We start from the raw sequence: 72089 nt of genomic DNA, 5'->3' as shown, positions 1-72089 counted from the left end.
TTCTTGTGTGGATGATGAACTCCAACTTGCTTCCCTGCTTGACATGCACTACAAATCCTGTCTTTCTCAAAATGAACATTTGTTAGTCCTAAAATGTGTTCTCCCTTTAGAAATTTGTGAAGATTCTTCATCCCAACATGGGCAAGTTGGCGATGCCAGAGCCAGCCCATATTACTCTTAGCAATTAAGCAAGTGTCTAGTTCAGGTATGTTATCATTAAAATCAACAAAATATAGCTGACCATCTAACACTCCCTTAAATGCTATTGAATCATCACTCCTTCTAAAGAAAGTAACACCAACGTCAGTAAACAGACAATTGTAGCCCATTTTGCATAATTGAGAAACTGAAAGCAAATTGTAGTCTAAGAAATCTACAAGAAAAACATTAGAAATGAAATGGTCAGGAGATATAGCAATTTTACCCAAATCTTTGACCGAACCTTGATTTCCATCCCCGAATGTGATAGCTCTTTGGGGATCTTTATTTTTATCATATGAGGAGAACATCATTTTATCCCCTATCATGTGGTTTGTGCACTCGCTATCAATTATCCAACTTGATCCACCGGATGCATAAACCTACAAAACAAATTTAGGCCTTGTTCTTATGTACCCAAACGGCCTTGGGTCCTTTGACATTAGAAACAAGCACCTTGGGTACCCAAACACAAGTCTTAGGACTCTTGTGTTTGCCCCCAACATATTTGGCAACTACTTTGCCTGATTTGTTAGTAAGCACATAAGATGCATCAAAAGTTTTAAATGAAATGTTGTGCTCACTTGATACATTTGCAATTTTCTTTTTAGGCATTTTGATGTGAGTTGAATGCCTAGATCTAGATGCCTCATTACTATACATAAAAGCATGATGAGAAACATTATGAGGTTTTCTAGCATGGATTTTCCTAATTGTGTTCAGGATAGTTCTCAGGATATAAAATGTAACCCTCTCTATCATGAACCATGGGAGCCTTACTCTTAACAAAATTAGACAATTTGTTTTTGGGGCATTAAGCTTGATGTTGCTATGACTCCCTTGTTGAAAGCCAATGCCATCCTTAATGTTGATGTTGCTTTGACTCCCTTGTTAAAAGCCAATGCCATCCTTAATGTCAGGGCGTCTCCCATTATAAAGCATGCTTCGAGCAAATTAAAATTTTTCATTTTTTAACTCATGCTCGGAAATTTTAGCATTTAATTTAGCTATGTGATCATTTTGTTATTTAATCATGGCAAGGTGATCATCTATAACATCAATATTAACATCTTTACATCTAGTACAAATAGTGACATGTTCAATAGTAGATGTAGATGGTTTGCAAACATTCAATTCTTCAATCTTAGCAATTAAATTATTATTCTCAATTCTAAGAAAAGAAATTGAATCATTGCAAATGTTAAGCTCTTTAGAGGGCGATCTAGCTCGCGAGGACGCACTGGCCCTCAATGCCGCTGATTCGAGTCATTCGGCTCCTCTGGGCACGGCCGAGGGAGCTTCAGCTTTGAAAGTGGCCGCTACAGAGGGCCCAACCCCGAGGGTGGTGCTGGGGGCAAGCCAGCCCCCGAGGGTGTTGGGGCAGGCTCCTCTTCGGCTGCTTTCATGGACGTTCACATCGGAACACCGCCGGTCCGATCTGAGGAGCTCGCGGTGACACACTTATCTGCTGCTCTCGCCGGTCTGGTCACTTTAGACGCCAGTGACCTGGACGTCAGGAGTTTGCCACCTGCTGATGAGGCTAAGGTCTCTCCGAGTAGTGCCCTCAATATCGTTCCTGTTGACATCCCCTCATCAAGCAGTGCACCAATTCGTCCGGCTTTGGGTCTTCCTTTATTTCTCTCCAATCTTCAGGTGAGTCAACTTTCGCTTCTTACCGTTCATGCTAGCAAACTGGATTTCGTGCTGATTTTTTCATAATCACAGGATGTTCTTGATTCTGTATCTGCCCAACTGAAATCTTGTGACGCTCCTGTTCCCGACCAAGTTTCATCCTTGATGCAGTGGAACCCTTTACTGCTTCAAAAACAGATAGAAGATCTGAAGGCCTCAAACCTTGGTTAGTGAGTTCATAGTTTCCTTTTTTTGTTTTCATTGCCCTACTTATCTTATATCTTGCGCTTTTCCCTGCTACTTTGTCAGATTTGGCTCGGTGATGCTCTGATACTGAGAAGTATGCCCAGAGCCATGCTAACTTGAGCCAAACCTCTGCTTTCTTGGATAGTGCTCGCGCCTTAAACTCTTCTCTAAATGCTCAGCTTGACTCCGAGAAGATGGCTTATCAGGTAAACTCTCTTGACTGCTTCTGTTTTGCTTTCCTTGCTTTGATGCTCAGTGTTGTTCTTGTTTGCAGGAGGAAAAGCGAGCGCTTGTTGCTTCTCGTGACAATCTAGACATACTATATCGTGACGCCAGCACTTCCTTGACCATTATGGAGAGGAGTCACCGTTTCACCATGTCGGACTTGGACCATCATCGCGACGAACTGAGGGCGTCCCAGGCTGAAGTGTCCCAACTTGGTAAGCTGTTGTCTACCAAAGATTCTGTCATCAAGGAGCTGTGCGCTTCCAAGAAGCTTGTTACTCAGGAGCTAGAGGCTGCTCGCCTCAACATCAAGGCCTTGGAGGACGACCGTGTCGTCATGAAGGCAATGTGCGACAAGGCCATGGATAAGGCTGTTCGTGCCGGGCGGATCCTGATGAGGAGGCCTGGCATCGTGGTGCCTGAAGACATTGTCGTTGATGTTCTTGCCGCGCCTGCTGCCGCAAGCCGACCATCCTCTTCTGCTACTCCTGCTGCTGAGGCTTCCTGCAAAAAATGCTCCAGCGCAGTGATTTGCTTGAACTGGAAAAACTTTTTCACTGAGTTAGTACTATTTAGAGAAAAAGTGTAGTGTGAATTCTATGTGTATGTAATAGTTTGAACTTATTGTTCCGTCAGCAGGGTGCTAAGAACACCCTTGACAATGCGAGCGAGTTATTTCTCTTTGAAGTGCTCCTGATTCGATTTGGCTATTTTGTTACTAGGGTATAGTGATCACCCTAACTTGTGTACGTATAAGCATGTCGCACCGACTTAAGGCGTTTCTGACTTAAGCCGATTGCTCTGTTGGTAGGGTATAGTGATCACCCTAAGTTATGTAAGCATGAGCATGTCGCACCGACTTAAGGCGTTTCTGACTTAAGCCGATTGCTCCGTTAGTAGGGTATAGTGATCACCCTAAGTTATGTAAGCGTGAGCATGTCGCACTGACTTAAGGCGTTTTCGACTTAAGACGATTGCTCTGTCAGTAGGGCATAGTGATCACCGTGAGTTGTGCAAGCATGAGCATGTCACACCGACTTAAGGCGTTTCCGACTTAAGTCGATTGCTCCGTTAGTAGGGCATAGTGATCACCCTGAGTCGTGTAAGCGTGAGCATGTCGCACCGACTTAAGGAGTTTCAGACTTAAGTCGATTGCTTCGTTAGTAGGGTATAGTGATCACCCTGAGTTGTGTAAGCGTGAGCATGTCGCACCGACTTAAGGTGTTTCCGACTTAAGTTGATTGCTCCGTTAGTAGGGCATAGCGATCACCCTGAGTTGTGCTAATTTCGAGTTGAGCCCAATCTAAGTCAGTTGTCAATCAAGAACTTGAATGCCTTGGAAGATGAAAGCTTTATTATTGATGATGAAACCTTCTGCTTACAAAGTACAACTCGTCCTCAAGAGTTTTGAGGTATGGCTAGGGGTAGAATTTCCTGAGGTGCTCGATATTCCATGAATTTCCCACTTCGGTGCCGTCCATCTAAGTGAGCCGGTAGGATCCCGGTCGTGTGACTTCTGCAACGATGAACGGTCCTTCCCACAGTGGTGATAGTTTGTGTCGTCCTTCCCCCATTAGTACTCGACAGAGGACCAAGTCTCCCACTGCGAAGGATCGATGATGCACAACTTTGTTGTGGTAGCGCCTCAAGGTCTGCTAGTATCTAGCCGACTGAATTACAACATTTAGTTGTTCCTCCTCCAGCACATCGATGTCCTCTAGCCTGGTTGCTTCTGCTTCGGCTATGCTTTCAAAGGTTAACCTGGGCGCCCCAAAGATCAGATCGGCAGGTAGCACTGCCTCCGACCCATACACCATGAAGAATGGGGTGTTTCCATGCAGAGCTTGGCTTGGCTGGGTTCACAGGCTCCGGACCACATATGGTAGTTCCCTGATCCACTTCCCTGCGAGCTTCTCGCTTTTATCGAATACCTTCTTTCTGAGTGCATCAAGTATCATCCCGTTGGCTCTTTTCACCTGCCCATTATCTCTTGGGTGTTCCACTGATGCGTACTTGATCTAGATGCTCCTTGGCTCGCAGAAATCGAAGAACTCCGAGCTGGAAAAGTTAGACCCTAGGTCAGTGATGATGATGTTAGGTATTCCAAACCTGAACATTATCTTCTGAATGAACTCCAATGCCTTTGCTGAGGTCAAGGAAGCGATAGGCTTGTACTCTATCCGCTTCGTAAATTTGTCGATGGCAACCAGTATGTGAGTATAAACTCCTTGAGCTTTCTTGAAGGGCCCGATCATGTCCAACCCCCAGCATGCAAACATCAAGGTCACAAGAATAGTTTGCAGCAGCTGTGCTGGTAGATGATGTTGCTTTGACAGGAACTGGCACGCCTCACACTTCTGAACTAGCTCGTCGGAATCATTCTTTGCAGTCGGTCAGTAAAACCCGGATCTAAAAGCCTTCCCATCAGAGTCCTTGATGCTACATGCACGCCACACTGTCCGACATGAATCTCATCTAATAGCTGCCTCCCGGTAGCCAAGTGAATGCACTTCATGAGGACTCCTCCTGCGCCTCTTCTGTACAGCAAGCCCCTATGATGGTGTAGTGGGTCGATTGTCTTGCGATGCGCTCTGCTGCGGCCTTTTCATCCAGTTCTTCTTCGTTCCTTATGTATATGATGATCGGCTCTCTCCAGTCATTGGGATCTGCCTCTGGCTGACTCAGAGCGTAGCATTCCTCCATCTAATCTGTGATACTTGGTTGCTATATTTCTTGGACAAAGACCCCAGGTGGAACTTGGGCCCAACTGGATCCTAGTTTTGACAATGCATCAGCCGCTGCATTGCGATCCCTTTCCACGTGGTGGAATTCTAATCCTTCGAATTTATCTTCCAACTTTTGCACGACTACACAATATTTGCCCATTGAGTCGGACGAGCAGTCCCAATCTTTGTTTACTTGACTTATGACTACCATTGAGTCGTCGTACACCATTAAATTCTTGATGCTGAGTGAAACCGCGATGCTCAGCCCGTGGATCAGTGCTTCATATTCTGCTGCGTTATTTGATGCAGGAAACAAAAGCTGGAGTGCATACTTGAGTTGCTCACCTCCGGGGGCGATAAAGAGAATCCCTGCCCCTGCTCCTTGCTGTCTCAGTGAACCATCAAAGTACATCATCCATATTAAATTGACCTCTGGGCTTTCCGAGACCTGGTGATCAGTCCATTCTGATATGAAGTCAACCAGTGCCTGAGTTTTTATCGCCGTGCAGGGTCGGAACTCTATGTCCTGAGCTCCGAGCTTGCACGCCCACTTGGCTACTCTCCCAATAGCTTCTTTGTTGTGAAGAATATCACCTATCGGAAATCCTGTGACTATTATGACTTTGTGGTCGTCAAAGTAGTGCCGGAGCTTGCGAGCAGTTAGAATTATCGCGTACAACAACTTTTGAACTTGAGGATACCTTATCTTTGAGGGTCCGAGGATTTCGCTGATGAAGTAGACCGGGTGTTGTACCGGGTATGCGTGTCCCTCTTCCGCTCGCTCAACTATTAACGCGGTGCTTACCATGTGAGTCGTGTAGGAGATATAGATGAGCAGATCTTCTGCCCGCTGACCGGGCGTGGCTCGACGTGGTGGCTTGAGCACTGGCGGAGTGGTCAAGAATTTCTTTAGTACCTCTAGAGCCTCCTGTGCTTCTGTGGTGCACTGAAATTTGTCCACCTTTTTGAGCAATTTATAGAATGGCATTCCTTTCTCGCCTAGCCTTGATATGAACCTGCTCAGTGCTGCCATGCACCCAGTGAGCCTTTGCACCTTTTTCTGTGATCGTGGCGCTTCCATTCTCATGATGGTCTCAATCTTCTCTAGATTTGCTTCTATTCCTCGATGACTGATAATGAATCCAAGAAGCTTTCCGGCTGGCACTCTGAAGACACACTTTTCCGGGTTTAGCTTCCACCGGTAGCGCCTCAGGCTGTTGAAGACTAGTTGCAAATCCTCGATGAAGTTTTCTGAGTTTTCTGTCTTGATAACCACATCATAGACGTAAGCTTCCACCCGCTTGCCCAGTGATCAGCTAAACATCTTTGGATGGCTCTCTGGTAAGTCGCTCCAGCGTTCTTAAGGCCGAACGACATGGAGGTATAGCAGAAAGCTCCAAATGGTGTGATGAAAGCAGTCTTCTCCTCGTCTTCTTTTGCCAAGCTGATCTGATGATACCCGGAGTAGCAATCTAGGAAGGAGAGCATAGAGCAGTCAGCAGTCGAGTCAACTACCTGATCTATTCAAGGGAGCCCGAAGGGATCCTTCGGGCAATGTTTGTTGAGATCAGTATAGTCGACACACATGCGCCAATCAACTTTATTCTTTTTTAGTACAAGAACATGGTTTGCTAGCCACTCAGGGTGTAGTACTTCTCTAATGAATCCTGCCAACACTAAGCGGGGTAACTCGGCACAAATAGCTTCCCTTTTATCAAGCGTGAAACGACACAACTTCTGTCAAATCGGTCTTGCCTAAGAATACACTTTAAGTTTGTGCTCGGCCAATTCTCTCGGGACTCCCGGCATATCTACAGGTTGCCATGCGAATACATCCTGGTTATCTTGTAAGAATCGGATGAGCGCGCTTTCCTATTCGTCATCGAGGCTGGAGCTGATGATGGCGGTCTTGCGTTCATCAGAGAATCCTAGATTAATCCTCTTAGTTTCTTCAGTCGATCGTATAGAGGTCACGACCTGAGCTTTGTTTGAGGGTATCGTGAGATTTTCCACCTCCAGCATGTTGCTCGCCTGTTTGGGAAGAGCTATCGAGGGCTCGACAGTGAGAGCTGTTTGAATGGCTCCCCTGAAGCACTCTGCGACGCCTTGGAAATCAGCACGCACGGTGATGACTCTCTGAGGTCCCGACATCTTTAGTATCATGTACGGGTAATGTGCAAAAGCCATGAACTTCGCCAGTCCTGGCCTTCTGATGATGGCGTTGTACCCGCAGTCGAAACGCGCCACCTCGAACCTTAGGAACTTGGTTCTGTAGTTCTCTGGGGTTCCAAAGGTGACAGACAGGTAGATGTGTCCGAGTGGGTACTCCCCTTCAGTCGGCATGATGCCGAAGAAGGGAGTATCTGACTCAATGAAGTCTTTGACTGTGACCCCTAGGGCCTGGAGCGTCCGGGGGAAGGTGATGTTGATGTTGCTTCCCCCATCCACCAATACTTTCTTTACCCAGCTTTCTCGGATCACCGGATCAATGAGGAGCGGGTACTTGCCGGGATGATCAAAGTTAAGCCATTGATCAGCTCAGCTGAAGGTTATCGCGTGCTCCAACCACCGGTAAGGAGCTGGGGCACTAATGGTGGCCACTAGGACCTGCCGGTCATTGAGCTTTTGCTGCCTCCTGTTTTCTTGTGCTCCATGACCTCTGAAGATGACGTTGACCACCCAGTCAACGTGCGGGAAAGCTCCACCCCTCCCCCTTCCTGCTGCTGAGGCTGCCTGGGCTCGCCAGGCTCTCCTCGTGGCGGGGGAGGCGGTAGCGGCTGGAATGGTCGGTCGTGCACGATGGAGTGCTTGAAGTCTCTGCAGTTCTGCAGGGTGTGGCACATGTCCTTGTGGTACAGACGCTGGGAGTCGAGGATTTCATCCAGTGTCTGTACCCCTCCGCGGGGTGCGTCGCGGGCTCGAGCGGTAGGTGACCCAGCGGTGTGCACCTCCTCGCGAGGCTTCTTCTCCCAGCGCCTATCCGGCTGCTAATTTGCATCCCGCCGCGGCGCAGGTGGCACGGATTTCGTGCCCCCGATAAGGTCCTGGGCCCATTCATCAGCAGTGAAGTAGATGTCCGCCTCCCAGAACAATTGTTCGGAGGTGGCTGGTGCTTTTTGGAGTATGGCTCGGACGAAGGCCGACTCGTTGGACCCCCGATAGAAGTCTTCAATTATGGCCGCCGCAGCGACTTCGGGGACACGGTTCCTCATTGCCTGAAACCTCTTGAGGAATGACCGGAGGGTCTCATCGTTCTTGCGCCTGATGGATTTGAGGTTAGCAATGAAGCGACGACGGATTATAGGAGAGGGACTAGAAGTTAGAGATGAAGCGACGCCGGCTTATAGGAGAGGGACTGGAAGTTAGCAATAAAGCAACGACGGAAGTCGCTCCAATCGTCAATGCAGTGTCGGGGTAGATGTCGGAGCCACTGCAGCGCGTCTTGCCCCAGGACAATGGGCAAGTACGCCATCATCATGTCCTCTGTTTCCCCGGCGGCCTAGGTGGCAGTCATGTAGACAACCTGAAAGGGAATTAGGCTTACACCTAGTTCCTAAATAATTTTGGTGGTTGAATTGCCCAACACAAATAATTGGACTAACTAGTTTGCTCTAGTGTATAAGTTATACAGGTGCCAAAGGTTCACACTTAGCCAATAAAAAGACAAAGTATTGGGTTCAACAGAAGAGCAAAGGGACAACTGAAGGCACCTCTGGTCTGGCGCACCGGACTGTCCGGTGTGCCACCGGACAGTGTCCGGTGCACCATCGGACAGTGTCCGGTGCACCAGAGGACTCCAAGTCAAACTCGTCACCTTCGGGAAATTCCAGAGGCGCTCCGCTATAATTCACCGGACTGTCCGGTGTACACCGACAGTGTCCGGTGCTCCAAGGAACGGTGCCTCAGGAACTCGCCAGCTTCGGGAATTCACAACGACCAGTCCGCTATAATTCACCGGACATGTCCGGTGTACACCGGACTGTCCGGTGTGCCATCGAAGCAACGGATACTTCGGCGCCAACGGCTACCTGCAGCGCATTAAATGCGCGCCAGCGCGCGCAGAAGTCAGGCACGCCCATGCTAGCGCACCGGACACTCTACAGTACATGTCCGGTGCGCCACCGGACATCCAGGCGGGCCCAGAAGACAGAGCTCCAACGGTCGGAACCCAACGGCTTTGGTGACGTGGCTGGCGCACCGGACATGTCCGGTGTACACCGGACTGTCCGGTGCACCATACGACAGTCAGCCCCACCAAACGGCTAGTTTGGTGGTTGGGGCTATAAATACCCCCAACCACCCACCATTCATTGCATCCAAGTTTTCATACTTCCAACCACTTACAAGAGCTAGGCATTCAATTCTAGACACACTCAAGAGATCAAATCCTCTCCCAAATTCCACACAAAGCTTTAGTGACTAGTGAGAGAGATTTGCTTGTGTTCTTTCGAGCTCTTGCGCTTGGATTGCTTTCTTCTTTCTTGATTCTTTATTGCGATCAAACTCACTTGTAAATTGAGGCAAGAGACACCAATCTTGTGGTGGTCCTTGTAGGAACTTTGTGTTCCAAGTGATTGAGAAGAGAAAGCTCACTCGGTCCGAGGGACCGTTTGAGAGAGGGAAAAGGTTGAAAGAGTCCCGGTCTTTGTGACCACCTCAATGGGGAGTAGGTTTGCAAGAACCGAACCTTGGTAAAACAAATCCGCGTGTCACACCTCTTATTTGCTTGCGATTTGTTTTGCACCCTCTCTCACGGACTCAATTATATTTTTAACGCTAACCCGACTTGTAGTTGTGATTATTTTTTAGAATTTCAGTTTCGCCCTATTCACCCCCCTCTAGGCGACTTTCAATTGGTATCAGAGCCCGGTGCTTCATTAGAGCCTAACCACTCGAAGTGATGTCGGGAGATCACGCCAAGAAGGAGATGGAGACCGGCGAAAAGCCCACTACAAGCAACGAGAAAGCTCTATCGGGAGAGTCCCGCAACAAGGAGAAGAGGAAGGAGAAGAAGAAGGAAAATAAGACTTCTTCCCACAAGTCGCATCGGAGTGGCGACAAAATTAAGAAGATGAGGAAGGTGGTCTACTACGAGACCGACACTTCATCACCTTCTACCTCCGGCACCGACGCGCCCTCCATAACTTCGAAGCGCCATGAGCGTAAGAAGTTTAGTAAGATCCCCTTACATTATCCTCGTACTTCTAGACATACTCCATTACTTTCCGTTCCATTAGGCAAACCGCCAACCACGGTGAAGATTATGCTAGGTGGAGTGATTTAATGAAATTTCATCTAACCTCACTCCACAAAAGTATATGGAATGTTGTTGAGTTTGGAGCACAGGTACCATCCGTAGGGGATGAGGATTATGATGAGGACGAGGTGGCCCAAATCGAGCACTTCAACTCCCAAGCCACAACAATACTCCTCGCCTCTCTTAGTAGGGAGGAGTACAACAAGGTGCAAGGACTAAAAAGCGCCAAGGAAGTTTGGGACGTGCTCAAGACGGCACACGAGGGTGATGAACTCACCAAGATCACCAAGCGGGAAACGATCGAGGGGGAGCTCGGTCGCTTCCGTCTTCGCCAAGGGGAGGAGCCACAAGACATGTACAACCGGCTCAAAACCTTGGTAAACCAAGTGCGCAACCTCGGGAGCAAGAAGTGGGATGACCACGAGGTGGTTAAGGTTATTCTAAGATCTCTTATTTTCCTTAACCCTACTCAAGTCCAATTAATTCGTGGAAACCCAAGATATACACTAATGACCCCCGAGGAAGTAATCGGGAATTTTGTGAGCTTTGAATTTATGATCAAGGGCTCACGGAAGATCAATGAGCTTGACGGCCCCTCCACGTCCGAAGCTCAACCGGTTGCATTCAAGGCGATGGAGGAGAAGAAGGAGGAGTCTACACCAAGTAGACAACCAATCGACGCCTCCAAGCTCGACAACGAGGAGATGGCGCTTGTCATCAAAAGCTTTCGCCAAATCCTCAAGCAAAGGAGGGGGAAGGATTACAAGCCCCGCTCCAAGAAGGTTTGCTACAAGTGTGGTAAGCCCGGTCACTTTATAGCTAAATGTCCTATTTCTAGTGACAGTGACAGGGGCGATGACAAGAAGGGGAGAAGAAAGGAGAAGAAGAGGTACTACAAGAAGAAGGGCGGCGATGCCCATGTTTGTCGGGAGTGGGACTCCGACGAAAGCTCTAGCGACTCCTCCGACGACGAGGACGCTGCCAACATCGCCGTCACCAAGGGACTTCTCTTCCCCAACGTCGGCCACAAGTTCCTCATGGCAAAGGACGGCAAAAAGAAAAAGGTTAAATCTAAATCCTCCACTAGATATGAATCCTCTAGTGATGAAAATGCTAGTGATGAGGAAGATAACTTGCGTACTCTTTTTGCCAACTTAAACATGCAACAAAAAGAGAAATTAAATGAATTGATTAGCACCATCCATGAGAAGGATGATCTCTTGGACTCCCAAGAGGACTTCCTAATCAAGGAAAACAAAAAGCATGTTAAAGTAAAAAATGCTTATGCTCTAGAAGTTGAGAAATGTGAAAAATTATCTAGTGAGCTAAGCACTTGCCATGAGACAATAGACAACCTTAGAAATGAAAATTCAAATTTGTTAGCTAAGGTTGATTCTATTGCTTATAATGTTTCAATTCCCAATCTTAGGAATGATAATGATAATTTGCTTGCTAAGATTGAAGAATTGAACTTATCTCTTGTTAGCCTTAGGAATGAAAATGAAAAATTAATTGCTAAGGCTAAAGATTTTGATGTTTGCAATGCTACTATTTCCGACCTTAGAACTAAGAATGATATATTGCATGCTAAGGTTATAGAATTAAAATCTTGCAAACCCTCTACATCTACCGTTGAGCACACTTCTATTTGTACTAGATGTAGAGATGTTGATATTAATGCTATACATGATCACATGGCTTTAATTAAACAACAAAATGATCATATAGCAAAATTAGATGCTAAAATTGCCGAGCATAACTTAGAAAATGAAAATTTTAAATTTGCTAGAAGTATGCTCTATAGTGGGAGACACCCTGGCATCAAGGATGGCATTGGCTTCCAACAAGAAGGCAATGTCAAACTTAATGCTCCTCCTAAGAAATTGTCCAACTTTGTTAAGGGCAAGGCTCCCATGCCTCAGGATAACGAGGGTTACATTTTATACCCTGCCGGTTATCCCGAGGACAAAATTAGGAGAATTCATTCTAGGAAGTCTCACTCTGGCGCTAACCATGCTTTTATGTATAAGGGTGAGACATCTAGCTCTAGGCAACCAACCCGTGCTAAGTTGCCTAAGAAGAAAACTCCTAGTGCATCAAATGAACCTAGTTTTTCATTTAAAACCTTTGATGCATCATATGTTTTAACTAACAAATCCGGCAAGGTAGTTGCCAAGTTTGTTGGGGGCAAACACAAGGGCTCCAAGACTTGTGTTTGGGTACCCAAAGTTCTTGTTTCTAATGCCAAAGGACCCAAAACCGTTTGGGTACCTAAATTGAAGAACTAAACTTGTTTTGTAGGTTTATGCATCCGGGGGCTCAAGCTGGATCATCGACAGCGGATGCACAAACCACATGACAGGGGAGAATAAGATGTTCTCCTCCTACGAGAAAAACCAAGATCCCCAACGAGCTATCACATTCGGGGATGGAAACCAAGGTTTGGTCAAAGGATTGGGTAAAATTGCTATATCTCCTGACCATTCTATTTGCAATGTTTTTCTTGTAGATTCATTAGATTACACAAAATGGGTTACAACTATCTTTTCACTGATGTAGGTGTCACTGTCTTTAGAAGAAGTGATGATTCAATATCATTTAAGGGAGTGTTGGAGGGTCAGCTATACTTGGTAGATTTTGATAGAGCTGAACTCGACACCTGCTTAATTGCTAAGACTAACATGGGTTGGCTCTGGCACCACCGACTAGCCCATGTTGGGATGAAGAATCTTCATAAGCTTCTAAAGGGAGAGCACATTTTAGGACTAACCAATGTTCATTTTGAGAAAGACAGGGTTTGTAGCGCATGCCAAGCAGGAAAGCAAGTTGGTGTCCATCATCCACACAAGAACATCATAACGACTGACAGGCCACTGGAGCTCCTACACATGGACCTATTCGGCCCGATTGCTTACATAAGCATCGGCGGGAGTAAGTACTGTCTAGTTATTGTGGATGATTATTCTCGCTTCACTTGGGTATTCTTTTTGCAGGAAAAATCTCAAACCCAAGAGACCTTAAAGGGATTCTTGAGACGGGCTCAAAATGAGTTCGGTTTAAGGATCAAGAAAATTAGAAGCGACAACAGGACGGAGTTCAAGAACTCACAAATTGAAGGCTTCCTTGAGGAGGAGGGCATCAAGCATGAGTTCTCTTCTACCTACACCCCACAACAAAATGGTGTAGTGGAGAGGAAGAATAGAACTCTATTGGACATGGCTAGAACCATGCTTGATGAGTACAAGACTTCGGATCGGTTTTGGGCCGAGGCGGTCAACACCGCCTGCTACGCCATCAACCGGTTGTATCTACACCGAATCCTCAAGAAGACATCTTATGAACTCCTAACCGGTAAAAAGCCCAATATTTCATATTTTAGAGCCTTTGGTAGCAAATGCTTTATTCTTGTTAAAAGAGGTAGAAAATCTAAATTTGCTCCTAAGACAGTATAAGGCTTTTTACTAGGATATGATTCAAACACAAGGGCATATAGGGTCTTTAACAAGTCCTCTAGACAAGTTGAAGTTTCTTGTGACGTTGTGTTTGATGAGACTAACGGCTCTCAAGTAGAGCAAGTTGATCTTGATGAGTTAGGTGATGAAGAGGCTCTGTGCATCGCGCTAAGGAACATGTCCATTGGGGATGTGTGTCCTAAAGAATCCGAAGAGCCTCCAAATACACAAGATCAACCATCCTCCTCCACGCAAGCATCTCCACCAACTCAAAATGAGGATGAAGCTCAAATTGATGAAGAAGAAGATCACGCAAATGAGCCACCTCAAGATGACGGCAATGATCAAGGGGGAGATGCAAGTGATCAAGACAAGGAGGATGAAGAACAAAAGCCGCCACACCCAAGAGTCCACCAAGCAATCCAACGAGATCACCCCGTCGACACCATTCTCGGCGACATTCATAAGGGGGTAACCACTAGATCTCGTGTTGCACATTTTTGTGAACATTACTCTTTTGTTTCCTCTATTGAGCCACACAGGGTAGAGGAAGCACTTCAAGATTCGGATTGGGTGGTGGCGATGCAAGAGGAGCTCAACAATTTCACTAGGAATGAGGTATGGCATTTAGTTCCACGTCTTAATCAAAATGTTGTAGGAACCAAATGGGTCTTCCGCAACAAGCAAGACGAGCATGGTGTGGTGACAAGGAATAAAGCTCGACTTGTGGCCAAGGGATACTCCCAAGTCGAAGGTTTGGATTTCGGTGAAACCTATGCACCCGTAGCTAGGCTTGAGTCAATTCGAATATTATTAGCCTATGCTACTTACCATGGCTTTAAGCTTTACCAAATGGATGTGAAAAGTTCCTTCCTCAATGGACCAATCAAGGAAGAGGTCTATGTTGAGCAACCTCCCGGCTTTGAAGATAGTGAGTACCCTAACCATGTGTATAAACTCTCTAAGGCGCTTTATGGGCTCAAGCAAGCCCCAAGAGCATGGTATGAATGCCTTAGAGATTTTCTTATCACTAATGGATTCAAAGTCGGAAAGGCCGATCCTACACTCTTCACTAAGACTCTTGAAAATGACTTGTTTGTATGCCAAATTTATGTTGATGATATTATATTTGGGTCTACTAACGAGTCTACATGTGAAGAATTTAGTAGGATCATGACACAAAAATTCGAGATGTCTATGATGGGGGAGTTCAAATATTTCTTAGGATTTCAAGTGAAGCAACTTCAAGAGGGCACCTTCTTAAGCCAAATGAAGTATACTCAAGATATTCTAAGCAAGTTTGGAATGAAGGATGCCAAACCCATCAAGACACCCATGGGAACCAATGGGCATCTCGACCTCGACGAAGGAGGTAAATCCGTCGATCAAAAGGTATACCGGTCGATGATAGGTTCTTTACTTTATTTATGTGCATCACGACCGGATATTATGCTTTCCGTATGCATGTGTGCAAGATTCCAAGCCGACCCTAAGGAAGCTCACCTTACGGTCGTAAAACGAATCTTGAGATATTTGGTTTATACTCCTAAGTTTGGGCTTTGGTATCCTAGGGGATCCACAATTGATTTGATTGGTTATTCGGATGCCGATTGGGCGGGGTGTAAAATCAATAGAAAGAGCACATCGGGAACTTGCCAGTTCTTGGGAAGATCCTTGGTGTCTTGGGCTTCAAAGAAGCAAAATTCCGTAGCTCTTTCTACCGCCGAAGCCGAGTACATTGCCGCAGGACATTGTTGCGCGCAACTACTTTGGATGAGGCAAACCCTTAGGGACTACGGTTACAAATTAACCAAAGTTCCTCTTCTATGTGATAATGAGAGTGCTATCCGCATGGCGGATAATCCTGTTGAGCATAGCCGCACAAAGCACATAGCCATTCGGTATCACTTCTTAAGGGATCACCAACAAAAGGGAGATATCGAGATTTCATACATTAATACTAAAGATCAATTAGCTGATATCTTTACCAAGCCTCTTGATGAACAAACTTTTAACAAACTTAGGCATGAGCTAAATATTCTTGATTCTAGGAACTTCTTTTGTTGATTTGCACACATAGCTCTTCTATATACCTTTGATCATGTCTCTTTCATGTGCTATGACTAATGTGTTTTCAAGTGAATTTCAAAACCAAGTCATAGGTATATTGAAATGGAATTGGAGTCTTCGGCGAAGACAAAAGGCTTCCACTCCGCAACTCATCCTTCGCCGTCGCTCCACGCATCTCTCCGTCTTTTGGGGAGAATCCAAAGCAAAAGGACTCCGTCTTTGGTATAATCTTCACTCATTTACTTATGACCAAAGGGGGAGAGAGTAATTTGAAGGGCTCTAATGATTCTGTTTTTGGCGATTCATGCCAAAGGGGGAGAAAGTATGAGCCCAAAGCAAAAGGACCGCACCACCACCAATTTCTAAAATTTTAAGTTTTTCAAAGAGTATTTTTAAATTGGTATCTCACTTGTGATATAATTTCAAATTGGTATACCCTCTTCAAAATTAATATCAAAACCCTCTTGAACACTAAGAGGAGGATTTCATTTAGGGGGAGTTTTGTTTAGTCAAAGGAAAAGCATTTGAAACAGGGGGAGAAAATTTCAAATCTTGAAAATGCTTTGCAAAATCTTATTCATTTACCTTTGACTATATGCAAAAGAACTTTGAAAAGGATTTACAAAAATTTGCAAAAACAAAACATGTGGTGCAAGCGTGGTCCAAAATGTTAAAGACAAAGAAACAATCCATGCATATCTTATGAGTAGTTATATTGGCTCAATTCCAAGCAACCTTTGCACTTACATTATGCAAGCTAGTTCAATTATGTACTTCCATATTTGCTTTGGTTTGTGTTGGCATCAATCACCAAAAAGGGGGAGATTGAAAGGGAATTAGGCTTACACCTAGTTCCTAAATAATTTTGGTGGTTGAATTGCCCAACACAAATAATTGGACTAACTAGTTTGCTCTAGTGTATAAGTTATACAGGTGCCAAAGGTTCACACTTAGCCAATAAAAAGACAAAGTATTGGGTTCAACAGAAGAGCAAAGGGACAACCAAAGGCACCTCTGGTATGGCGCACCGGACTGTCCGGTGTGCCACCGGACAGTGTCCGGTGCACCAGAGGACTCCAAGTCAAACTCGTCACCTTCGGGAAATTCCAGAGGCGCTCCGCTATAATTCACCGGACTGTCCGGTGTACACCGGACAGTGTCCGGTGCTCCAAGGAACGGCGCCTCAGGAACTCGCCAGCTTCGGGAATTCACAACGGCCAGTCTGCTATAATTCACCGGACATGTCCGGTGTACACCGGACTGTCCGGTGTGCCATCGAAGCAACGGATACTTCGGCGCCAACGGCTACCTGCAGCGCATTAAATGCGCGCCAGCGCGCGCAGAAGTCAGGCACGCCCATGCTGGCGCACCGGACACTCTACAGTACATGTCCGGTGCGCCACTGGACATCCAGGCGGGCCCAGAAGACAGAGCTCCAACGGTCGGAACCCAACGGCTTTGGTGACGTGGCTGGCGCACCGGACATGTCCGGTGTACACCGGACTGTCCGGTGCACCATACGACAGTCAGCCCCACCAAACGGCTAGTTTGGTGGTTGGGACTATAAATACCCCCAACCACCCACCATTCATTGCATCCAAGTTTTCATACTTCCAACCACTTACAAGAGCTAGGCATTCAATTCTAGACACACTCAAGAGATCAAATCCTCTCCCAAATTCCACACAAAGCTTTAGTGACTAGTGAGAGAGATTTGCTTGTGTTCTTTCGAGCTCTTGCGCTTGGATTGCTTTCTTCTTTCTTGATTCTTTATTGCGATCAAACTCACTTGTAAATTGAGGCAAGAGACACCAATCTTGTGGTGGTCCTTGTAGGAACTTTGTGTTCCAAGTGATTGAGAAGAGAAAGCTCACTCGGTCTGAGGGACCGTTTGAGAGAGGAAAAGGGTTGAAAGACACCCGGTCTTTGTGACCACCTCAACGGGGAGTAGGTTTGCAAGAACCGAACCTCGGTAAAACAAATCCGCGTGTCACACCTCTTATTTGCTTGCGATTTGTTTTGCACCCTCTCTCGCGGACTAAATTATATTTCTAACGCTAACCCGACTTGTAGTTGTGATTATTTTTGAGAATTTCAGTTTCGCCCTATTCACCCCCTCCCCTCTAGGCGACTTTCACAACCAACCAGTCGCCTGGGTACTGCTTAGGCTCGTACTTGTCGATGTTGGAGACCTTGAAGTTGGGAGGCCACTGGATGGCTCGGAGACATGGAGTAAGTGCGGAAAATCCGCATGTATCCTCCTACCAGTGTTCGCGTCGTTGGTCCTAGGGAGGGGAGTTGGTAATAGGTCGTCTCGACCGTCCCCGGAACGGCCCACTAGTTGAGGCTGCAGCCGACTCAACTCGAGTGGTGCGACTTCGTGCCGGTACGCCGTGATCCCGGTCATACTCATCCCGGCACCTTATCTCGTTTTCGTGTCGTCGGTCACGCGAAGCGTTGATGGAGCTTCGCGCATCTCGCCGGCTATTGATGGCGTGACGTAGGTCGTTCGCAGGATGAGAGAGGGGTAGAAGATGATTAGCTGCCTGGGTAAGCAGTCGCCGGTAGCCTTCCGCGTCTAGGGTTCATGGGAGACCGTCAACTATCTGAACCAGTACCCCTCCGACTTCACTCGGAGTGTTCATTGCTCAGCGAAATCGGGTTATAGGTTCCGAGCAAAGAGAGGGTTCTCTTGCCATAGCCTAGCGTCCTGCTCGGCTAGCTCTTGCTCCTGGTCCTGAGTTTGTCGGCGATCGCGGCGGCGAGAGTTACACCTTTCTCGGTGCACTCGCTCATCGGGAGTTTCTCCCATCTCTAAGGTTTTGTCTCGGGATACGGGCTACGCTAGATCCCGTTCCCCAGCTTCATGATGTCACCGTATGTTCTGACGTCTGTTCCTCTGTCGCCGCGCTTCACGATGGGGAGGCTCTTCCCCTTACATGGTAGGCTCATCGTCGGAGATGGGTGTTGACTCCAATCTCCCTTGGATGAAGAGGACGTCGGGGTAGAAAGGATCTGGTGCGATGGTGCTCTTCTTTCCATCCTCCTTTGAGGGCGAAGGTACCGGAAAGGTGGCTCGGCGTGTTCTCATCCCCTGACTCAAGACATTTGTTTCCTTCTTACGAGTGACCCGCGTCCACTCCTTTGTAGGCGAGGTGGACAACAGAGTTCTTCGGGTAAGCGAGATCCCAACCGGTCTATCTTTATTCTCCCAAGGGGCCCCGACCCTTGGTCTGTGAGGGATCATCTTCCCCTGAGCTACGAGTGGTAGCACCACCCACTGTTTCGCTCTGACTTCCCTCGGGGTCCCCGAGGAAAGTTTTTTCTCAGGTGGATCCGCTATGCGGTGCAGAGTCCCCTCTTCGTCTGCTATGCACGAGATGGTTCCAAAACAGAACATAGTTCTAGGGCGAAGAGCGATCTTGCACTTGAAGGTTACGGCTATTGAGCTAGCTTTGATCAATGACACACCCCCTACCTGGCGCGCAGCTGTCGGTGTTTAGTGTCCGACCAGACACTCAGGGATACCCTTGCGGTGCTTTTGGGTCGGACAATGTTGTTGATTGTAGCTCAATGGTTCGTGCTAGGTGCACGAGAAAGAGAGAGAGAGAGAGAGAGAGAGAGAGAGAGAGAGAGAGAGAGAGAGAGAGAGAGAGAATTTTCTACAGGTTCGGGCCGCTTTGAGAGGCATCATACCCTACTTCCTGGGATGGGTCTATATGTGTAGTGTGTTACAAGTGGTGTCTCCTGAATGGAGAAGGGCTAATGAGATAAAATGATGGGGTCCCCCTGGGCCTTATATACACGACCGTGGGGCACTCCCTACGTACACGGCGATGACGTTCCTCCAGTATATCTCCTAACTAATAGTGAACCGACTTAACCAATCTTCAGAAAAACTCGCCAACCATTCCCTGAACCATCCCGACATCTGAGGGTACTAGGCGCGGGAAAATCAGACGGTTTCTTGGGGCAGTGCACGATCCAATAGACAATCTGGGCTCGAGTCCATTGTCTTCTTGGGTCAACCCATTCCACTCATGGTCTTTGCCCGGCCCACGACAAGATTGCCTTGCAGGGTAACTGGCTCGTTGCCCCGTGCAAGGATCTTTCGCCATCTAGTGGACGCGGGGGATATCTGTCCCCCACATTACCTAGAGTAGAGGAATGCGTTTAGGAATGCGAGGATAGCGAAGAGGCATCTTACTATACTTCTTACTCTCGTGATGTTTCAAAGTTGTAGACTCGACGTCGGATGTGGAAGGTGATGAAGAGTCGGTCTCGTAGTAGACCACCTTATTCATTTTCTTTTTCTTCTTGTCACCCTTTCTATGTGACTTGTTGGAGGAAGAGGATTCCTCCTTGTATTTGTCGCCGGACTTCCATGACAGAGTCCTTCCTGAGCCTATGGCCTTGTCGCCGGTGACAATCTCCCTCTTGGCGTGATCTCCAGACATCACTTCGAGTTTGTTAGACTGTTAATGAAGCACTGGCTCTGATACCAATTGAAAGTCGCCCATAGGGGGTGAATAGGTGAAACCTAAAAACTATAAACTTTGAACATGCACTAAGGCCCGGGTTAGCGTTAGAATTAAATCGGAGTTCGAAAGATAGTTCTCCTTGCTTGGAGTTGCTCAATCAATGCGGATAACGTTTGGGAGCAAACTTAAATCAATATGAGCAAGGGAACTTTTAGAGAGAGGAAAGAGGGGAAACAAATCAAGTGAAGATCAACAAGTGAGCATTGTGATTTGTTTACCGAGGTTTGGTTCCAAAGAACCTAGTCCCCGTTGAGGAGGCCACAAAGGCCAGGTCTATTCCAACCCTTTCCCTATCTCAATCGGTCACACAGACCAGTCGAGGCTTCTCCTTAATCACTTGGGTCACTAAGATCCCACAAGGACCACCACACACTTAGGTGTCTCTTGCTAGCTTTAAAAAGCACTTAGAGAAATAAGAATGAGAAGGAGAAAGCAATCCAAGCAACAAGAGCAACAAAAGAACACAAGACACCCTCTCTCAAGTCACTAAGCAATTGAGTTGATTTGGAGGCTTGGAGGGGATTTGATCTATTGATTGTGTCTTGGAGTGTAGTCTTTTGCTCTTGTATTGAATGTTGAGTTCAGAAAACTTGGATGACTTGAAAGGAGGTGGTTGGGGGTATTTATAGCCCCAACCACTATTCTAACCGTTGCTGGCGAAGGCGCACCGGGTAGGCACTGTTCACTGTCTGGTGCGTGCCACGTCAACACGCCGTTGGGGTTTGGAGCGGTTGACCGTTGGAGTCCTTTGTCCTGTAGCTGCACCGGACAGTCCGGTGGCACACCGGACATGTTCGGTGCGTTCTGACTTTCTGCTCTGACTTCTGACTTGCACTGTTCATCTTTTACAGTCGACCGTTGGGCGCTGGTTACCGTTGCTCCGTTGGCTCACCGAACATGTCCGGTGAATTATAGTGGAGCGTTCCATGGAAAAACCTGAGAGTGAGCAGTTTGCTGGGTGAATTATGTCCGGTGCGCCACAAGCAGCACCATTTCATGTCTTTGCTCCATACTTATTTGAGTCCCCAACTTAATTTCTTTCTTGGTTTATGTTGAACCTTATGCACCTGAGATACATGACAACTAGGCAAACTTGTTAGTCTACTTGGTTTGTGATGGACGTCAAACACCAAAATCAATTATAGGAATGATTAAGCCCATTTCCCTTTCAGCCACCCATCTCGCCTGTTCCTATGGTGAGTTCGTCGCTGATGTCCCCACGATGACACGCGACGGGCCCCATGGTTCAGCCTCTGGGCCTGACGATATGACACGACTTTCTCCTGTCATCGTTGGTCCTACGTTGTCCTTCCGCGCGCATGGATTTACCCATTCGGTATGGCGCCTCGTCCCGTCGCTTCTGTTGTACCGGTTACTGTGGAGGCTCCAGTGCCGAGGTCGCCTCTGACTAGGGCTACCTCATCCCATCAGACAACACGATATGCTTATTATAAGAAAGGGGCATACAGTCATGCCTACGACCATGGCGTGGACTCTTGGCGACGTTTCCTATCGTGGTTGACGTATGCTTGTGGCTCTGGCCTAGTGCTCGGGCTCACTCGCGGATGCCTGGTTGTCCGCTCTGCCTCACAGACTTGCTTGGTGGGGGACTTGGTCGTCTGCCCCGCTTTGCGTCTTGCTCGGTGGGGGACTTGGTCGTCCGCCCTGCGTAGTGGGGGACTTGCTCGTCCACTATGTTTCACTCGCTTGCTCGGTGAGGGACTTGGTCGATCGCTCTGCCTCGTAGGCTTGCTCGGTGGGAGAGTTTTGGCGTGCTGGGCCAAAAAAGGGTTTATGTGCTCATTCCGGGTACCCCGTTCCTGGGCACCCGAAACTCACCGTGAGTGAAGAAAAAGGAATTCATTTAAATTCTCATGCTAAAAATTGCTTGTATGAATCTCTTAGCATGGACATGTTCAATCAAATATTTATATTGAAAACTGCTAATGAGATTCGGCTTAAATTACATGAACTCTATGACGGCATAAGAAATGTACGTGAACAAAAACATCGTCTAACTTTGAATGAATACAATTCTTTTTACCACAAAAGATAGTGATCTTGTTAAAAATAAGTATTCTACATTAAGGTCATCTAGAGCCTAGAGATGTTGCTGGAGTAAGTCGATCGTGCCACACCGTCGGAGGAGCATAGATCACCCTTCGGCAAGAGATGAGCTACATGATCCATCAAGCGATGTCGTGATAGTCATAGATCCTCCACAACTCCATAGAGGGGATCATTTCATGAGTTGTCGTCAATTACACTGTACTAGAGCCCACGTTTCGAGTCACATCAAGGAGAAAAGTTGTTATATATTTGATTGATAGATCCATGCGTTGTGTAAAACCCTAAATGGGTAATCCTTAAAGTTGATTTTGAGAAAGTGTTTCCATGAGGAAAGTGAAGTGGACTTTCTTCATGGAAACACTAAGGATGAAAGGATTCACCACTTTGTGGTGTCAATGGTTCCATGATCTCTAATGGCAATGTTGCCGTGAAAGTAAACACTAACGTTAGGTGTTATTTTTTTTGTAAAAAAGGTCTATGACAAGATGATTTGTTATTACATTTTTTTAATAATGTTACAAATATGTAAACCATATTCATTATTAGATCCAAAGATGATGGTCAAATTCAAGGCCCGATTCCCCATTTAGTGGATGGTGACTTCTCATAGGACATGATTTACAACAAGCAAAGAATATGAGAATTATTTTACATGCATGCTTGTGAGCAACTATCTGGTTTAAAAATTGACTTTCATAAGAATAAACTTTTTTTGCTATGGGGAGGCAAAGGAGCACATGGAATAATATTGAAAATCTTTGGATATGGAATGGGTCATCTTCATTTTATATATTTTGGTCAATAATAAAGACTCAGAAGATGTTGAAGAATGCTTTTAAAGAAATTGTGTAGTTGGAAAGAAAATTTATATCTTATGAAGGTAGTTTTGTTTTGATAAACTCACTTTTAAGAAGTCTTGCTATGCATATGATGTATTTTTAAGTACCGAAAGGTTTTCTTAAAATCTAGACTTTCGGGGCTAGTTCGAAAAAACTCAGATATCATTCGGAATTTGAGGGGATTTTCCCCAATCGCCTTCAATATCGAAGGAGATTTAAAATTTCAAACTAGCTCTTATAGGTCTAGTTATGGCTAAGAGACAACCATAAAAAATATAGGTTGGTGTTGGAATATGCCTCTAATTCCTTTTATATAAAAGGAATATGCTTTCCTGTACGCCTATAAATATAGGCCCTCTGTGTAACTTGTACTATGCTATTGATGGTGGATCTGTTTTCTCATGGTTGTTTGCTCCTCCATATTGGAGGGGATTTTCTACGTAAATCTTTGTGTCTATTTTATTTCCTAACAAGTGGTATCAGAGCTAGGGTTAGACACATTGTTTTTATCCACATTGTGGTCGCCGTCGCCGTCGGGTTTTGCTATTTGTCGCATTATGTCGAATAAATTTAATATTCCAAAGTTTGATGGCAAAATTAGTTTTGCTATTTGGCAGATTCAGATGAAGGCTGTTCTTACCCAGTTGGTTGTTCAAAAGGCGTTGCAGACGCGACCTGCTGACATGACTGATGATAAGTGGCAAGTTATTGATGTGATAGCTATGTCCGCCATACAACTCAGTTTATCTTTTGATGTTCTGCGTGAAGTAATGCATGAAAAATCCGCAGCAACATTGTGGAAGAAATTGGAGGAGCTGTATATGATCAAGAGTCTTTTAAACAAGCTACGTCTCAAGGAGCGTCTTTACACTATTCGCAAGTCAGAAGGTACATCTATGCATTCACATCTTAATGAATTTAATTCAATTATTGTGGACCTTGAGAGTCTTGATGTGGAGATAGATGATGAAGATAAGGCAATTTTGTTGGTACTTTTAAGCATTTTAAAGAAATTATGCTTTATGGTAATCATACTTCACTGTCCTTTGAGAATGTTAAGTCAAATTTGTTGTCCAAGGAAATATTTGATGTTGATTCTCGTTCTGAACCCAAAGGTAAAGGTTTAATTGTTCGGGGATCTGGAGATCATAAATCCAATCTTTATTGTCGTTATTGCAGAAAAATACTCATCATATTTCTCAGTGTCCCAAAGTGAGAAATAAAGAGGAGAGAAAGAAAAAGAATTGGATAAGTATTCTGCTGAAGCCAGTTTTGTTGAAACTTTGGATAGTGGAGAAGCTCTGTTTGTTGCCTTTGTTGAAAAGTGCTCTTCTTGGTTCTCGATTTTGCTTGCACTTTTCATTTTGTTCGCATATTTGCACAAGATAAGATGACAATGCATTATTGCAAGCTACTCTATCTCTTAGGGACCATTAATCCTACCAAGAATTTAGTGTGAAGGTACCTAAAGGGATTTTTTGAATAACTATGTACATAATACATAAGCGTAGGCTAATACTTCAAAAATGAACTTATAAATTCTGATTTTGTGAAGGGGGCCTATGGGACACGAAGCTCAGCCGTTTTATCAATGAACTATGACCGTAAAGCTAGCTTGTATGAGAAGTACCTTGAGAGTGGTATATGAAAGGATCACACAATGAATTACTAGATATAGTAGTAGGCATTACACATGATGATGTTATCAAAGATATGTAGAAAAGTCAATGAGAATCACAACAAATTGGTACCATAGAATTGCATTATTCACGTTCATCAACATGAGTATATAGAAATATAAGCTCTTTAGTTAAGATTTCAGCTTGTAGATAAGTAAGCTAGAAATAACTGTAAAGCTCTGCACTATGTCCCAATAGCTAAACACTACACCACCCCCACACTTGTATGCTCTGTTATTCGATGCTTAATACTTCTCTGCAGGATTTTTGTCTTTGCCTGTCCTATGGTTTCTTCTCTGCATAGTTTGTCTTGTTGCTCACGACACGGCGGTGGTATCCATCTTGTGATCGTCCTCTCATGAACAATCAGCTGCTCCAAACAATCCAAGGATCCTAGCTCATAGCTCTTGGTGCTGATGGTAAGAAGTAACATCTTGGCCACACTTGAAGAGTCCCAAAGCGCACAGAATAGTTCAGACCAGACCTTCATGCGGGCACACCTGGTGGCGAACGCTTTCCCTTCTGGACCCACAACCTCCACGAACTATGAGTCCACAAATGTTGGAAAATGACAGTGAGCAACAAAGTCTGCCCCGTACTGCAGTTCTGACCTTACAAACTAGTTCTTTAGCCTGAGGTGTTGATATACCCTGTACATCTCCATGAATTGCTCTGAGCCGGATGCCAAGAGATCCCATAGCTCCATCACACCCATCTGCGCCTTGTTCTGACTCAACCGCGAGGCACTTCAGAGCATGGAGTTCTTTCTCCTTTTCTTCAAATCCTAAATATCAACATTAAAAAAAAGTAAGAATGTAAAATATAGGGAGCCATCAACATATAGACAAATAAGATAAATATCAAAACCAACTTGGCAAGTTGGCATACCTACACTACAACGAATGATATGCATGAGCTCACTCATCATGAAGGGTGCATGTACCAAGTTAGAGAAGGAAGCTCAGATAACTCTTTCTATTTTACTCAATGGGAAAAGAGTTCTCAGAACTGTGATTTGGTTCAATTGGTGTAGTGATCTAGATAAAAATAGATTATACCTTTCATGACTCGAGAGGAATGTCCACATTGTAGAAATATGTTGGTTCATGTGATAGAGAGGTGAGAGATCCGAATTGGTGGCAAGTGGAACACTTCCCACCACCCTTCCTAATAATCAGTGCATGGATCGACTGGTGTTCTACGCCAAGCAAAAAAAAGGTCTAGTGAGCACACATGACCTTAGAATTGCTTCAACACATGGCACAAAAAAAGTTCTAGTGAGCACACATGACGTATCACGTATGGCTATGGCAGCAACTAGAGATGTCAATGGGCCCCGAAACCCGATTACCCGTGGGGAATTTCTCTATTAAGGTTAGGGTATGGGTTAAAACAAATCCCCATAGGTATAGATTTGGAATAAATTTGTTACACATCGGGTATGGCGGGTTTGGGTTTGAGAGGGCTAAACCCAAACCCGATTACCCATGGGGAGAAATACCCGGTACAATCTAGCATCCACGATTCTCTGTCCAGTACTTCAGTGTCCAGTCCACCGTCAAGCATTCCATCGACCATTTATTTGTGGCCTTGTGGGCTGCCGACAACCTATGGGCTCTAGAATCCCAAATCCCCAACCACCGAGGCCCGCAGGAAAGAAGCAAGGCAATAAAGGGAAAAAACCCTAAACTAATTAGCCAACCGCTTGCTAGATGACCGCGTGCGTGACGGGCTGACGGCCGCTCGCTAGACGACCGGACAGACAGACCGCCGCTCGCCGTCTCCTTCTCCTGATTTGCTTGGACGCCTAGACGGTCGGACCGTCGCTCACTGGACGCTCGGACAGCCATAGAGTCTGTCAGCCGCCGCTCACCCAGACGCCTGGACGCCCGGATAGCTGCAGAGCTCATCAGCCACCGCTCGCCCGGACGGTCTGTAAAGCCCAAAAATTTATACGAGGTAAAAAAAAATTACATGCATTTATATAAAGGGTTTTGAGAATTATTTGATATTTTTTTTGTGCATACTCAATTAAGGGAATTAAAGTAGTCAAATAGCAAATGAATAAATATAAAGATATAATTGTAGTTCATGCAGAATTTTTTTTGTATGTGCATATTTAAATGGAAATTTGAAATTGGAAATGAGATTAAATAAAAGAAAATGAAAAAAAGAGAAAAGAAAGGAGATTCGGAAGTGGCCTATTCGGCCCAGCCACCACGGGCGGCCCATCATCTCCCCGCGAGGCGCTCGTGACTGGCGTGTGGGACCCGCGTTCCAGTCGCTCGACCTGGGACTCCCCTCGCGCGCAGCGCGTGCGTATTCTCTGTGGTGTGGGCCCACGTTGCCATTCTTCACGCGCACCCTCCCTAGCTGCTGTCGGGTGGGACCGGAGCGTCAGCTCCTTCCTCTCCACCGAAACGGACGAAATCCGGGCACAGGCGCGGCTTCGGAACAACCTCCGCCGAAGCTCTCGGGCCGTGAATCCGATCTTTTCTTCCCCTTTCTCGGGCCGGCCTGGCGTGTCCTCACCTCGCGGCTATAAGACCGAGCCCCTGTACCATCTCGCCATCTACCTTGAGCCACGTCGAGCGGTGTTAGAGGAGGGAGGGGCCTGAGGCTTGGGCAGCCATCGAAGCGCGGGGTACACGGGGAAGGCAGCATCGTCGGTCACGAGCAGGCCCTCGTCGGCTAGCTCGGCCATCGAACCTTCAGCTAGTCGTACAAGATGATACACTGCAATCCTATGGAGTTCACCGGATGGCATTTGGTGCTGCTGGCCTACCAGACTACTAGTTGCAGGGCATGGTGCACGGCGACATCGGGACGTCGCCGCTCTACACCTTCTCGTCCTTCACCATGTACTCGTTCCTGCGCCAGCACGTCAACTTCAGCGGCAACAGGCTGGCGGGCGTGGTTCTCAGGACTCAGGGATTTCTCGCCATGGAGTCTCGCTCGGCCGCGGACGGTGTATCTGCGCTCCAAATCTCGGTAAGGCCTCGCTCGCGCTTTCCTGTGGCCATCGCGACGTTTTGCTCTGGGATTCGCTAGGAATCAAACACCAGAGCCTTGTGCGTGTGTTCCGGCAGGGTGCGCCGCCGCCCTGGGCACTCTCCTTGCTTCCGTGCGTCACGGGGTAGAAGAAGCACCCCGCACCGTTGGATCTTTATCGGAGGGCTAGGTGTTGATGAAACCCTGACCGTCGATCGGCCGATGGATGGTCGTGATTAGGATTCCTGGTATCCTTTCGGCTGGTTGGATCTCGGTCGCGCATTTATGATCGAACGAATCCAAGACGATTTCAGTTATTTAAATCACTGCCCTTGATATTAGATCTGAGGGCTGCTGCGGCATACTGTTTTTGGTCCGTCGATTTGGATGTGATCGGGTACGGTTAGATCACACGTTAATAAAACCCTGATCGTAGATCTTGAATCCTACGGTCAACTGAACGTACCCGTTCACTTAAAGAGATAGGTTTGATCTGTGCCTTCGGATTCTAATCCGACGACCGCGATTTGCGCGTACCCTTTCGGCCATCCGATTTCCAAAAGAGACCCTGGGGAAAGACATAATAAACCAGCAGTCCTGTCTATGGGAATCCTAAGTCTCATGAATTTTTGCGTAATAACCCCTGTGTCTCTCTGTTATTTGCGCCTAGTTCGGAAGCTTAGGAAATTCAGGAAAATAATTTAGAAAAAGGTTTTTGTGTATAAAAATACACCCAGAACTTATTTAATTCATAGAAATGCCATTTTAACTCATTTTTAATCCGTTTAAGTTGCAATAATTTTGTTTTAATATTGTTTATCACCTAATGCCTCTGTTTAGCCATGAAACTTGAATGAAAAATGTTCATTTGGATCAATCTATCCTAGATGCTTAATAACTTCAGAAATTCATAACTTAGTAATTGTAACTCCGAATTTAGTGATTCTTGTGCCTATGATCTCGCAGCGACGTATAGATTACTATTACACAGTTTATTCTTCTGTTTGGTGTGATGTTAATTTTGTCTATACCATGTTTGTTTGTATTGCTACGACTAGCGCGAGGTTACGTGTCATATGAAGAGCAAGTTGATTTCTGGAATCTCAAGTCCCAGGCAAGTTGTGCCCTTGATCACTTCTTTTTACCCAGTCATGTTCTGATTAATCATAATGATCTGCATAGGTTAATTTTGATGGGACCCAATAGGTTACCCCAGTTTGACTATCTTTATACCTTGATTACCACTGGACTTTTTGGGTAGTACATGCTATTGCTTTATGTGGTTTTGGGTATGGAGATACACTATTCAATTATTCATGATTACACTTTTTATTATCTGTTTATTATTTACTGTTCATGATAAGATCATTATGTTAATTGGAACATGGAGAACCACCCGGGAAAACAGTGCTACCACAAGGGTTTATGGACGCCCTTGGCTGACTAATTAGGAAAGCTAGTGGAGGACTACCTTACCCGAAAGGAGCAAGGGCAGTAGGGGAGTGGTCAGTGTGGGGAGGTCCTTGGTTGATTTTGCTGCGATGGAGGTCAGTCGAGGGACTCCTGCACTGGAGCTTCCTATAAACTGTAGCGGGTTTTCTGAAGCTAGTGGAACTTTGTAAAGGCCTCGTAGTGTTATCCTGCCTCGCCTCCTCGGTAGAGGTGTATGAGATTGGCCGTCTCTTGGCAGATGGGTAATATGACTTGTGGGTAAAGATGCGCAACCTCTGCAGAGTGTAAAACTGGTATACTAGCCGTGCTCACGGTCATGAGCAGCTCGGACACTCACATGATTAAATTATGGAATCTAAACTCAATTTGTCATATGCATTGCATCGCAGGTGAGGTTGTTACTTTTGTTCTACTACTTAATTGGGTTGGTATTTACTTATACTTAGTAATTGCTAATAAAATTTTGACCAACTTTAAAAGCAATGCTCAGCTCTAACCATCCTCTTTGGTAAGCCTTACACTTCACATGAGCTCCCACCTTTGGCGAGTTCATGCACATTATTCCCCACAACTTGTTGAGCGATGAACGTATGTGAGCTCACTCTTGCTGTCTCACACCCCCATAGGTCAAGAATAGGTACCACAGGATAAGGCGCAGGGAGGATGCTGCAATGTGTTCGTGAGAGGTCTAGGCCGTCGTCTCCCAGTCAACTTTGGTTTGCTGGACCGTTGTCTCCTTATAATGTAATTATTTATTTTGTACAGAATTCCTATTATATAGTAAAGATGTGACATTCGATCCTGTGCCATGATTCATCATATGTGTGAGACTTGGTCCCAGCACACCTGGTGATTATGTTCGCGCCCGAGTCTTGGTGTCCCTAAAACCCGGGTGTGACACGGTCAGACCGCTCGCTGGACGCGTGGATGGCGTCTTCATCGACGCTGACGCTAATGAACACTGTTGACGAGCAAGGAAGGTGAGTATGTTGATGAAACTACAAAATATGCATGCTGGAATGAATGTTGAATTGTGTCCATAATCTATATGCTGAAATTCTGAAATATTGAATAGTCGGGTCGGGTAAGGGTCCCATTGGGTATTTAGTACCCGGTCGGGGATGGGTATGGGTTTAGGGTTTAGGGTTTAGGGGCCCTTTCGTAGATGAACTAAGTCTAATCTAATAGAAACAAAGTCAACTTCCTTTTCTTCATTTTCCCTAATGGCAGACTTTTATATTCTTTGAGCACTTGGTATGGAATTTAGTCAGAAACTTTGGGTATCAAAATAACATTTTAGAAAAAAAAGGAGAACATGAGCGATGAGTTTGGTGACTTGATACAAGTGGATCATGGATCATTTAAGATCAAAGACACGAAAAATATAGGAGGAACAATAGGTTCTTGATGGGACAAGAGCAAGGACTACATTCAGACAAATGAAATGCACCTTGAGTGTCCTCCCCATCTCCAAGCTCATTAAGAGTTAAATCAAGATCCACCTGAATTCAATGCTCGCTTCTTAAGCCTACGCAGTGACTAAATGTAAAGCCCCAATTCATTTTTTTATTCTTAAACTTTTCTAGTCTAGCACTAATCCATTTTGTATTCTTAAACTTGTCCAGCCTAACACTAAGGAGTGTATATGCCATACCTGCTTCTTCTTTTTCTTCTTTATTCTAGTGAAGTTACTTTCATTGGGTTCTACGACTACCAGTGTTTGTCTTCTCTGCAAGCCTATCCACTTCATCAGAAGGTTTTTGGATGACAATTTTCTTTGTTTTCTTCTTGTAGATCAGATCAAAAGGGGCAAGCTATAGAGGAAGAAAAAATATAGACACATACACATGTAGCACAACAGAACCTCAAATCCAACTCACAACTCGCAAGCTTAACCCTAGTTGTAATTGCATCCAACTGAACGATATTTGAATTAACAGAAACACTATCAGCGTAATGAATAGTCAGCTCACCTCGGAGGATTCTTCTCTCTTCTCCTATCCGCCGAGCATGAGGTGAGGAAGTCGGCGATGGTGAACAGGAAGTCCATGCCACCAAAGTCGCTCAGATTGGAACTGGAGGTTGCGCACGCTTCCTTGCAGCAAACAAGGCGGAAGCTAGGAGCAGATTAGAGCTGGGGAGAGAGGGGAGCAACAATGGGTTCGAAGGTGCGAGGTTAGGGTTGAGGCGAAGGAGGTCGGGAAAAGGGTGGCATGTCCAGGAGGTAGAGGTAACCGAGGGAACGCCGTCGCGTAGGGCACGCTCGTCGCAGAGGACGTGGTTTGAGGGAAGTAGGGAACCGGTTGGATGAGGATTTGGACTTCACATCCTTATCCAGGCGGGCGAGTGTGGACGACTACTGACGCGGAGGTTGTTTGCGGAGCGACAGCGTCGGGTAGGACGCATGGCGCGGCTTGTGCTGGGAGGTGCCTCTCGCGACGAGGGACGACGGAGGCGGGAGCGGTCTACATTACCATCTTAATAGATAGTAGAGATAGTGGAAACATCCCACCCAACTTTTTTTGTATTTTAGCCCTTTTAGGTTTTTTTTCACAATTATGCCCTTTGCAGTTTTATTTCAAAATGTGGCCCCTGGCTCGGCGCCCTCATCATTCGCGCCTAGCTTCTGTGTGTCGGCGCCAATTTTTTGGCGTGCATAGGTCAAAATCTGGGCCACGGTGGAACTAATGTGGCTCATACCTCGGCACCGTAGATCTAGGCACCGAGATCCATGGCGCCTACCTCGGCATCGAGGTGCGCGCCTATAAATATTCCCCTTCGGTCGCCAGTTTTTGTGCTCATTTCTATTCTTCGAAACGACAGACATCAACCTAAATTGTTTGCTTGGATCCATTGTTACTCTGTATCAAAGTAAGTTCTCTCCTTTTTGTAGGTTGTTATGTCATGTATGATTAATAGGGTAATGGTTAGGTTTTGGATATCATTTTCATAAGTATTTTTTATTGTCATATTATCGATTTGTAGAATGTCTAGGCGCGGTAAATCTGCTAAACAAAGGTAAGCGTTGTATTAAATTATATTTGTGAGTCTATTATATTTGTAATTCTTATAGATATTATCGAAATTTAGGAAGGGTCCTTTGACCGGAACTGCCTTCGACCCACTGCCTTTGCCAACTGGTGTTCCAGAGTCAATGTGTTTTTGTGGTGATCCTTGCAAGGTTGACAAGTCTGAGGATCATGACACCTATCGTCAGAGGTATTGGATGTGTGCTAACTGTGCATTTGAGCAAATGATTTTTCAGCGCTGGATGAATTTAATGGTGAGAATAATCTTTTAATATGTTAACAATTTGAAGACTCGAAGTGGTGCATGTTTTCTTTGCCTACTAATCATTGCATGTTTTGTAGACTCCTCCACCGCTTTGTGATTTTGAGCAGTGGATTGACATAGAAATCTCACAGAAAGACAAGAAGTGGTTGGAGAATCTTAAAAAGTGGGATGCAGAGGACAAAGAGAGGATAGAGAAAAGATGAGAGGAGCTTGAGGCCAAGCAACAACGGGTAGACGAGCAGGAAATGAGGTGTGTTGCTAAATGCAAGGAGGAGAAGGAGAAGAAGCTTGAGCGTGCACGTCGTGCAAAGGACGCAATGGAGGCGAACCCTGATGCATTTCGCAAGGGCAAATGGCCCTGTTGCACTCAGTAGTCTAGCTACTTATTTGATGTTATGTAGTAATGAACTTCTTATTCTGTATTATTTAGTGTCGAACAATGTCATTTGGTAATGAACTACTTATTATGGATTCAAATTGGACTTTAAAAGCAATTGATGAAGACGACTTAAAGCAATTGATAAAGAAAATCAACACGCTTAAAGCAATTGATACAAAAGAGTTTTCTAGTAGTGCTCCCATATTCCAAATTGTGTGGACCCTTCTCCACAGTATCCTCTCATTGTTGTTGTCTGTTGTGGCTGCGGTGGAGAAGTTGGAGGACCAACATTCTTGCTGTGGCAAGGGCAGCAACAATATGGATCTGAGCATACTTGCACCTGTGAACCACATCCATTGTTGTTGTCTCTGCCTTCCTCCTCATTTATGTTGCTTACTTCCCTCTCTAGATCAAATATCTATTCTGTAGGTAGGATATGTATTCCGCATGCGGAAAAATCGGACGAGGATCTACCCAACGAGTGAACCCACAATTCTCCTTGACCAATGAATGTTGTATAAATGTTTATAGTTAGTTTCACTCAAAAAAATCATATAGAACAAAAGATTAGAATTAATATTTACATATGCATAAGGACATCTGAAGAAACGCCAGCCTCCATCAATCCCCCCCTCGACGAGCATCTGCACCAAGCAATCCTCACCATGCATGCACTTCGGCCAATCTTCTCTCCTATTATCGTAAGACCTAAGTCTATCCTCTTTGTTGAAATCTCTTTTACTTTGAACTGGAAAGTTAAAAACTGTCTCTTCAAAAAAATCTGGACCAAGAGGGCCATCGAAACATATTGGAGGTAACTTCCCTCTATCCTTTCGTCTCTCATTTCCCACACCCTTGCCCCTTGAAGACCCTGAAGACATTTGTATTGCACAATAAAGCAAATTTGTATTGCACAATGAAGCAAATGTACAAAGGATCGTGTATATATATGTCACACCCGGTTTTAGAAGGCAAACCGAATGCGAACCATGTACGTGCCAGGATCAGTTATTCACGTACACAGCAGTTACATAACATGGACATCATCACACAATGCTCAAAATAGTATTAAAAAGGGAAATAGTAGTCGATTACATCATACGTCTGAGACGTCCATATAGTCCTTACAATAAATCAAAGTGCGGAAAAGAAACGTAGATAATTGCGGCCTTCACAGGCAGCCGACTGGGGGTTGCCGCTAACCCACGCCTAGAACTCGTCGTAGTCTTGGAACTCCTGGAAGTCTCCTTCCACAGCTTCATCTTTGCCTGAGCAGTGGTTGCAATGCTGACAACCTGGGGATGGGGGGTTTGGTGTGTAGAGCAAGGGTGAGTACACATCAACATACTCAGCAAGTATCCTGTTTGGCTGTAGTGGACTAGCTTTATGTGGGGATAAGTCAAGCAGTTGCTTTTAGTTGGTCAGATTATTATTTACTAATAGAAAGCCAGGTTTTAGCATTAACCCAAGTTATTAGCCCGATGTACCCTTTCCAAACGGAAAGAATACCACTTACCAGCACCATAGTCATAACCAAAACCATCAGTCTCATTGCCACCTGAAAACCAAAGTGTCTCTGATCAAGTACCACTAATCATTGGAGCTCCCTTGGCCGCTCATAACCGCGAGCACGGCTGATATATCAGTTTTCAAACACTCTGCAGAGGTTGTGCACTTTACCCACAAGCCGTGATTCCCTTTCTGCCCGGAGATCATGACTCTCCATTGATCACTACCAAGGTGACCCAGCAGGGCATCACTACGTAGCCTTTACAAAGATTCCCCGGGGCTGTAGCCGCCCGTTAGGTTTCCTAAATGCACCGCACTCCTCCCCAAGGGGCGAACCCAAACTTGGCAGAGCGAGCCGCATACACCGAGCCCCATTGACGGCACAACGGCTAATCGAACTACACCCCAGATCCTCTAATTATTCAGCTAAGGGCATCCCATTCCACCCTCATGGTTGCACTGTTTTCCCGGGCGGTCATCCATAGAACAGGTCCTTACGGAGAGGCACTCGAGAAACCGCTCGAGCCCCCTTAAAGGCCACAAGTACAACATCATAATAAGAGAAGGGAAAACAGCGTATCATAGATAATCTCATCATGTTCATTGATTAGAGTTGAGCAATAGCATAAAGCTAAACAATAATAATCCAACCCAAATAGGTAAACAAGGACATGGATAACAAAAGCTAGTCAATCCTTAGGTATACATGTGTAAAACGGGAGGTGAATTAATGAATGAATAGGACAGAGATAGGTCAAAGGACACTTGCCTCCACCAACCGACTGCTGCTCAGGGGCTTCTCCTGCGAATACTTCGGGCTCTTCAACCGGATCGTCCTCTATGCGAGTGCAAACATACATACATTCATCCGTTGAAATTAGGAAACCAACAGTACACCATACAAGAGAACAAGTAGATTAAACATGCATAGAATATGACATGCGATAATGAATTTACCTTGGTTAGAAAGAGGCGGGGGAAAGGTCTCGCGAGGGTTAAAGCTTAAGCCCGAGACGCACTACGGGTAGGCGAAAAACTAGACGTTACGTGTTCTAGTTCCAATTGGTTCTAACAAAAGAATTAGCTACATGCACTAATGTAAACGTGACCACTTTTAGTAGATTAACATTGAATGAGTTAGACGATTAGCTATACAAATTAACTAACGTAACCAATTTCTAAATTGAGACTCCTATCTTATTAATATGAACAACGGGATTAGAGCGCATAGGACACGGGGGGGGGGGGGGGGGGGGTAGACGGGGCGTCTGGGGGTAGATGGAGCACGACGGGTCATGCCAAGGCACGCGCACTACACGAGCACGCGCGCGAGGCCGCACGCACACGCCGCGAACTAGCCGTGCGCACGTCGGGGCCGTACGCTAGCCGAGCTCAAAGCCGCGCGCCATAGGCACACTGGGCCGAGCTCGAGGCCACGCAGGGGCCGACACGACGTGAGCAAGGCGCGGCGGGGCGAGCACACGACCGGGCGAGGACACGGCCGGGCGAGGCCAGGCGCGGGGGCGGGCGGCCGAGCCGGGGCGCGACGGGGGCGGTCGAGCCGTGCACGGGACGACTGAGCTCGCCGGGAGGTGGCCGAGCTTGCCGGGAGGCGGCCGAGCCGGACACGGAGGCGGGCGGCCGAGTCGGGACGGCGCGGGGCGGGGCCGAGCGGCGCGGCCGGGCGCGGGAGGGAGGCGGGGGCTCGCCGGAGCGGCCGGGGAGGGGCGGACGGGGCGGCCGAGCGCGGGACGGGGGCTCGCCGGGGGCGAGGCGGGGCGGCGCGGGGCAACCGAGCCGGGGGCGGCCGAGCGCGGGACTGGCGCGGGGAGGGGCTGGACGGGCACGGCCGGGGTCGGGGACGAGCGGCGCGGCCGAGGGCGGCCGGGCGCGGGGCGGAGTGGGGCTCGCGCGGGGGCGCCGGGGCGGCCGAGCCGAGCGGCCGGGCGGGCGAGGTCGGGGCCGGGGCCGAGCTCGCCGGGGCGGCCGAGCTTGCCGGGGCCGGGGCTGAGCGCGCCCATGGCGCGGGGGAGGGCACCGACGGGAGGGAAAGGAGGAGGGAGGGGAGGAGAGGAGGGAGGAGGGGGAAGCCTCACCGGAGGGGAGGACAGCGCGGCGGCGGCGCTAGGGTTAGGGGAGGCGGCGGCGGTTAGGGTTAGGGGGAGGGAGAGAGAGAGGGGATGACGGGCGGGGCCCGCGGGGAGGATTTTTGGAAAAAAGAAAAGGGGAGGGGCGGTTGGGCCGGCTGGGCCCAAAGGGGGGAGGGGGGCGCGGCTTGGGCCGCCAGGACGGCCCACGGCGGGGGAGGGGCGCGGCTGGGCCGAAATGGGGAAGGAGGGGGGAGGGGAGAGAGGAAAAGGTTTTCCTTTTCTTCAATTTTAGATGAGTGATTTCCACAATCTCAACCAAACAAAATAAATGCATAGCTCGGCATGGTGCGGCAAACAAAATAAAGCATTTTAGGGTTTTGCTTTACACGAGATCTAAAGCCAAAACCCGCCATAACTTTGGAAAAGATCAAGGTTTAGCGAGGGGAAAAGGGAAAAGGAAACGGTAACGCCTGAATTTGGTGAGAGAAAAGCAGAAAAAATTCTACCCCCAAATTCAGGGCGTTACAAACCTATCCCCCTTAAAAGAATCTCGCCCTCGAGATTCAGGGTTGGCTAGCAAAGAGCTCAGGGTATTTGGCCATCAGATCATCTTCACGCTCCCAGGTTGCTTCTTCCTCTGAATGGTGATTCCATCTGACTTTGCACATTCTGATGGTCTTCCTTCGGGTGACTCTGTCTGCAACCTCAAGGATTTGCACTGGCTTCTCAACGTAGGTCAAGTCCTTCTGGACTTCGAGACCTTCCACTGGCAACTGCTCTTCTGGCACACGCAAGCACTTCTTCAACTGAGACACATGAAAGACATCATGCACAGCGGACAAATTCTTTGGCAGACTGAGCTGATAGGCCACTTCTCCACGCCTTGAGAGAATTTGGTATGGACCAATGTAGCGTGGTGCTAGCTTGCCTTTGACTCCGAACCTTCTGACTCCTCTGATCGGTGACACTTTCAGATAGACAAAGTCTCCGACTTCGAAACTCAGCTCTCTTCTTCTTGTGTCTGCATAGCTTCGCTGCCTCGATTGCGCTATCTTCAGATTCTCTCGGACCATCTTGATGTTCTCTTCAGCTTCAAGTAGAATGTCTGGCCCAAACACTTGCTTCTCTCCAGACTGATCCCATTGCAACGGAGTTCTACAACTCCTCCCATAGAGCGCCTGAAATGGTGACATCTTCAAACTGGCCTGGTAACTGTTGTTATAGGAGAACTCTGCATAAGGCAATCGCTTGTCCCATCCGGACTGATCTTGCAACGCACAGGCTCTCAACATGTCTTCAAGAATTTGATTGGTCCTTTCGGTCTGACCATCTGTCTGTGGATGATAGGCTGAACTGAAATTCAGATGTGTGCCTAAGGCTTCATGCAACTGCTGCCAGAAATGAGAGGTGAACTGCGTTCCTCTGTCTGACACTATCTTCTTTGGCACACCATGAAGACAAACGATCCGAGACATATACAACTCTGCCAATACTGCACTGCTATAGTCGGTCTTGACTGGTATGAAGTGGGCTGACTTGGTCAAGCGGTCCACTACTACCCAAATGGAATCGTAGCCGGCTCGAGTGCGAGGCAATCCGACTATGAAATCCATACCGATTTCATCCCATTTCCACTGAGGAATTTGCAACGGTTGCAACAATCCAGCTGGTCTCTAGTGCTCTGCCTTGATCCTTCGACAACTATCACACATAGCCACATGCTCTGCGATTTCCCTCTTCATTCCGTACCACCAGAATTTCTTCTTCAGATCCTGATACATCTTCTCACTGCCAGGGTGAATCGAATAGGCTGTCTCATGAGCTTCCTTGAGAATCAACTCCCGAATGGATTGGACATTGGGAACACACAAGCGGTCTTTGAACCATATCACACCCTCTGCATCTTCCCGAAAATCTTTGCCTTTGCCTTCCAGAATCAGTCGCCGGATCTCACTGATCTTCTCATCATTCTTTTGTGCTTCTTTGATTTCCCGCTCCAAGGTAGGTTCCAACTCAACTGTGACTCCTCGCGAATTGTTCAGAAACCCGAGACTCAACCTGTCAAACTCCTTGGCCAACTCATAAGGCATCGGACGAGCGACCATCAGATTGACTTGACTCTTCCTGCTCAAAGCATCTGCCACTACGTTCGCTTTGCCTGGATGGTAATGGATCTCCAACTCATAGTCTTTGATCAGCTCTAACCATCTTCGCTGCCTCATATTCAACTCTGACTGAGTGAATATGTACTTCAGACTCTTGTGGTCTGTGTAAACATCGCATTTCTGTCCATATAGATAGTGCCTCCATGTCTTCAGTGCGTGAACCACTGCTGCCAACTCTAGGTCATGGATTGGGTAATTCTTGTCATGAACCTTCAACTGTCGGGACGAGTAAGCCACAACTCTTCCCTCTTGCATCAACATGCATCCCAAACCAGTGTAACAAGCATCACAATACACCGAGAAGAGCTTGTGCACATCAGGCAAGACTAGGACAGGCGCTGTTGTCAACTTCTCTTTCAGCGCTTCAAAGGCCTCTTGGCATTTCTGGGTCCACTTGAACTCAACCTTGTTGCCTAGCAACGCTGTCATTGGTTTCGCAATCTTCGAGAACCCTTCAATGAATCGCCGATAATATCCGGCCATTCCAATGAAACTCTTGATTCCTCGAGCATCTGTTGGCGCTTTCCAGTTCAGAATGTCTGCCACTTTCTTCGGATCCACAGCCAATCCTTCCTTGTTGATTATGTGACCCAAGAACAGGACTTCACTGATCCATAACTCACACTTGCTCAACTTTGCATACAACTGGTGCTCTCGCAATCTCTGCAATACCATCTTCAAATGATCTGCGTGCTCTTCTTCGCTTTGAGAATAAACCAGAATGTCATCAATGAATACCACCACAAACTTGTCGAGATAGTCCATGAATACATTGTTCATCAAGTTCATGAAAAAGGCCGGTGCATTGGTCAAACCAAAAGATATCACAGTGTACTCATACAAACCATACTTGGTAATGAATGATGTCTTTGGAATGTCCGAAGGTCGGATCCTGAGCTGATGATAACCTGACCTCAGATCAATCTTGGAGAACACACTGGCTCCTCTCAACTGGTCGAACAGATCTTCTATTCTGGGCAAAGGGTACTTGTTCTTGATCGTGACTTCATTCAAAGCTCGGTAATCGATTCACATCCTCTTGGTGCCATCTTTCTTCTCCACGAACAAGATAGGAGCGACCCAAGGCGAGGTGCTTGGCCGGATGTAACCTTTCTCTGACAGCTCATCAGTCTGCTCCTTAAGTTCAACCAACTCTGGTCCAGATATTCTGTAAGCTCTCTTAAAGATAGGGGAGGTTCCAGGAAGAAGCTCTATGGCAAATTCAACTTTCCGCTCTGGCGGCATACCCGGTAAGTCCTTTGGAAACACATCTAGAAATTCAGACACAACCTTGATACTCTCAATTGGGTCTGCTTCACTGCTATCGACAGCTATCTGATAACAACTTCCTTTCTTTGGCTCAGGCGGGACTAACTCGGTCACCACTTCCTCTCCTAGTGGGGACACCAACTTGATTGTCCTTTTATCACAACTGATAACTGCCTGATACTTATCTAGCCAATTCATCCCTAGGATGACATCTATTCCTTGAGTACCCATTACTATGAGGTTGGCGGGAACGCTATCCCCCTTATTTCCACACATACATTCAAACAAATGCTATCGGCTCGAATTCTACCACCGGCTGAGTCAATTTGAATGGGGGTTGACATGGTAGTGATTGGAAGATTATGTGCTTCTACCCATGATGCAGTAATGAAAGAATGCGTTGCTCCAGTATCAAATAACACTTCTGCAATATGGGAGTCGACTGGGAACATACCTACTATCATGCCGGGGGTCTCCTGGGCTGCTTCGGCCTCCAAGTGGTTCAGTCTTCCATGATTGTAAGTTTGTAATGTGGTTGAGAGCATTTGCCTGCTCCAGGCTGAGGCACATTCTGCTTTGCTGGGGCATTGGGGCCTGACTGCTGCTGGGCTGCCTTCTTCAGACATTGCATCACCCAGTGGCCTTGCTCTCCACAGTGGAAACATGCTCTGTTTCCAACCTGAGCTGGTGCTGCCTGATTGTTCTGCTGGTTTGCTGGGGCAGGAAGACGAGGTGCCTGCTGATTCTGCCTCTGAAACTGACCTCCTGACTGATTGTTCTGACGGTTCTGGTACTGGTGCTGAGGATACTGCCTTTGGAACTGCTGATGCTGCTTAGGTGGACGCTGGTTCTGCCTAAACTGTTGAGGTTGATTGCCTGAGAAACGAGGACGATTGCTGCTTCCAGGCTGGGGTCCACTGATCTTACGCTTACGATCCTCCATCTCCTTACGCTTCCTCTCCGTCATGATTGCTCTGTCAATCAGGTGCTGGAATGTCAGGAAGGTGTGGTTCATCAGTTGGTACTGCAGAGGGTCAACCAAGCCTCTCAGGAAATGGTACTGCCGCTTGGCGTCGGTGTTGACATCTTCAGGAGCATAGCGAGATAACTGCAGAAACCTGTCCCGGTACTCACTGACAGACAATGGCCCTTGCTTGAGGGCCAGGAACTCCTCCTTCTTCATTGTCATCAGACCTGCTGGAACATGGTACTGACGAAAGCTTCCTCTGAACTCTTCCTAGGTGATGGTGTCGGGGTGGACATGGGTGGCAAGATAAGACTCCCACCATGATTGGGCTGGTCCTCTCAACAGACGGGGACCATACAAGACTTTCTCCCTGTCATCACACTGAGTGGTGTGCAACTCCCGTTCCACAGTGCATAGCCAGTCTTCAGCATCCATGGGGTCAGAAGAATGAGCAAACGTTGGTGGATGACCTCTCATGAATTCAGCACGCTTGTCTCTGGGCATCTGAGGCATCTGAGGCTGAGGTGGGGCCTGCTGTTGTTGCTGCTGTTGCTGCTGAATGGTGGCCAGAGTCTGACCGATGGCTTGAACTGCCTGAGTCTGCATCAGAAACATCTGCTCGATCGACATCGGGGGCGGGGGCGGCAGGTGCTGTTGCTGGGGGTACCTCTTCTTGTTGAGCGGCTCGCTCCTGCTGAGCACGCCTTCCTCCTCTGCGCCTGTTCTCTGACATCTGCAGAATGCAACCACACATCAGAACTGATCTGGCAAATCTTGCAGCATAAGAAAAGAGTATAGAATTCTTCAACAGCACTGAACAGATGAGCATCTTCACAGATCTCCAACATAGACCACACAACTTCTCAGATAAAGAGGAAAGTGGAATAAAAGGTTTCCCAACTATATAACTAACTCCATTAACATATAACAGGTAAACCATAATGCAGGGGATACCCACACTCTGGTGACAGTCATTACAAAGATCCAAACCAAACATAGTTCATCATAACAAGCATAAATGCACAGGATATAGCAAACTACCCTGTCTAACTAAGACTAACTAAGAGCGAGACTAACGCTAAGACTGAAGCTTCTTGAAAGGGAATTAGGATTACACCTAGTCCCTAATTAATTTTGGTGGTTGAATTGCCCAACACAAATATTTGGACTAACTAGTTTGCCCAAGTGTATAGATTACACAGGTGTAAAAGGTTCACACTCAGCCAATAAAAAGATCAAGTTTTGGATTCAACAAAGGAGCAAAGAGGCAACCGAAGGCCCTCTGGTCTGGGGGCACCGGACTGTCCGGTGTACACCGGACAGTGTCCAGGGCACCAGAGGACTCCAACTCAAACTTGCCACCTTCGGGAATTTCCAGAGGCACTCGCGCTATAATTCACCGGACTGTCCGGTGTACACCGGACAGTGTCCGGTGCGCCAAGGAGGAGCGGCCTCAGGAACTCGCCAGCTTCGGGAATCTCCAACGGCTAGTCCGCTATAATTCACCGGACATATCCGGTGTGCACCGGACTGTCCGGTGCAACTCCGAAGCAACGGCTATCTCCGCGCCAACGGCTACCTGCGGCGCATTAAATGCGCGCGCAGCGCGCCCATACTGGCGCACCGGACAAGGAACAGTAGATGTCCGGTCAGGCGGGCCCAGAAGTCAGAAGCTCCAACGGTCAGAATCCAACGGCAGTGATGACGTGGCGGGGGCACCGGACATGTCCGGTGTGCACCGGACTGTCCGGTGCGCCATCGAACAGACAGCCTCCCAACGGCCACTTTTGGTGGTTGGGGCTATAAATACCCCAACCACCCCACCATTCATTGCATCCAAGTTTTCCACTTCCCAACTACTACAAGAGCTCTAGCATTCAATTCTAGACACACCAAAGAGATCAAATCCTCTCCAAATTCCACACAACGCCCTAGTGACTAGAGAGAGAGATTTGCTTGTGTTCTTTCGAGCTCTTGCGCTTGGATTGCTTTCTTCTTTCTTGATTCTTCCATTGCAATCAAACTCACTTGTAATTGAGGCAAGAGACACCAAACTTGTGGTGGTCCTTGTGGGAACTTTGTGTTCCAAGTGATTGAGAAGAGAAAGCTCACTCGATCCGAGGGATCGTTTGAGAGAGGGAAGGGTTGAAAGAGACCCGGCCTTTGTGGCCTCCTCAACGGGGAGTAGGTTTGCAAGAACCGAACCTCGGTAAAACAAATCCGCGTGTCACACTCTTCATTTGGTTGCGATTTGTTTTGCGCCCTCTCTCGCGGACTCGTTTATATTTCTAACGCTAACCCGGCTTGTAGTTGTGTTTATATTTGTAAATTTCAGTTTCGCCCTATTCACCCCCCTCTAGGCGACTTTCAATTGGTATCAGAGCCCGGTGCTTCATTAGAGCCTAACCGCTCGAAGTGATGTCGGGAGATCACGCCAAGAAGGAGATGGAGACCGGCGAAAAGCCCACTACAAGCCACGGGAGCACTTCATCGGAAGAGTCCCGCACCAAGAGGAGGGAGAAGAAGAAGAGCTCCTCCAACAAAGGGAAGGAGAAGAAATCTTCTTCTCACCACAAAGAGAAGAAGGAAAAATCTTCTTCCCACAAGCCGCATCGGAGTGGGGACAAGCAAAAGAGGACGAGGAAAGTGGTCTACTACGAGACCGACACTTCATCAACATCGACCTCCGACTCCGATGCGCCCTCCGTAACTTCTAAACGCCAAGAGCGTAAGAAGTTTAGTAAGATTCCCCTACACTACCCTCGCATTTCTAAACATGCACCTCTACTTTCCGTCCCATTAGGCAAACCACCAACTTTTGATGGTGAAGATTATGCTAGGTGGAGTGATTTAATGCGATTTCATCTAACCTCACTCCACAAAAGTATATGGGATGTTGTTGAGTTTGGTGCACAGATACCGTCCGTAGGGGATAAGGATTATGATGAGGATGAGGTGGCCCAAATCGAGCACTTCAACTCTCAAGCGACAACAATACTCCTCGCCTCTTTAAGTAGAGAGGAGTATAACAAAGTTCAAGGGTTGAAGAGCGCCAAGGAGGTTTGGGATGTGCTCAAAACCGCGCACGAAGGAGATGAGCTCACAAAGATCACCAAGCGGGAAACGATCGAGGGGGAGCTCGGTCGGTTCCGGCTTCGCAAAGGGGAAGAGCCACAACACATGTACAACCGGCTCAAGACCTTGGTAAACCAAGTGCGCAACCTCGGGAGCAAGAAGTGGGACGACCACGAAATGGTTAAGGTTATTCTAAGATCTCTCATTTTCCTTAACCCCACTCAAGTTCAATTAATTCGTGGTAATCCTAGATATACTAAAATGACCCCCGAGGAAGTTATCGGGAATTTTGTAAGTTTTGAGTGCATGATCGAAGGCTCGAGGAAGATCAACGAGCTTGATGATCCCTCCACATCCGAAGCTCAACCCGTCGCATTCAAGGCGACGGAGGAAAAGAAGGAGGAGTCTACACCAAGTCGACAACCAATAGACGCCTCCAAGCTCGACAATGAGGAAATGGCGCTCGTTATCAAAAGCTTCCGCCAAATCCTCAAGCAAAGGAGAGGGAAAGACTACAAGTCCCGTTCCAAGAAGGTTTGCTACAAGTGTGGTAAGCCCGGTCACTTTATTGCTAAATGTCCATTATCAAGTGACAGTGACAGGGATAACGACAAGAAGGGAAAGAGGAGAGAAAAGAAGAAGTACTACAAGAAGAGGGGCGGCGATGCCCATGTTTGTCGGGAGTGGGATTCCGACGAAAGCTCTAGCGACTCCTCCGACGACGAGGACGCCGCCAACATCGCCGTCACCAAGGGACTCCTCTTCCCCAACGTCGGCCACAAGTGCCTCATGGCAAAGGACGGCAAACAGAAGAAGGTTAAATCTAACTCCTCCACTAAATATGAGTCTTCTAGTGATGATAATGCTAGTGATGAGGAGGATAATTTGCGTACTCTTTTTGCCAACCTCAACATGCAACAAAAGGAAAAACTTAATGAACTGATTAGTGCCATCCATGAAAAGGATGATCTCTTGGACACCCAAGAGGACTTCCTTATTAAAGAAAATAAGAAGCATGTTAAGGTTAAAAATGCTTACGCTCTAGAAGTAGAAAAATGTCAAAAACTATCTAGTGAGCTAAGCACTTGCCATGAGATGATTGACAACCTTAGACATGAAAATGCTAGTTTAAATGCTAAGGTTGATTCACATGTTTGTAATGTTTCAATTCCCAATCCTAGAGATAATAATGATGATTTGCTTGCTAGGATTGAAGAATTGAACATTTCTCTTGCTAGCCTTAGAGTAGAAAATGAAAATTTAATTGCTAAGGCTAAAGAACTAGATGTTTGCAATGTTACAATTTCCGATCTTAGAGATAATAATGATATCTTGCGTGCTAAGATCGTTGAACTTAATTCATGCAAACCCTCTACATCTAGTGTTGAGCATGTTTCTATTTGTACTAGATGTAGAGATGTTGATATTAATGCTATTCATGATCACATGGCTTTAATTAAACAACAAAATGATCATATAGCAATATTAGATGCTAAAATTGCCGAGCATAACTTAGAGAATGAAAAATTTAAATTTGCTAGAAGTATGCTCTATAATGGGAGACGCCCTGGCATCAAGGATGGCATTGGCTTCCAAAGGGGAGACAATGTCAAACTTAGTGCCCCTCCTAAAAGATTGTCTAACTTTGTAAAGGGCAAGGCTCCCATGCCTCAGGATAACGAGGGTTACATTTTGTACCCTGCCGGTTATCCCGAGAGCAAAATTAGGAGAATTCATTCTAGGAAGTCTCACTCTGGCCCTAATCATGCTTTTATGTATAAGGGTGAGACATCTAGTTCTAGGCAACCAACCCGTGCCAAGTTGCCTAAGAAAACTCCTACTGCATCAAATGAACATAGTCTTTCATTTAAAACTTTTGATGCATCTTATGTGTTGACTAACAAATCCGGCAAAGTAGTTGCCAAATATGTTGGGGGCAAGCACAAGGGGTCAAAGACTTGTGTTTGGGTACCCAAAGTTCTTGTGTCTAATGCCAAAGGACCCAAAACCATTTGGGTACCTAAAGTCAAGAACTAAACTTGTTTTATAGGTTTATGCATCCGGGGGCTCAAGTTGGATACTCGACAGCGGGTGCACAAACCATATGACAGGGGAGAAAAGGATGTTCTCCTCATATGAGAAAAACCAAGATCCCCAAAGAGCGATCACATTCGGGGATGGAAATCAAGGTTTGGTCAAAGGTTTGGGTAAAATTGCTATTTCACCTGACCATTCCATTTCAAATGTTTTTCTTGTTGATTCATTAGATTACAATTTGCTTTCTGTATCTCAATTATGTCAAATGGGCTACAACTGTCTTTTCACTGATATAGGTGTCACTATCTTTAGAAGAAGTGATGATTCAATAGCATTTAAGGGAGTGTTAGAGGGTCAGCTATACTTGGTAGATTTTGATAGAGCTGAACTCGACACTTGCTTAATTGCTAAGACTAACATGGGTTGGCTCTGGCACCGCCGACTAGCCCATGTTGGGATGAAGAATCTTCATAAGCTTCTAAAGGGAGAGCACATTTTAGGACTAACCAATGTTCATTTTGAGAAAGACAGGGTTTGTAGCGCATGCCAAGCAGGAAAGCAAGTTGGTACTCATCATCCACACAAGAACATCATGACGACCGACAGACCACTAGAGCTCCTACACATGGATCTATTCGGCCCGATTGCTTACATAAGCATCGGCGGGAGTAAGTATTGTCTTGTAATAGTGGATGATTATTCTCGCTTCACTTGGGTGTTCTTTTTGCAGGAAAAATCTCAAACCCAAGAAACCTTAAAGGGATTCTTGAGACGAGCTCAAAATGAGTTCGGATTAAGGATCAAGAAAATTAGAAGCGACAACGGGACGGAGTTCAAGAACTCTCAAATTGAAGGCTTCCTTGAGGAGGAGGGCATCAAGCATGAGTTCTCTTCTCCCTACACACCTCAACAAAATGGTGTAGTGGAGAGGAAGAATAGAACTCTATTGGACATGGCAAGGACCATGCTTGATGAATACAAGACTTCGGATCGGTTTTGGGCCGAGGCGGTCAACACCGCCTGCTACGCCATCAACCGGTTATATCTACACCGAATCCTCAAGAAGACATCGTATGAACTCCTAACCGGTAAAAAGCCCAACATTTCATATTTTAGAGTCTTTGGTAGCAAATGCTTTATTCTTGTTAAAAGAGGTAGAAAATCTAAATTTGCTCCTAAGACTGTAGAAGGTTTTTTACTTGGTTATGACTCAAACACAAGGGCATATAGGGTCTTTAACAAGTCCACTGGACTAGTTGAAGTCTCATGTGACGTTGTGTTTGATGAGACTAACGGCTCTCAAGTAGAGCAAGTTGATCTTGATGAGATAGGTGAAGAAGAGGCTCCATGCATCGCGCTAAGGAACATGTCCATTGGGGATGTGTGTCCTAAGGAATCCGAAGAACCTCCAAATGCACAAGATCAACCATCCTCCTCCACACAAGCATCTCCACCAACTCAAAATGAGGATGAAGCTCAAGTTGATGAAGTAGAAGATCAAGCAAATGAGCCACCTCAAGATGATGGCAATGATCAAGGGGGAGATGCAAATGAGGCAGACAAGGAGGAAGAGGAACAAAGGCCGCCACACCCAAGAGTCCATCAAGCAATCCAACGAGATCACCCTGTCGACACCATCCTCGGCGACATTCATAAGGGGGTAACTACTAGATCTCGTGTTGCACATTTTTGTGAACATTACTCTTTTGTTTCCTCTATTGAGCCACACAGGGTAGAGGAAGCACTACAAGATTCGGATTGGGTGGTGGCAATGCAAGAGGAGCTCAACAACTTCACCAGGAATGAGGTATGGCACTTAGTTCCACGTCCTAACCAAAATGTTGTAGGAACCAAATGGGTTTTCCGCAACAAGCAAGATGAGCATGGTGTGGTGACAAGGAACAAAGCTCGACTTGTGGCCAAGGGATACTCCCAAGTCGAAGGTTTGGATTTCGGTGAAACCTATGCACCCCTAGCTAGGCTTGAGTCAATTCGCATATTATTAGCCTATGCTACTTACCATGGCTTTAAGCTTTATCAAATGGACGTGAAAAGTGCCTTCCTCAATGGACCAATCAAGGAAGAGGTCTATGTTGAGCAACCTCCCGGCTTTGAAGACAGTGAGTATCCTAACCATGTCTATAAGCTCTCTAAAGCGCTTTATGGGCTCAAGCAAGCCCCAAGAGCATGGTATGAATGCCTTAGAGATTTTCTTATTGCAAATGGATTCAAAGTCGGAAAGGCCGATCCTACTAAGAGCACCTAGAGGGGGGGGTGAATAGGTGATCCTGTAAAACTTCAAAACTTAAGCCACAAAAACTTGTTAAGTGTTAGCACAATTATGGCCAAGTGGCTAGAGAGGAGTCAAAACACAATAACCACAAGAAATCAATCACAGAGATGACACGGTGGTTATCCCGTGGTTCGGCCAAGTACAAAACTTGCCTACTCCACGTTGTGGCGTCCCAACGGACGAGAGTTGCACTCAACTCCTCTCAAGTGATCCAATGATCAACTTGAATACCACGGTGTTCTTGCTTTTCTTTTCTCAATCCCGTTTGCGAGGAATCTCCACAACTTGGAGCCTCTCGCCCTTACACTTGAGATTCACAAAGAAATACGGAGTAAGGGTGGGAATGAGCAACGCACACAAGACCTCAAAACATCAGAGCAACACGCACACAAGCAGCAGCAAGAGCTCGCAACACAACTCAAAGAGTTCACAACTCCACAAGAGCTCTATATGCTATCACAATGAAACGAATGCGCGAGATCGATGTCTTGGTGCTTAAGAATGTTGTAGGAATGCTTGGTGTTCTCCTCCATGCGCCTAGGGGTCCCTTTTATAGCCCCAAGGCAGCTAGGAGCCGTTGAGAACAAATCTGGAAGGCCATCCTTGCCTTCTGTCGTCGGGCGCACCGGGCAGTCCGGTGCACACCGGACACTGTCCAGTGCCCGATTTCTTTCCTTAAACAGCCCAGTCGACCGTTGCCAACCGTTGCAGATCTGGCGCACCGGACATGTCCGGTGCCCCCTCCCGACTGTTGGCCAGGCCACGTGTCGCGCGCAGATTCCGCGGCCGACCGTTGGCTCGGCCGACCGTTGGCTCACCGGACAGTCCGGTGCCCACCGGACAGTCCGGTGAATTATAGCCGTCCGCCGTCGGCAAATTCCCGAGAGCGGCCTCTTCGCCCGAGGCATCCTGGCGCACCGGACACTGTCCGGTGCACCACCGGACAGTCCGGTGCCCCAGACCGAAACAGCCTTTTGGCTGTACACAGCCAATTCTTCTCTTTTCTTCTTCCCTCTGTTTCTAACACTTAGACAAGTATATTAGTACAAAAAACCAATGTACTAAGGCTTAGAAACATACCTTTACTCATGATTTGCACTTTGTTCATCCATGGGCATTGATTCACATTTAAGCACTTGTGTTTGCACTCAATCACCAAAATACTTAGAAATGGCCCAAGGGCACATTTCCCTTTCAATCTCCCCCTTTTTGGTGATTTATGCCAACACAACATAAAGCAACTAGAACAAGTGCAAAATCACTTCAAATAAAATAACTTTGAGTTTTATTCAATTTTGGCATATATGGATCATCCTTTGCCACCACTTGGTTTGTTTTTGTAAATCAAACTCAAATCTCTATCTCTAAGTCAAACACACATGTTGAAGCATAAAGAGAGTCATTCCAAAAGAGATTGATCAAAGATTTCAAAAACCCCCCCTAATTCCCATAATCAATACTTCTCCCCACAAGAAGCCAACTTTTGACAAAAGAGACAATGCAAGAGTTTTGAACAAACCAAAAGCTCTATTCTACTATTTTCAAAATCTCTCAAGTGGTAGCTGATCCATTTATTGCTTTGGCCTTTATTTTCTCCCCCTTTGGCATCAAACACCAAAACGGGATCAATCTTGGCCCTTTAACCCCATTGCCTCACCAAAATCTTCAATTAAGATCAAATGGCAATAAGAGTTCATGAGATGGACTTGGAATAAGTTACCCTCTCATCGGAGTGCAGTGGAAGTCTTTCATGGTCCAAGTCCACCTTTTCCCTTTCAATTCTCCTTCGAGACTAAATCAAGCAAACTCAAGCATATGGTTAGTCTCAAAGGGTCAAGTTGTAACACATCTCCCCCTAAACATGTGCATCACTTTGCATCGGACTTGTGAGGTCCAGGGAGTGTCTGTACAACTTGAGCACCAAAATAAGCAACAAAATGCAGAATGAACATGATCAAAGGCATAAACACATGTATGCTACAATTCAATCCAAGTTTCGCGAATCTAAGACATTTAGCTCACTACGCAGCCTGCAAAAGGTCTTCTCATCTAGAGGCTTGGTAAAGATATCGGCTAGCTGGTTCTCGGTGCTAACATGAAACACTTCGATATCTCCCTTTTGCTGGTGGTCTCTCAAAAAGTGATGCCGGATGTCTATGTGCTTTGTGCGGCTGTGCTCAACAGGATTTTCCGCCATGCGGATAGCACTCTCATTATCACATAGGAGTGGGACTTTGCTCAGATTGTAGCCAAAGTCCCGGAGGGTTTGCCTCATCCAAAGTAGTTGCGCGCAACACTGTCCTGCGGCAACATACTCGGCCTCAGCAGTGGATAGGGCAACAGAAGTTTGTTTCTTAGAGTTCCACGACACCAGGAACCTTCCTAAGAATTGGCACGTCCCCGATGTACTCTTCCTATCGACCTTACATCCAGCATAGTCGGAATCTGAGTATCCAACTAAGTCAAAGGTAGACCCCTTTGGATACCAGAGCCCGAAGCAAGGCGTAGCAACTAAATATCTCAGAATTCGCTTCACCGCCACTAAGTGACATTCCTTAGGATCGGATTGAAATCTAGCACACATGCATACGCTAAGCATAATATCCGGTATACTAGCACATAAATAAAGCAAAGAACCTATCATGGACCGGTATGCTTTTTGATCAACGGACTTACCTCCTTTGTTGAGGTCGGTGTGTCCGTCGGTTCCCATCGGAGTCTTTGCGAGCTTGGCGTCCTTCATCCCAAACCGCTTCAGCAGATCTTGTGTGTACTTCATTTGAGAGATGAAGGTGCCGTCCTTGAGTTGCTTCACTTGGAACCCAAGGAAGTAGTTCAACTCGCCCATCATCGACATCTCGAATTTCTGCGTCATCACCCTGCTAAACTCTTCGCAAGACTTTTGGTTAGTAGAACCAAATATTATGTCATCGACATAAATTTGGCACACAAACAAATCACCATCACATGTCTTTGTAAAAAGAGTTGGATCGGCTTTCCCAACCTTGAAAGCATTAACAATCAGAAAGTCTCTAAGGCATTCATACCATGCTCTTGGGGCTTGCTTAAGTCCATAGAGCGCCTTAGAGAGCTTACACACATGGTCGGGGTACCGTTCATCCTCGAAGCCAGGGGGTTGCTCCACGTACACCTCCTCCTTGATTGGCCCTTTGAGGAAAGCGCTCTTCACATCCATTTGGTACAACCTGAAAGAGTGATGAGCAGCATATGCTAGCAAGATACGAATTGATTCTAGCCTAGCCACAGGAGCAAAAGTCTCCTCGAAATCCAAACCTGCGACTTGGGCATAACCTTTTGCCACAAGTCGAGCCTTGTTTCTCGTCACCACCCCGTGCTCGTCCTGTTTGTTGCGGAACACCCACTTGGTTCCCACAACATTTTGCTTCGGACGAGGCACCAGTGTCCAAACTTCATTCCTCTTGAAGTTGTTGAGCTCCTCCTGCATGGCCAACACCCAGTCCGGATCTAGCAAGGCCTCCTCTACCCTGAAAGGCTCAATAGAAGAGACAAAAGAGTAATGCTCACAAAAATTAACTAATCGAGACCGAGTAGTTACTCCCTTGCTAATGTCACCCAGAATTTGGTCGACGGGATGATCCCTTTGAATCATCGCTCGAACTTGGGTTGGAGGTGCCGGTTGTGCTTCTTCCTTCATCACATGATCATCTTGTGCTCCCCCTTGATCACGCGCCTCCTGTTGATGAACCTGTTCATCGTCTTGAGTTGGGGGATGCACAGTTGTTGAGGAAGAAGGTTGATCTTGCTCCAAGTGTTCCGGTTAGTAGCTCATACGACGTCTTCTTGAGGAGGCGATGAAGGTAGACCCTGTTGATGGCGTGGCAAGCCGTGTTCACGGCTTCCGTCCAAAAGCACTCGGGGGTCTTGAACTCTCCTAGCATCGTCCTCGCCATGTCGATGAGCGTCCTGTTCTTCCTCTCTACCACACCATTTTGCTGTGGTGTGTAGGGAGCGGAGAACTCGTGCTTGATCCCTTCCTCTTCAAGGAACTCCTCCACTTGAAGGTTCTTGAACTCGGACCCGTTGTCGCTCCTTATCTTCTTCACCTTGAGCTCAAACTCATTTTGAGCTCTCCTGAGGAAGCGCTTGAGGGTCTCTTGGGTTTCAGACTTATCCTGCAAAAAGAACACCCAAGTGAAGCGGGAAAAGTCATCAACAATAACTAGACCATACTTACTCCCTCCTATGCTCAGATAGGCGACGGGTCCGAAGAGGTCCATATGCAGCAGCTCCAGAGGTCTTGAAGTGGTCATCACATTCTTGCTGTGATGCGCTCCTCCCACTTGTTTACCTGCTTGACAAGCTGCACAAGGTCTATCTTTTTCGAATTGCACGTTAGTCAAACCTATCACGTGTTCTCCCTTTAGAAGCTTGTGAAGGTTCTTCATTCCCACATGTGCTAAGCGGCGATGCCACAGCCAGCCCATGCTAGTCTTAGCTATTAAGCATGCATCTAGACCGGCCTCTTCTTTTGCAAAATCAACTAAATAAAGTTTGCCGTCTAATACACCCTTAAAAGCTAGTGAACCATCACTTCTTCTAAAGACAGACACATCTACATTTGTAAATAGACAGTTATACCCCATGTTGCATAATTGACTAACAGATAGCAAATTATATCCAAGAGACTCTACTAAAAACACATTAGAGATAGAGTGCTCATTAGAAATTGCAATTTTACCTAACCCTTTTACCTTGCCTTGATTCCCATCACCGAATACAATTGAATCTTGGGAATCCTTATTCTTGACGTAGGAGGTGAACATTTTCTTCTCTCCTGTCATATGGTTTGTGCATCCGCTGTCGATAATCCAGCTTGAACCCCCGGATGCATAAACCTGCAAGGCAAATTTAGGCTTGGGTCTTAGGTACCCAACTCATGTTGGGTCCTACAAGGTTAGTGCAAATATCTTTAGGGACCCAAATGCAAGTTTTGTCTCCCTTGCATCTTGCCCCTAGCTTCCTAGCAACTATTTTCCTATCCTTTCTACAAATAGCAAAGGAAGCATTTAAAGCACAATAAATTGTAGAAGGTTCATTCACTACTTTCCTAGGAGCATGAATAACATTCTTTCTCGGCATATGATGAATAACATTTTTCCTAGACATATTTCTACCATGCATATAGGAAGAACTAGAAGCAAACATGGCATGAGAGTCAAAATCATCATAAGCTTTAAAACTCCTATAAGCATTTCTAGTTTGTCTCCTATCATGATACATAAAAGCATGGTTCTTTTGCACACTACTAGCCATAGGGGCCTTCCCTTTCTCCTTAGCGGGAATGGGAGCCTTATGGCTTGTTAAGTTCTTGGCTTCTCTCTTGAAGCCAAGTCCATCCTTAATTGAGGGGTGTCTACCAACCGTGTAGGCATCCCTAGCAAATTTTAGTTTCTCAAAATCACTTTTGCTAGTCTTAAGTTGGGCATTAAGACTAGCTACCTCTTCATTTAATTTAGAAATGCAAGCTAGGTGTTCACTATAAGCATCAATGTTAATATCTTTACACCTAGTGCACGCTACAACATTTTCTACACAAGAGGTGGATTCACTAGCAATCTCTAACTTAGCATTTAAGTCATCATTAACACTCTTTAAAGTAGCAATAGTTTTATGACAAGAAGATAATTCACAAGAAAGTATTTTATTTCTTTTAACTTCTAGAGCATGAGATCTTTGAGCTTCTACAAATTTATCATGCTCTTCATACAATAAATCCTCTTGTTTCTCTAAGAGTCTATCCTTCTCATTCAAGGCATCAATCAGTTCATTGATTTTATCAATCTTATTTCTATCCATTCCCTTGAACAAGCTAGAGTAATCTATTTCCTCATCGCTAGACTCATTATCACTAGAAGAAGCATAAGTAGTGTCTCGAGTACTCACCTTCTTCTCCCTTGCCATAAGGCATGTGTGACGCTCGTTTGGGAAGAGGGATAACTTGTTGAAGGCGGTGGCGGCGAGTCCTTCATTGTCGGAGTCGGAGGAGGAGCAGTCCGAATCCCACTCCTTTCCGATATGTGCCTCGCCCTTGGCCTTCTTGTAATACTTCTTCTTCTCCCCTTGGTCCTGATCACTATCATTGTCGGGACAGTTAGCAATAAAATGACCAAGCTTACCGCATTTGAAGCATGAGCGCTTCCCCTTTGTCTTGGTCTTGCTTGGCTGCCCCTTGTGACCCTTTAGCACCGACTTGAAGCGTTTGATGATGAGAGCCATCTCTTCATCATTAAGTCCGGCCGCCTCAATTTGTGCCACCTTGCTAGGTAGTGCCTCCTTGCTTCTTGTTGCTTTGAGAGCAAGAGGTTGCGGCTCATTGATCGGTCCATTCAAGGCGTCATCCACGTACCTTGCCTCCTTGATCATCATCCGCCCGCTGACGAATTTTCCTAGGACTTCTTCGGGCGACATTTTGATGTACCTGGGATTCTCACGAATATTATTCACCAAATGAGGATCAAGAACGGTAAAGGACCTTAGCATTAGTCGGACGACGTCGTGGTCCGTCCATCGCGTGCTTCCATAGCTCCTTATTTTGTTAATAAGGGTCTTGAGCCGGTTGTATGTTTGAGTTGGCTCCTCGCCCCTTATCATCGCAAACCGTCCAAGCTCGCCCTCCACCAACTCCGTTTTGGTAAGCAAGGTAACGTCATTTCCCTCATGAGAAATCTTGAGGGTGTCCCAGATCTGCTTGGCGTTGTCCAAGCCGCTCACCTTGTTGTACTCGTCCCTGCACAAAGAGGCTAGCAACACAGTAGTAGCTTGTGCATTTTTATGAATCTGTTCATTAATAAACATAGGGCTATCCGAGCTATCAAATTTCATTCCATTCTCTACAATCTCCCATATGCTTGGATGGAGAGAGAATAAATGACTACGCATTTTGTGACTCCAAAATCCGTAGTCCTCCCCATCAAAGTGTGGAGGTTTGCCAAGAGGAATGGAAAGCAAATGTGAATTCGAACTATGTGGAATACGAGAATAATCAAATGAAAAGTTCGAATTGACCGTCTTCCTGTAGTCGTTGTCGTCATCTTTTTGGGAAGAGGAAGATTCGTCGCTGTCGTAGTAGACAATTTCCTTGATGCGCCTTGTCTTCTTCTTCTTCCCATCTTTTCGTCTATGGCCCGAGCCCGAGTCGTTGGACTTGTCATCCTTAGGTTCGTTGACGAAGGACTCCCTCTCCTTGTCGTTGATCACGATTCCCTTCCCCTTAGGATCCATCTCTTCGAGCGGTTAGTCCCTTTCTTGAAGAGAACTGCTCTGATACCAATTGAGAGCACCTAGAGGGGGGGGTGAATAGGTGATCCTGTAAAACTTCAAAACTTAAGCCACAAAAACTTGTTAAGTGTTAGCACAATTATGGCCAAGTGGCTAGAGAGGAGTCAAAACACAATAACCACAAGAAATCAATCACAGAGATGACACGGTGGTTATCCCGTGGTTCGGCCAAGTACAAAACTTGCCTACTCCACGTTGTGGCGTCCCAACGGACGAGAGTTGCACTCAACTCCTCTCAAGTGATCCAATGATCAACTTGAATACCACGGTGTTCTTGCTTTTCTTTTCTCAATCCCGTTTGCGAGGAATCTCCACAACTTGGAGCCTCTCGCCCTTACACTTGAGATTCACAAAGAAATACGGAGTAAGGGTGGGAATGAGCAACGCACACAAGACCTCAAAAGATCAGAGCAACACGCACACAAGCAGCAGCAAGAGCTCGCAACACAACTCAAAGAGTTCACAACTCCACAAGAGCTCTATATGCTATCACAATGAAACGAATGCGCGAGATCGATGTCTTGGTGCTTAAGAATGTTGTAGGAATGCTTGGTGTTCTCCTCCATGCGCCTAGGGGTCCCTTTTATAGCCCCAAGGCAGCTAGGAGCCGTTGAGAACAAATCTGGAAGGCCATCCTTGCCTTCTGTCGTCGGGCGCACCGGACAGTCCGGTGCACACCGGACACTGTCCGGTGCCCGATTTCTTTCCTTAAACAGCTCAGTCGACCGTTGCCAACCGTTGCAGATCTGGCGCACCGGACATGTCCGGTGCACACCGGACAGTCCGGTGCCCCCTCCCGACCGTTGGCCAGGCCACGTGTCGCGCGTAGATTCCGCGGCCGACCGTTGGCTCGGCCGACCGTTGGCTCACCGGACAGTCCGGTGCCCACCGGACAGTCCGGTGAATTATAGCCGTCCGCCGTCGGCAAATTCCCGAGAGCGGCCTCTTCGCCCGAGGCAGCCTGGCGCACCGGACACTGTCCGATGCACCACCGGACAGTCCGGTGCCCCAGACCGAAACAGCCTTTTGGCTGTACACAGCCAATTCTTCTCTTTTCTTCTTCCCTCTGTTTCTAACACTTAGACAAGTATATTAGTACACAGAACCAATGTACTAAGGCTTAGAAACATACCTTTACTCATGATTTGCACTTTGTTCATCCATGGGCATTGATTCACATTTAAGCACTTGTGTTTGCACTCAATCACCAAAATACTTAGAAATGGCCCAAGGGCACATTTCCCTTTCACCTACACTCTTTACCAAAACTCTTGACAATGACTTGTTTGTATGCCAAATTTATGTTGATGATATTATATTTGGGTCTACTAACGAGTCTACATGTGAAGAGTTTAGTAGGATCATGACACAGAAATTCGAGATGTCTATGATGGGGGAGTTGAAGTATTTCTTAGGATTTCAAGTGAAGCAACTCCAAGAAGGCACCTTCCTAAGCCAAACGAAGTACACTCAAGATATTCTAAGCAAGTTTGGAATGAAGGATGCCAAACCCATCAAGACACCCATGGGAACAAATGGGCATCTCGACCTCGACACGGGAGGTAAGTTTGTGGATCAAAAGGTATACCGGTCGATGATAGGTTCTTTACTCTATTTATGTGCATCTTGACCGGATATTATGCTTTCCGTATGCATGTGTGCAAGATTCCAAGCCGACCCTAAGGAAGCTCACCTTACGGCCGTAAAACGAATCTTGAGATATTTGGCTTATACTCCTAAGTTTGGGCTTTGGTATCCCAGGGGATCCACATTTGATTTGATTGGTTATTCGGATGCCGATTGGGCAGGGTGCAAAATCAATAGAAAGAGCACATCGGGGACTTGCCAGTTCTTGGGAAGATCTTTGGTGTCGTGGGCTTCAAAGAAGCAAAACTCGGTCGCTCTTTCCACCGCCGAAGCCGAGTACATTGCCGCAGGCCATTGTTGCGCGCAACTGCTTTGGATGAGGCAAACCCTGCGGGACTACGGTTACAAATTGACCAAAGTCCCTTTGCTATGTGATAATGAGAGTGCAATCAAAATGGCCGACAATCCCGTCGAGCATAGCCGCACTAAACACATAGCCATTCGGTATCACTTTTTGAGGGATCACCAACAAAAGGGAGATATCGAGATTTCTTACATTAACACTAAAGACCAATTAGCCGATATCTTTACCAAGCCTCTTGATGAACAATCTTTTAACAAACTTAGGCATGAGCTCAATATTCTTGATTCTAGGAATTTCTTTTGCTAATTTGCACACATCGCTCATTTATATACCTTTGATCATGTCTCTTTCATATGCTATGACTAATATGTTTTTCAAGTCTATTTCCAACCAAGTCATAGGTGTATTGAAAGGGAATTGGCGTCTTCGGCGAAGACAAAGGCTTCCACTCCGTAACTCATCCTTCGCCGTCGCTCCAAGAGACTCTCCATCTTTGGGGGAGAGAGCAAAAGGACTTCGTCTTTGGTATAATCTTAACTCATTTATTTAAGACCAAAGGGGAAGATAGCACTTCGAGGGCTCTAATGATTCCGTTTTTGGCGATTCATGCCAAAGGGGGAGAGAGTAAGAGCCCAAAGCAAAAGGACTGCACCGCACCACCACCAATTTCAAAAACTTCGTGTTTTCCAAGAATTTTATCAATTGGTATCCTATTGTGTTCAAAAGGGGGAGAAAGTAGTATTTCAAAAATGATATATCAAAACCCTCTTGAACACTAAGAGGAGGATCTCTTTAGGGGGAGTTTTGTTTAGTCAAAGGAAAAGCATTTGAAACAGGGGGAGAAAATTTAAAATCTTGAAAATGCTTCTCAAAATCGTATCCATTTGCCTTTGACTATTTGCAAAAGAACTTTGAAAAAGGATTTACAAAATAGTTTGCAAAAACAAAACAAGTGGTGCAAGCGTGGTCCAAAATGTTAAATAAGAAAGAAACGATCCATGCATATCTTGTAAGTATTTATATTGGCTCAATTCCAAGCAACCTTTTCACTTATATTATGCAAACTAGTTCAATTATGTACTTCTATTTTTGCTTTGGTTTGTGTTGGCATCAATCACCAAAAAGGGGGAGATTGAAAGGGAATTAGGATTACACCTAGTCCCTAATTAATTTTGGTGGTTGAATTGCCCAACACAAATATTTGGACTAACTAGTTTGCCCAAGTGTATAGATTACACAGGTGTAAAAGGTTCACACTCAGCCAATAAAAAGATCAAGTTTTGGATTCAACAAAGGAGCAAAGAGGCAACCGAAGGCCCTCTGGTCTGGGGGCACCGGACTGTCCGGTGTACACCGGACAGTGTCCGGTGCACCACCGGACAGTGTCCGGTGCACCAGAGGACTCCAACTCAAACTTGCCACCTTCGGGAATTTCCAGAGGCACTCGCGCTATAATTCACCGGACTGTCCGGTGTACACCGGACAGTGTCCGGTGCGCCAAGGAGGAGCGGCCTCAGGAACTCGCCAGCTTCGGGAATCTCCAACGGCTAGTCCACTATAATTCACCGGACATGTCCGGTGTGCACCGGACTGTCCGGTGCAACTCCGAAGCAACGGCTATCTCCGCGCCAACGGCTACCTGCGACGCATTAAATGCGCGCGCAGCGCGCACAGAAGTCAGGCGCGCCCATACTGGCGCACCGGACAAGGAACAGTAGATGTCCGGTGTGCACCGGACATCCAGGCGGGCCCAGAAGTCAGAAGCTCCAACGGTCAGAATCCAACGGCAGTGATGACGTGGCGGGGGCACCAGACATGTCCGGTGTGCACCGGACTGTCCGGTGCGCCATCGAACAGACAGCCTCCCAACGGCCACTTTTGGTGGTTGGGGCTATAAATACCCCAACCACCCCACCATTCATTGCATCCAAGTTTTCCACTTCCCAACTACTACAAGAGCTCTAGCATTCAATTCTAGACACACCAAAGAGATCAAATCCTCTCCAAATTCCACACAACGCCCTAGTGACTAGAGAGAGAGATTTGCTTGTGTTCTTTCGAGCTCTTGCGCTTGGATTGCTTTCTTCTTTCTTGATTCTTCCATTGCAATCAAACTCACTTGTAATTGAGGCAAGAGACACCAAACTTGTGGTGGTCCTTGTGGGAACTTTGTGTTCCAAGTTATTGAGAAGAGAAAGCTCACTCGATCCGAGGGATCGTTTGAGAGAGGGAAGGGTTGAAAGAGACCCGGCCTTTGTGGCCTCCTCAACGGGGAGTAGGTTTGCAAGAACCGAAACTCGGTAAAACAAATCCGCGTGTCACACTCTTCATTTGGTTGCGATTTGTTTTGCGCCCTCTCTCGCGGACTCGTTTATATTTCTAACGCTAACCCGGCTTGTAGTTGTGTTTATATTTGTAAATTTCTGTTTCGCCCTATTCACCCCCCCCCTCTAGGCGACTTTCACTTCTACGTATATATATTTTGTATTAATCACAAGGTCCAACTCTAATGATCTATGGTTCTAGATTTATCTTGGTCTTGCAGTCGGGATTGCCATAAGGCTGGCGTCCACGTCGAGGTGAGCGGTACGGGTGCTGAGTCCCGACGGGAGCGGGGGAACCATCATCCAGGTGACGACGTTCCGCGCGCTCAGCCCGCAGCAGGGCGATCTCAGCACGAGCCCTACTCAGCTCATCTAATGCATGGTCCAGCTCCGTGTTTAGCATGGCGGCTAGGTTTACTGTGCTGCTCAACCTAGGATTGCCCTCACCGACAGGTGAGACAATCACGCCTCCTGTGCTGCCAGATGGACGGCGAGGGTAATACTTCAGGTCGATACCGTCAGCTACCCCACCGAGAACCGAGCAGTAGTGCGAAAGCGCACGCCGTGCAGCATCTTGCATGGCTGCCTCAGCTGAGTCCCGCTCAGAGATAGAATAGTGCTCTGAGCAGGCCTCTGCACCCTGGAGACTGTTCTCCGGACGGCGCACCAAGCAGGTCGCCTCCCAGCGGTCCGGGTAGACCCCGCGACTATGCTGGTAGACCACACAGCGATACTCGATGGACCAAGTACGCCGGTTAAGTGCCCGACGTAGCAGGGTGTCGAGCGCATCGTGGAAGTGACACCCGCGAGCAGCGTCGCGAGTGATGGGTCGAGCAACCTATCCTTCCAGCTCATGGTCAGCAGAGAAGTCGGTGTCGTGGCTCGAGCTGTCGTCGCCACCTCCGTCGTCTGGGTCTCCTCCAGCAGCTACTCCAGAGGCTGGGGCGTCCAGTGGTGGTGCAGGGGGCGCCTCCAGAGGAAGCACAGGGGAGCAGCTCCTCACAGACTCTATCTCCTGTTGGAGCGAGAAAGAAGAGCCCTGCTGCTCCTGCTCCTGTCGTCGACGTTCCTGCTCCTCATGCAGGCGGTGGTGCAGTCTCTCCAAGTGACTGGACTGACCGGCCACGGGACGGCGAAGCAGACGCTCAGCAAGGCGGGAGGGTAAGAAGGGGATGACAGACTTTCGTGCAGTGTGTCTAAGACGAGCCATCTACAAAAGACACTGCAAGCAAAAGAGTGAGAACAGAATTAATATGACCAGCAAGTAATGAACCATAAATAAATGAAGGATTAGAATAAAACATAATTTTCAGCAAGGTATAATATATAGTAGAACATAGGTTTGGTCGGTATGACCAACTTTTGAAGGGATATCAAAGTCAAGGCAGGGACAGAAGTCTATAGTCCTTAGGACGACCATTCTACTCTAGGTTAGCGGTCCTACAGTCAGCACGGCTTTGATACCACTTATGTCACACCCGGTTTTAGAAGGCAAACCGAATGCGAACCATGTACGTGCCAGGATCAGTTATTCACGTACACAGCAGTTATATAACATGGACATCATCACACAGTGCTCAAAATAGTATTAAAAAGGGAAATAGTAGTCGATTACATCATACGTCTGAGATGTCCATATAGTCCTTACAATAAATCAAAGTGCGGAAAAGAAACGTAGATAATTGCGGCCTTCACAGGCAGCCGACTCGGGGTTGCCGCTAACCCACGCCTAGAACTCGTCGTAGTCTTGGAACTCCTGGAAGTCTCCTTCCACAGCTTCATCTTCGCCTGAGCAGTGGTTGCAATGCTGACAACCTGGGGATGGGGGGTTTGGTGTGTAGAGCAAGGGTGAGTACACATCAACATACTCAGCAAGTATCCTGTTTGGCTGTAGTGGACTAGCTTTATGTGGGGATAAGTCAAGCAGTTGCTTTTAGTTGGTTAGATTATTATTTACTAATAGAAAGTCAGGTTTTAGCATTAACCCAAGTTATTAGCCCGATGTACCCTTTCCAAACGGAAAGAATACCACTTACCAGCACCATAGTCATAACCAAAACCATCAGTCTCATTGCCACCTGAAAACCAAAGTGTCTCTGATCAAGTACCACTAATCACTGGAGCTCCCTTGGCCGCTCATAACCGCGAGCATGGCTGATATATCAGTTTTCAAACACTCTGCAGAGGTTGTGCACTTTACCCACAAGCCGTGATTCCCTTTCTGCCCGGAGATCATGACTCTCCATTGATCACTACCAAGGTGACCCAGCAGGGCATCACTACGTAGCCTTTACAAAGATTCCCCGGGGCTGTAGCCGCCCGTTAGGTTTCCTAAATGCACCGCACTCCTTTCCAAGGGGCGAACCCAAACTTGGCAGAGCGAGCCGCATACACCGAGCCCCATTGACGGCACAACGGCTAAGCGAACTACACCCCGGATCCTCTAATTATTCAGCTAAGGGCATCCCATTCCACCCTCATGGTTGCACTGTTTTCTCGGGCGGTCATCCATAGAACAGGTCCTTACGGAGAGGCACTCGAGAAACCGCTTGAGCCCCCTTAAAGGCCACAAGTACAACATCATAATAAGAGAAGGGAAAACAGCGTATCATAGATAATCTCATCATGTCAATTGATTAGAGTTGAGCAATAGCATAAAGCTAAACAATAATAATCCAACCCAAATAGGTAAACAAGGACATGGATAGCAAAAGCTACTCAATCCTTAGGTATACATGTGTAAAGCGGGAGGTGAATTAAAGAATGAATAGGACAGAGATAGGTCAAAGGACACTTGCCTCCACCAACCGACTGCTGCTCAGGGGCTTCTCCTGCGAATACTTCAGGCTCTTCAACCGGATCGTCCTCTATGCGAGTGCAAACATACATACATCCATCCGTTGAAATTAGGAAACTAACAGTACACCATACAAGAGAACAAGTAGATTAAACATGCATAGAATATGACATGCGATAATGAATTTACCTTGGTTAGAAAGAGGCGGGGGAAAGGTCTCGCGAGGGTTAAAGCTTAAGCCCGAGACGCACTACGGGTAGGCGAAGAACTAGACGTTACGTGTTCTAGTTCCAATTGGTTCTAACAAAAGAATTAGCTACATGCACTAATGTAAACGTGACCACTTTTAGTAGATTAACATTGAATGAGTTAGACGATTAGCTATACAAATTAACTAACATAACCAATTTCTAAGTTGAGACTCCTATCTTATTAATATGAAAAACGGGATTAGCGCGCATAGGACACGGGGGGGGGGGGGGGGGGGGGGGTGGACGGGGCGTCTGGGGGTAGACGGAGCACGACGGGTCGTGCCAAGGCACGCGCACTACGCGAGCACGCGCGCGAGGCCGCACGCACACGCCGCAAACTAGCCGTGCGCACATCGGGGTCGTACGCTAGCCGAGCTCAAAGCCGCGCGCCATAGGCACACTGGGCCGAGCTCGAGGCCACGCAGGGGCCGACACGACGTGAGCAAGGCGCGGCGGGGCGAGGACACGGCCGGGCGAGGACACGGCCGGGCGAGGCCGGGCCCGGGGGCGGGCGGCCGAGCCGGGGCGCGACGGGGCCGGTTGAGCCGGGCACGGGACGGCCGAGCTCGTCGGGAGGCGGCCGAGCCGGACACGAAGGCGGGCGGCCAAGCCGGGACGGCGCGGGGCGGGGCCGAGCGGCGCGGCCGGGCGCGGGAGGGAGGCGGGGGCTCGCCGGAGCGGCCGGGAGGCCGAGGGCGGCCGGGCGAGGCGCGGCCGAGCGCGGGACGGGGCGGGGGCTCACCGGAGCGGCGGGGCGCGGGCTCGCCGGGGGCGAGGCGGGGCGACGCGGGGCAGCCGAGCCGGGGGCGGCCGAGCGCGGGACCGGCGCGGGGAGGGGTTGGACGGGCGCGGCCGGGCGCGACCGAGCCGGGGGCGGCCGGGTTGGGGACAAGCGGCGCGGCCGAGCGCGGGAGGCCGGGGCCAGAACCGGGGTGGTCGGGCACGGGGCGTGTCACACCCGTTTCTAAAAGGGGCAGAGCCGGGTGCATAGCATATGTGTGCCAGGATCTATTTCCACACATATGTTGACGTCACAAGTGTAATATATCAAAAGAACAATGCATAAGAGCGTAAATAACGATTATATTAACATATTACACTTCGAACAGACATAATGTCTTAACCTTTATTCATCAAAGTACAACGAACATGGACAGCCATCCACAGGAAGATGACCGGGGGTATCACTAGACTAGCATCCATGGAGTTCAGCATCATATCTTCATCTGCAACTTCTGATCAAAATTAAGCAAGGGTGAGCTCACTTATGGTCGGGGCTCAGCAAGTGGGGGAAAAACTAATGCAAGTCTAACAAGGTGAGGCTGAGGTTGAGCAGTAAGCATTTTAGTTGGTCAACATTTTATTAACAACACCTGTCTTACTAATAAGTGTGATTCCCAAGTATTCCCATTAAACAAAGGTACAAGAGTATATAAAAAACACTTAAGTGAAACCACTTAAGCAAACCATTGGCAGATCATCGGATCTTGATTTATTTCCATCTTCAAGTTCAATTATCATGTGAGGAGTCCAGGCTGCTCATAACCGTGAGCACGGCTGATATATCAGTTTTACACTCTGCAGAGGTGGCGCATCTTTACCCATGAGTCGTGATTCCCTTCTAGCCCGGGTTAGCTAGACCCGTATTCACTTCCGAGGTGAATGGCCAGGGTCTCACTACGAGGCTTCTCCCTAGAGTCCTCATTACGCAAATGCTGGAAATGGTCAAACTGCATAAGTCACACCTACCGTAACCAACTTATAGTCCATACTACAGGGTAAAGCTTTGGGAACTATGCCCGTATCCAATCTGCTTGAGCCGGAACTATAAGAGCTTGCCAGATGCCCCTGTTCCTGTCGACCACGACCAGCACCCAACATAAGACTTCCCTAGTTATTTAGCCAAGACCAGAGCCATGATAGTTCTCATGGTAGCACTGTTTTCCCGGGTGGTCACTCCATGTTCCAATTAATATGCAATAATCTTGTTTAACCATCGAGTTAACAACAATAATGTAATCTTATCATTTGGAACATTAATATCATAAGCGGGAGTGACTGCATAAAGTTATGTTGTAGCAATAGCATAGCTACTTGATTTAATTATAATTCTCAGGTTTGATCAAGGAATAAGGTTGGAAAGGTTATCTAAATAGGTAACCCGTCAAATTATGCATATATATCCAAAAGAATAAACTCTATTAAATGTATTGTTTGGGATCAAACAGAGTATGCAGAGGGAGAAGTCCACTTGCCTTGCTTATTGAAAACTTGTGGTTCTTCCACGGATAGGAATAGATCTTGATTCTTAACTACTAGATCAACCACTGGATATCACACAAACAAACAAGAAAAACAAACACCACTCAATAACATACAACATTCACCATACGTAAAGCTAAAAGAGAGTCTAACGAAAAGAGCGTTCGCTTTTCAAAAACATTACACGCAAGGGTTATAATAAAAAGGTATTCTTTTTAAAAATGTGTGATCAGTACTTTATAAAACTAGACATGAGTTTAAAAATATCTTAATTCAATTATTCAAATATTAGGTTCACCAAATTAATCTTTTATAAAACGTCATATGTGATATGTCTAAGATTAAGGGTTTATAAGATGATAAAACATGTTATAACAATATTAAACCTTTTTAACCTTTTATAAATGATATATGTTATATATCTAAGGTTAATGAGTTATGAAACACATTATTAAACATTAATTGATGAGAAGCTAATATATAAGCCTAAACATGTCTTATATGGAAAGATAATGAAACAAATAATTATCTCTATCTTTATTAAGAAAATACATGGCTTATATTATTATTAAGAAAGCTATATTCAAAGTTAATATATGTAGTAATATTTTAGTTATTACTTTATTTTACCCTTTAGGAAAATCTAAATGATTTATATTACATGGACTAAATGTGATAAAATGATTAATCAAGCCTATATAACTAGTCATGAACAAGTTGACAATAGGTTTGACTAATAAATTATGAGAAAGGATAATTAATCTATTAAAAAGGGTCGTTTTACAGTTAGAAACAAATTCTCTAATTCATTAGTAAGAAACCTATATTTACCAATATAACTATCAATTTCTTTATTAGGAAATCATGGGTGCCTAATTAGGTTATTCTAACATTATTATAAAATTCTATCCTTTCGGTTTTCTTCCTTTCTTTCCTACATAGAAATTATACGTATACTAAAAATTGTTTATTTATAATTCTTCCGACATTAATATACTAAGAATTAATTGTAAATTACTAAATGAGACTTTAATAACTTATTCATGGTTATTATGATATAAATAAGCATTTTACTATTCTAAGTAATTAGGTGCTATACTTATGAATACATTTATTATGAACAGTAAAAATCTATACATTTTTCATTCGACCGGAAATACGTGGCTTAATATCTATTTCAATTTCTTATATCACTAAGATTACACTTATCACAATACTAACCAATTACCGCTCCACACATTAAAGCAAAATCAAATCCGTAAACGTATTCTAGTATGAAAATCACTAAAGTAGTGAATAGTGACCATGTTCATTTTTAGAATTATACGCATATTCAAAGTAGTGTCGCAGGGTCGATTTTGGCTACACGTATACATCGTATCTCTAAAATCATACACGTGAATCGCCAAATCGCATCATTACAACAATAATTCACAATAAATTCAAAATATGATTTAGAAAATAAATATTTCGGGGTTATCATCAACCTTGGGTGAACGGACGACGGATGGGTTTGGGCGTGCGTCAAGGCGAAGGCTTGGCACGGCGTACGGCTGCGGACGGTCCGGCGATGAGCTTCACGACGGCGAGCTGGGCACAACGCGAGCAGGGGCTCGACGGCGGGTGTGTGGTGCGGCTGCGGGCGCGGCGTAGTGGGGAAATAGCCAGCGGTGTGGGCACACAGGCAAAATGGCGCAGCAGAGTACCAACTCCGGCGATGTCGTGGCTTTGGCGAGAGGTTCCGGCGAGCTGACGGAGCTAGGCGAAGGAGTTTGAACAGCTCCGGCGAATTCTGGCAAACGGCAGCGCGGTGCTCTGCAACCAAGCAGCAAGCAGACGCGACAATAATTCAGCACGGAGGAGGAGCGGAGAGCGGGAGGGAAAGGGGCACGGCACCATGGCTTAAATAGCCGTGGAGAGGGAAGCTGAGCAGGCAAGCATCAATGGTGTGCGGCAGTGGCAGGGGATAAATGCAGATTTAATGGGGATGGAGAGGGGCGCCGAGGAGAGAAGAGAGTGTCGAATCCAATAACGGTCGTGGCCATAAGTGGAAGAATAAGAGAGGTAGCCGGTGGGAGACGAAGCACAAGCACTAACCATCACCATTAATGGCTGTTTAATGGCGGCTTCAACCAGACAGAAGAAACCGACGCAGTAAAGCTCCATTAAAATTCAGAAACGGTCGGCGTCTTGACGGCGTGTAGGGGCGCGGGGTCTTCGGCGCTGGTCGCTCGTCGCGTGGGGTCTCGGCGTCGAGCGCGCAGGGGCTCCTGTCGCGGCGAGTCGGGGAAGGGCGAGGCGATGGGACAAACAGAGAGATGGCGTAGCGGCACAGACCAGCGGCTTCCTGCGTCTAAGGGAAATGAGCGTGGGGAGGAGATGAAGGAGTGGGGTCCACTTGGCAGCTAGAAATAAAGAGACGGGGCGAGGCTGAGAGCAGACCGAGCATGCGTCCAGTAAGAATCGTGAGCTGCTTTTGCTTTGTTTTTTTCAAAATCATTTTCTATGTGGTCACGTCACGTGAAAGTGTGAGAGTTTAGTTTCTATTTTTTTTCGAATTTCCTTCTTCTAAAATCAAAATCATATTTTAAATAAATATAAAATTTATAAGAATCAAACCAAAATTATTTATAAATAACATATTAATTCTTGGACTAATATTTTATTTATTTTTTTTTTGTGAATTTTCCTTTAAGAAGAAATGATATTCTATATTCAAAATCAATCATGAGCATTCAAAATCATCCCAAAAGCAAATAAATAACGAACACTTAAGAGAAAAATTAATTACCATAAATATCATTATTAACTAATTGTATTATTTTATTTAATGATTTTCATAGTGTCACAGGGCGGAGCGGGGCTCACGCGGGGGCGGGGGACACCGGCGCGGGACGGGGGCGACGGGGCGGTCGAGCCGAGCGGCCGGGCGGGCGAGGTCGGGGCGGGGGCCGAGCTCGCCGGGGCGGCCGAGCTTGCCGGGGCCGGGGCCGAGCGCGCCCATGGCGCGGGGGAGGGCGCCGACGGGAGGGAAAGGAGGAGGGAGGGGAGGAGAGGAGGGAGGAGGGGGGAGAAGCCTCACCGGAGGGGAGGACGGCGCGGCGGCGGCGCTAGGGTTAGGGGAGGCGGTTAGGATTAGGGGAAGGGAGAGAGAGAGGGGATGACGGGCGGGGCCCGCGGGGAGGATTTTTGGAAAAAGAAAAGGGGAGGGGCGGTTGGGCCGGCTGGGCCCAAAGGGGGGAGGGGCGCGGCTTGGGCCGCCAGGACGACCCACGGTGGGGGAGGGGCGGCTGGGCCGCCGCTAGGCCCACGCGGGAAGGGGAGGGGCGGCTGGGCCGGCCGGCTGGGCCGCGCGCCAAGGGGGGGCGCGGCTGGGCCGAAATGGGGAAGAAGGGGGGAGGGGAGAGAGGAAAAGGTTTTCCTTTTCTTCAATTTTAGATGAGTGATTTCCACAATCTCAACCAAACAAAATAAATGCATAGCTCGGCATGGTGCGGCAAACAAAATAAAGCATTTTAGGGTTTTGCTTTACACGAGATCTAAAGCCAAAACCCGCTATAACTTTGGAAAAGATCAAGGTTTAGCGAGGGAAAAAGGGAAAAGGAAAGGATAACGCCTGAATTTGGTGAGAGAAAAGAAGAAAAAATTCTACCCCCAAATTCAGGGTGTTACAATATAGGCGAAAGGTTTTGTACAGGCTCTGAAAAGGCTACAAGTCACACTCTGAAAAGGCTATGTACAGGTTCTGAAAAGGCTAGATGTAACAGCGACAATGTAGGATATTAATGCTCCTGAAAAGGCTACGAAATAAAGGATATGTAACAGCGACAATGTAGGATATTAATGTTTCTGAAAAGGCTATGTAATATAGGATATGTAACAGCAACAATGTAGGATATTAATGCTCCTGAAAAGGCTATGAAATGGATCTGAAAAGGCTAGATGACATACTCATAATATAGGATATTACCGCTTCTTAAAAGGCTATGTAATATAGGATATGTAACAACGACAATGTAGGTTATTAATGCTCCTAAAAAGGCTACGAAATGGATCTGAAAAGGCTAGATGACATACTCATAATATAGGATATTGATGCTTCTGAAAAGGCTATATAATAGCTCTGAAAATGCTAGATGACATATTCACAGGTTCACAAATTTTGGCAGAGTTTTCCCTGTTTTATATCAATCCAACATATACACATACATAAGCATATAACATACAAGTGCATATAAGTTTAAAAAATTCCAAAGAAGCTCATAAGAGTCCAAACAAGTGCATAATAGTCCATAGAGTTCATACAAGTCCATAAAAAGTCCATATAAGCCCGTAGAGACTAAACAAGTCCATTACAAGTCCTGTCCAGTGCATACGCTACATAACAACTCCATACAGTTCATACCAGCCCAAACCAAGTCAATATCTCCTAGTCTTACCCTTGCCTAAAGCGTCGGTGCCTGGAGTGTAACGTTGTGGAGAGCAGTGTCGCCTATGATGTTCTGGTTGTAACGGCTGTGTCGAAGGAGCCCCCTGAAGCTGTGAAGGTCCGATCTAGTTCTGATCGTAGTCCAATCCAACGCCCAGTCCTGTGGACGGCGTTGCTGTGTGGCTATACGACGGTACATGAATGTCCTGTGCAACATTGGCCCTGCAACCACAGCGAGCAGCAGCTCCACGTAGGCGCCTAGATAAACGCTGCACGCCAAAGACATATTAGTTTACAACATATCAAAGCTATAATCATAACATGCTAAAGGCTATAAACGTTGCAGGTAGACTTACCTCCAAGAACCTATGTATGCTGTTGTCGCCCACAGTCAAAAGCTGGCGATCAATGTCCTGTACCGAGCGTCTCAATGTGTTACCCTGTACAACACAATTTGCATCAAACAAACACTTGATACATGTCTAGCAGTGAAAATTGAGTAAAATTTATCACTCGATCCAAGATGGGTGTCGCCTCCACTTGGGTTCCTAGTCTAGTTCACCAATGCGAGCTCGTAGATCGGCGACGAGCGCAAGGAGAAGGGCGCGGGTGGCCGGCGGAGGAGAAGGGCACGTGTGGTTGGCCGGAGGACGCCAGCGACGATGGCGGGCGGCGAAGGGCGCGATCGGGGGCGGAGGAGGTGGCGGAGGGCGCGACCGGAGGGGCGGAGGAGGCGACTGGGGGCGGAGGAGCGCGGGGCGCCCGACGCGGGCCGGTAGGGAGGGCGCGGGGGCGACGGGGCAGGGCCGAGCGCGGGGCGGCGGGCGTCCGGGCGCGACGGGCGTGACGGTTTTGAAATGGCGGCGGTACAAAAAAATGAGGAAGAAGGTGACCTGCGGTATAAAGGGGGTCGGCGTCATAGATCTTGGCGCAGACCCCCTGACACGTGTCAACGGTGTCCAGGGGTCGGCGCTAAGATCTATGACACTGACGCCAAAACCTCTGCCACGTCCTCCTGCCACATAGGCATGTTTTGCGCCAATGTTATTGGCACCGTTTTGCGTTAGCTGGGCGCTAATGATGATGTCGTCGAGATTAGAGTTCATTTTTTGAAAATGAAACTGCACGAACATTGCGACATCCTTTCCATTGCCGTTCCAATTGCAAATGCACTTTCCGGCCTTCCTCGCCGACCAGCGCCGCCTCCGCCGCGTCCTCTCCTCCTCTCGCACCACGCTCGCGACACTCACCCGCCTACACGCGCTCCTCGTCGTTTCCTCCTCCCAGCATATCCTCTCCTCGCTCGCCGCCGCATACGCCCGCGCTGGCGCGCTCGACGCTGCGGAGTCCACCCTCGCCGCCTCCCCCTCCTCCCCCTCCTCCATAGCCGCCTGGAACGGGCTCCTCTCCGCGCACTCCCGCGCCGGTGCCCCCGGTGCCGCGCTCCGCGTCTTTCGCGCGCTCCCTTCCTCCGCACGGCCCAACAGCACCACCTTCACGCTCACTCTCACCGCGTGCGCGCGCCTCGGGGACCTCGACGCCGCTGAGTCCGTCAGGGTCCGCGCGTTTGCGGCCGGGTACGGTCACGACGTGTTCGTCTGCTCGGCGCTGCTCCACCTCTACTCGAGATGCGGCGCCATGGAAGAAGCCATCAGAGTGTTCGATGGAATGCCGAGGAAGGACCGCGTCGCGTGGAGTACGATGGTTGCTGGGTTCGTGACCGCTGGGAGGCCGGTGGAGGCGCTTGCGATGTACAGTAGGATGAGGGAGCATGGCGTGTCGGATGATGAGGTGGTCATGGTTGGGGTTATACAAGCGTGCATGTCAACTGGGAACGCCCGAATAGGGGCCTCCGTTCACGGCCGTCTCTTACGGCATTGTATGAGGATGGATGTTGTTACTACCACGAGCCTTGTGAGCATGTATGCCAAGAATGGGCACTTGGATGTGGCATGCCAAGTGTTTAGAATGATGCCGTACAGAAATGATGTCACATGGAGTGCGCTGATTTCTGGGTTTGCACAGAATGGCCGTGCAGTTGAGGCACTTGATTTGTTCAGAGAGCTGCAAGCTGATGGGCTTCAGCCTTGTTCATGGGCACTTGTTAGTGCACTGCTTGCTTGCGCTAGTGTTGGATTCCTGAAGCTAGGGAAGTCGATACATGGTTTCATCTTGAGGAGGCTTGAGTGGCAATGTATTTTGGGTACAGCTGTCCTTGACATGTACTCCAAATGTGGCTCCCTGGAAAGTGCCCGAAAGCTTTTCAATAAGCTTTCCTCAAGAGACTTGGTTTTGTGGA

General features: G+C 47.0%; 1 protein-coding gene and 2 pseudogenes across 1 annotated transcript in view; 1 reads left to right on the top strand and 2 right to left on the bottom strand.

The window, feature by feature from the left end:
• Positions 1–25066: 25066 nt before the first annotated feature.
• On the bottom strand, positions 25067–25650 carry LOC109941336 (probable tRNA-splicing endonuclease subunit Sen2; annotated as a pseudogene).
• Positions 25651–25683: 33 nt separating this feature from the next.
• On the bottom strand, positions 25684–31428 carry LOC103637603 (uncharacterized; annotated as a pseudogene).
• Positions 31429–70911: 39483 nt separating this feature from the next.
• Positions 70912–72089, top strand: part of LOC103637602 (putative pentatricopeptide repeat-containing protein At3g25060, mitochondrial) — a 3717-nt gene continuing 2539 nt past the window's right edge. The window contains 1 exon segment of the mRNA XM_008659793.4: positions 70912–72089. This exon segment is cut by the window's right edge and continues 704 nt beyond it. Coding sequence (XP_008658015.1) covers positions 70958–72089 — 1132 coding nt within the window. The 5' untranslated portion in view covers positions 70912–70957.

The sequence above is a fragment of the Zea mays genome, chromosome 1 (genome assembly GCF_902167145.1).
Source record: "Zea mays cultivar B73 chromosome 1, Zm-B73-REFERENCE-NAM-5.0, whole genome shotgun sequence".
Taxonomy (NCBI): domain Eukaryota; kingdom Viridiplantae; phylum Streptophyta; class Magnoliopsida; order Poales; family Poaceae; genus Zea; species Zea mays.
This window is presented reverse-complemented; position numbering and strand designations above follow the sequence as displayed.